The 72,089-nt window shown below is 39.8% G+C and overlaps 4 protein-coding genes across 5 annotated transcripts; 2 read left to right on the top strand and 2 right to left on the bottom strand.

The window, feature by feature from the left end:
- The first annotated feature begins 679 nt into the window (after positions 1–679).
- LOC115754367 (F-box/LRR-repeat protein 17) lies at positions 680–5,853 on the top strand. The gene is made up of 11 exons (XM_030693364.1): positions 680–1,456; positions 1,911–2,012; positions 2,640–2,784; positions 2,902–3,086; positions 3,318–3,422; positions 3,681–3,778; positions 3,922–4,142; positions 4,229–4,295; positions 4,421–4,506; positions 4,875–4,973; positions 5,298–5,853. The coding sequence occupies exons 1-11, from the start codon at positions 768–770 to the stop codon at positions 5,355–5,357; spliced, it is 1,857 nt and encodes a 618-aa protein (XP_030549224.1). The 5' UTR covers positions 680–767; the 3' UTR covers positions 5,358–5,853.
- Positions 5,854–7,192: 1,339 nt separating this feature from the next.
- LOC115754363 (protein OSB2, chloroplastic-like) lies at positions 7,193–16,894 on the bottom strand. 2 transcript variants are annotated; one of them, XM_048281070.1, is made up of 6 exons: positions 16,878–16,894; positions 9,720–10,073; positions 9,103–9,241; positions 8,947–9,016; positions 8,752–8,858; positions 7,193–7,708 (listed from the first exon to the last, which is right to left on the bottom strand). In XM_048281070.1, exons 2-6 carry the CDS (start codon positions 10,043–10,045, stop codon positions 7,520–7,522), a joined length of 831 nt encoding a protein of 276 aa, XP_048137027.1. In that variant the 5' UTR covers positions 10,046–10,073; positions 16,878–16,894; the 3' UTR covers positions 7,193–7,519. The 2 variants fall into 2 exon arrangements, with proteins under 2 accessions (XP_048137027.1, XP_030549219.1); XM_030693359.2 differs by lacking the exon at positions 16,878–16,894 and having other exon boundaries at positions 9,720–10,113.
- On the top strand, positions 14,395–22,126 carry LOC125315491 (probable inactive poly [ADP-ribose] polymerase SRO5). Its single transcript, XM_048280650.1, has 6 exons — positions 14,395–14,960; positions 16,115–16,356; positions 16,463–16,599; positions 16,708–16,803; positions 20,225–20,321; positions 21,777–22,126. Exons 1-6 carry the CDS (start codon positions 14,395–14,397, stop codon positions 22,124–22,126), a joined length of 1,488 nt encoding a protein of 495 aa, XP_048136607.1.
- Positions 22,127–61,856: 39,730 nt separating this feature from the next.
- LOC115754370 (transcription factor UNE12) lies at positions 61,857–67,237 on the bottom strand. The gene is made up of 6 exons (XM_030693369.2): positions 66,747–67,237; positions 64,828–64,947; positions 64,266–64,331; positions 63,507–63,572; positions 62,707–62,784; positions 61,857–62,580 (listed from the first exon to the last, which is right to left on the bottom strand). Exons 1-6 carry the CDS (start codon positions 67,104–67,106, stop codon positions 62,350–62,352), a joined length of 921 nt encoding a protein of 306 aa, XP_030549229.1. The 5' UTR covers positions 67,107–67,237; the 3' UTR covers positions 61,857–62,349.
- Between the last annotated feature and the right edge of the window lie 4,852 nt (positions 67,238–72,089).

Below are 72,089 nucleotides of genomic sequence, written 5' to 3' on the forward strand. Positions count from 1 at the left end.
ACTAAACCGTAAGTTTTTCTTTTCTTTTAAAGAGTAAAGAAGAGGAAATTGTCGGAACCTAAACCGGACTGATCTAACCCAAGCAATCGGACCGAGTCTAATTGAACTAGGAAACCGATTATCCCAATTCCTAAAGACACGTACTCTCTTTCTCTCTCAAAATCTCACTAACTAATTAGTACTACGAGAGGAGAGAGTGTACTCACAAACAGGCTCAATCGGTATCTAGCCGGCTTCTTAGAACCATCGCAACCCGACCCGCCCTAAGGGGAAACAAGCAATTCCATTAATGAGCCCCGATCCGTTCGCCCGACGATCCAATCGAAATTTCGAAAGACATCGACGTTTCGAAACGCGATCGAACCTGTCTAGGCCACGGACCAGAAGAGACTTGGGAAGTCGCTTTTCGTCGCCTGCCTGCCTTTTCAGACAACAAGAATAAAGCGCACGTTGTTTTTTTTTTCAAAATTTTTTCAGGAACCCGCGCACGTGCCCATTTCGGTAATTTCATCACGTCCCCCGACGCTCCCCCCCGCATGCAACGCTCCTCCCCATCTCGCAACGAAAAACTATTATTTAATTTTTTTTAATAAAAAATGATTTTCGTAACTCAAAGGCGCGAACTCGCCTCCTCTCCCGCGCCATCCTTTCCCCTACTCTTTTTATTCCCCACCACCACCGCCACGTTCTCTCTCTCTCTCTCTGTCCCTTCCCCCTCTCTCTCTCTCTCTCTCTCTCTCTCTCTCTCCAGCCTCCGCGCCGCCGCAATGCACCGCCGCCTCCACCAGCCCCACGTTCCCTCCTCCGAATCTCCCGCCCCTTCCGAATCCTCCGACGACGCCAAGCGCGGCAAGAAGCGGGGCAGCTACAACTGCGGCCGCTGCGGCCTGCCCAAGAAGGGCCACTCCTGCCACGCCGGCTCCTCCTCCGCCGACTCCGACTCCCCCTCCGCCGCCGTCGCCTCGTCCACTCCTGTCAGCGCCGCCGTCGCCGCCTCCTCGTCCTCGGCATCCGCGTCCGCCCTCGCCCTCGCCCCGCCGTCGCTCTCCTCCTCCGCCCGCCCTCCCCAGCCGCCGCCCCTCCTCCCGCGCCACCCGATCTCCCACCTCCGCCGCGCGCTTTCCTTCGACGACCTCGACGTCCGCCCCGACGAGGGGGAGGACTTCGACGACGTCGAGCCGGATCTCGACGAGCGGGAGCAGGATTTCGTGGACGGGGATGCGGATGCGGGCGGGTTGCCCGCGAGGTGCCTGTGGGAGGTCCTGAGGAGGCTGCCACCGGCGGAGCTGCTCGCGGCGGCCAGAGTGTGCAAGGGGTGGCGGGAGACCTCGAGGAGGGTGTGGAGGGCTGCCGAGGATCTGAAGCTCAGCGTTCCTTCGAGAGCTCAGCTCTGTTTCGTCGGATCGGTGTTGAATAAGTGCCCTGGGCTCGTTAGACTGTCTCTGAGGATGGAAAGGTTAGGCCTCAGTCATGGAATTGGAGTTTGGTGATTCGGATCTAGGTTGTTTGTTCACGATGCGGATAGGATCGGTTGATGTTAATGCATTGATTTTAAGAAAATGGTAGAGACAGGATTCATCTGGACGTTATCCGTAAGGACCGAAGTTAAAACCGCAAGTGAACTGTTTGATCAATGAAATTGAACTTAAAATTAACAAAGAGGAGTGTATGCCGCGACCAGTGGAAATGCTGCTTGATCAGCCTTTATGGACAAACTTTTGTGAATTGGGGAGTTTCAGGATTCGTACATTAACCCTTTAAGGAAAGACTAGAACTTGTGATTCGGTTGTGTGCATCTTGATTGGATCTCAAAATTAATTCCAGTTCGAATCACGTGCTTGAGCTTTAATTAACCATTTCTGGGTTTGTGACACTGATTCGGTTCTTGTTTTATTGGTTGGATTTTGCAGTGATGTAGATGCGACAATGTTAGCTTGCATTGCGTTCTCATGCCCTAACTTGGAGTCTATGGAGATCTCAACATCCTCTACTGCTGTCAACCGGATTACAGGGTAAACTTTCTGTTCCCAATTTGAGGGTTAGGTCTATTATATGGGATTTGTTTGGATTTTGACTATATATGTATCGAGTCATTTCGGGGGTGGAGAACTGTCAGATCCCTGCATTACTGCTTATTAATGGTTGCAAGTGGATATTGCTTTCGAGCATAATGTTCCTTGAGAAGCTATGTGCAAAGTGCTGGCGCATGTAATTTGCAAGCAACATTTCTTCGAAATGGATAGACTATAGCAGAGTCTACTCTGGTTGTAAGGGTTTTGATCACCTGTCTGTGATTTACAAAGTTGTTTGCATCTCCATGATCTTGGAATGCCACTACAAAATGTGATGGCTCTTCCAGTTGTGTGTGCATCATAATTTCGTCCTTGACTAGCAATGAGAACTAGGAGAGGAAAGCTCAGTTTTTTATGCTGCTTTTTGACCCAACTATTTGGGACGTCAACGTGATCAGGTCTTACTTTTGGTTGCTCATGCTTTGTAACATCTCAGTTTCGCAAGTAGATATCCATTTGCTGCTTAAACAGCATCTTGTTTATTTCCAGCAAGGAAGTTACCAGAGTTTGTTTAATGTTAGCAGTTTGATCTCCATCTTCATTGACGACTTATGCAAACTTCTGCAGAGATGAATTGGGTCGTTTTGTTGCTGACAAACGATGCCTAACCTTTCTTAAAATGGAAGGTTGCTCTAACCTTGGGGGTTTGGTTCTCAGCTCATCAAGTCTTTCTACGCTCTGGCTTTCTGATCTTTACTCCCTCTCGAAGATGGTGATTGCATCCCTTTGCTTTTTTATGTTCTAGGATATCTCTTCTGTATCATGCATTTATTCTTCTGTCTTTGATAGATGTAACAAATGTTGCTGACTCATTTTTACATCCCTATAGGTTTTTAACTGCCCCAACTTAAGAGAAATCTCCTTGGAATTTTCTCGCAATGGAAATGATTGTACAGATTTGATTGCCATGGTTGATGGTTTGGGAAGGAGCTGTCCAAGATTACAAAATATTCACATTGCATCGGTTCGGCTTTCCCATGCTGTTGTACTAGCTCTCACAGCTTCAAATTTAAGGTCTGTTCAGTAACTTGGTCATGCGTGTTGCCCATGATAACAGCTTCAAACAGGCATTTTTATCCTTCTTTAAGCTCAAGAGACTAGTAAGCCTATGTTCCACACATCTAGCTGTCTAGCGATCATATAGATCCTAAGGTCACTTTGTAGATACTAAAGACTGAAACTCCATAAGAGCATTGAAGCTAGATACAGCTTTTGTGACCGCAGCTTGTTTTTATCATATTACAGGGGTTTGCGGATGCTCTCACTTGTGCTTGGATCAGAAATCACTGATGCATCTGTTGCTGCTATTGCTTCAAGCTTTTCGGATTTAGAATTGCTTGATCTCAGTGGGTATGTTCTGCTCCGAGGTCTTATTTTGATTTATGAGGTATCACAGCGGTATAGAAAATCCAACTTCATCGTGTCAATTCATGGTTTTTTGGTTTTTGCCAAAGTTCCCATACATGATGTGAAGACATTTGTTTTCAAATAGTGTAACAAATAAGATGGCATTGGCAATTGTCATAGAACTTAAAGCGTGAAGGAATATGATTAATCATCAGTCTCAATAATTGGACTTACTAATCATGAATCTGTTGTTACATGCAGGTCAAGCATTAGTGACAGTGGCATTGGGATGATATGCAATGTTTTTCCTGAAACGTTATCAAGACTCCTACTTGCCCTTTGTCCTAACATCTCTTCAAGTAACTTCCTGGACTGTTCTGTGAATAAATGGCATTTCCTTTCAGTTAGCACTCTAGGTTCATCGCTTGTGATGCTGAACATGGATCTCTTCAAATGATTTCTTGCATTTGATTTTGGTTCACTAACTGTCTATACATTTCAGGTGGAATTCAATTTGCCACAGCTCAGTTGCCTCTTCTAGAACTCATGGACTGTGGAATGACCCTATGTGATGCTAATGACGAAAGCCTCATCTCTGATGAAGCCATCGACCATGGGATGGAGAAAAGGCCCAATGGCAATCTTCACCTTATACACCAGAAGCTTATTATTAAGCATAGCAAATTGAAAAAACTCAGCTTGTGGGGTTGTAGCGGCTTAGATGTGAGACTCTCAGATCCTAAGATATGCATATTGCATTCTGTTACCATGGGTTTCTTGTGGTTCTTAGTTTGTGGATTGAAATGCAGGCCCTGTATTTAAATTGCCCAGAGTTGAACGACCTGAATCTCAATGCCTGTAAAAATCTGCTCCCTGGTATGTTTTAAACAATGTATTGGTCTTGATCGAGTGCTTACCCATAATTAATGGAACATTGATGCATCTTGCATACTTTCCTAATCTGCTTCCTAATCTAACTTTAATTTTCTTTGCATATTCAGATCGATTGCTAATTCAATGCCCCAGTTTAGAGAATGTATATGCATCGGGTTGCCAAGAATTGTTAATAGAGGTTATTCAAAACCAGGTATGGTCCGAATTTAATCAGAATATAGCATTAACATCTATATGTGCTACTTGTCAATATGCTTCTCTAACCTATATGAGCTTTGGATATTGAGGTGCTTTAAAACTTGAATTTGGTGAAAAAACCTACCTCACCGACAATGTTAACCTTGCTGAAACTTGATGTGATATTCTATTGGCGCTAAATTTGATCTGTCATGGTCTGTCACACTTGTTGAGATTGTCTTGAGAATCCTATATGTGAGAAGTTATACCTTGCTCTTTTCCCCCCTTTTCTCTGTCCTTCTCGGAGTAACTTCATGTTTCTTTGCCTATTAAATGATTTGTTCGATCTCAAACACTTGACATTCGTACGGCATGTACTTGTAGGTCAACAACGATTCTTTTCCTGTGGAATGCCATCTGCCCTATAAACGTCTGGCGGATGGTTCCAAGAGAATTAGGGTTCCTCATTTTCTGTGCCAACAGGTGAAGTCTCTCTAGCTACATGTTTTCTAGTAGTTGTAAAAGAAACTGATGCTTTTCCCCAAGTGTTAATTTTGTTTCTTAGAAACAAGCACCTTTTCTGTTTCATGTGAGTAAATGGAAGATGATTTGACAATGGCTAGTCTATGATTATTGATTGGATAACAAGCAAATAGATGGACAACAGCATTAATTTCAGGAGAGAATTTTCGAACAGAAAATATGTCAGTTATATTTGCACTCTATTACTGGTGATGAAAGGGAATAGGGAATCATATCATAACGTCGCCTTACATTTTAACCATCTTTACTCTTTTTTCCATGCAGCAATTTGATGTTGATAAGCAGAGAAGTAGGAGGCGGCTGTGTAATGTGCTTGTAGAATGATTATACATGTGGATAGTTTTGACAATCGACATGGTGACAGCTTCACTTATTTGTTGTCATATTACTGCCGACTACCGAGGCCCTGTAGACCAACAACTTGTGGGTTCCCAACATCATTGCCGGTTGCTGATGCCTCGTGGAATTCTTTTAGGCGTTGCATGGGCCCCCGATCACTATACTAGAAAACACTCTGGAGCTTAGCTTCAGCAGCATAACTCCATTCCAAAATAAAGTTATCACCTCATGTAATTTCTGTGCAAACTGTCTTTGGATCCGGAGTCTCATGCAATGACTACTTTACTGAGAATTTACATTGGAGCATAAACTGTTGCTGCTAATATTCATCTGCTTTAATATCAGGGGTTAAGAGGAACTCTGCAAGACTGAGTTTGGTAGATATACTAGGTTTCAGCCATAAAGTTTGCACTGTGCTAGTTGGGAATACGATGCTCATGGTTATCTTGACTAGGAGGCCAACATGTAATGCCTGATAAACGCATGCTCCTGACTAAGATTATTGATGATTCCAAAACTTTGCTTATGTTGAAGGACCGTGGGTTCCATGATTCCTTTTGAGCTACAAAAAGACAACAATGTCTTTCAAAGAAGTGATATTTCTCTATTTGTTATGACGAGAGAAGACGCAAGAGCCAGGAGTGGAAAATGTCACGACAACCATTATTTTTGCTTCCATGCGTATGTTAGGGTATTTATAGGAATTTGATTGTCCTCTTTCCAGTTTCGAGGAGTGGAAATCATGTGTTAAACTTTTCCAAAAAGTTTCAACTAGAAAGAGTTGCGGCTCTTCGTCCTCTGCCTTTTCTTTTTATTCTTTTTTCCATCTGAGATGAAAGCGAAACTAATGCCTAAACTCAACTCACAATGGTCCTCCAAGAGTTTGCTCTCTCCACTGTCATTTTCTTTTGTTGGTTGAAAGTATAAAGTTAGGTTGTATAAACATGTATACTCATCTATCACTTGGTTGATTGGTCGGTCATTCATGTCCTGCCCCTTTTTCCGGTCTGCCGAAGTTGCTAGAAATTTTCCAAAAAAAAAACAGAAACCCCATGGATCCATTATTATCATTTTTTTTTGTCAGAGTGGATTTCCTAGGGCAGGTCATTATCATTTGTCCTTCTCACTATATCCATTCCCTTTCTTCATCTTCTATGAAAAACTCGAGTCTAGAAGCACCAACCATGGATCCAGTGTACGCAGAGAAGAGAAGCACCACATGAGAGAGAGATTGGAGCAATCACCATATCCACCGTAACACTCCATCCCAATATTGGCATAGCGTAGGTAGAGCGCGAACCAGAGGGACTGTTGAATGGTCCACGAGCTACCGCAAACTCCTTATCCCAGTGTATGCAACAAAATGTACATCCTTTGAACTTGACTGGCCTTTCCGTTATTCTGTGAAGCTTTTCGCCAAAATAACCGCAATAATATGCAAATTGACTTTGGAAAAATTAGGCAGAGCAATTGGAATTGCGATTTTTGAGAAGGATGGGATCTTCAGTTTAATTGCTGTTTGGTGCAACTCCTGGGATGAGACTTCCAGGGAGTCATCCTCGTGAATTTGCTGGTTATGATGTGAATTGCTCAAATTAGACAAGACCAAGAAGATCCGCTCATGGCACAAAGCTAACACCAAATTTTTTGCTTCCATCTAATGATATGCCAACCATATCAATGTAAGTAGTCATGAAAATCAGGACAACATATATATATTATAGCATGTGATGGCGTTCAGAGCTTTTTGTCATACATGTACTATCTTGTTCCTTATCTAGTAGAAATTCTAGCACAAGAATTATTATTTCAGTATGAAGTTCATCCAGAATAAATGATCTCCAAATTTCATTCAACTCAACAAGCAAAATCTCCGCACAACGCCAAACAAGAGAAGGCAACACTAGTTGCCCAAAACTGAAAGTTGAGCCACCTAAACCGACACAGCTCACTTTGACAATGATAGATGGCTCATGTTAAACTATCAAAGTATAAAGACTTGCAAAATGTGGTCAATGGGGAAGGAACATTGTGAGCAAATTGGGAGATAAATAACAGAACCTATTGACAGACTCTTCCGGGCTTTGCTGAATAAAGAGGATTTAACAGAGCTATACAGATTAATAACTTTATGGGCTCACTAATAGCTAGAAGCTTAGAGCATCATCACCAGCCATAGCACTCACAGGCATCCTGGCATCCTGCCATTGAAGAGATCCCATTCTCGAATCCAGTTTCGCTAGCTGGGACTTTACCCATGGTGGATTATACCTGCCTTCAACCCACAAAGCTTCGCCAGTATCCTTATGCTTGAAATCTGGATATTTTGGGTTCTTCTGCCAACACAAATACAATGCTTGAGTAAACTAAATTAGATGGAAAGAATACACTCTGAAGTAGAAAGACAACAACTGGCGCAGTTTGTTTATCCCAAAATGGCATGAAGTCCAAAATCTTCAGATCACACCTCTCTCTACGAGAGTATCTTACTTCGGATAATTCATACACAGGCCGTTGAGAACTAAATCATCAAAAGCAAATAATGGAAGCAAATGATGAGAAAGGCGGAACCATGCAGTAGATTTGAGATGGAATATGCATGCATCATTGGTTCAATAGACAAAAAGAAGCGAAACAAGTAGGGGTGGCAATTTCCGACACGAAGCAATAACACAACTTGAACATGACATGAAGTTAGCAGGCTTGGGCCGGTCAATTTCATGTCAAACCCGTGAGACATGATTAAAAATTGTGTTGTGCTCGTGTCAAGTAGGTCTTCCTGTGTGTGCTTCCAATGCAGAATTGTCACTTGGAGAAGAAGTAGAGGCACAGTAATAAACAGCAAGCTTTTCATTTCTTGTAGCTTTTCTGTTCCAGCTTTTCTTTTCTAGTTTGTAGTAAACCCACAAGCTTTTCTTTTCTTCTTTGATTTTTTTTTTGTATCTTTTTTTTTTCTCTTATAGAAGACCTTGCAGAATTGTCATGGGATTAGCAGGTTTCCATCGTGTCATGACGGGTCAAGAGATTGTGATGCCCCATTGACATGAATGTTTTGTCGGGTCACTTATGTTATATATCCATGTCGACCTGCTAACTGGTTAATTAATTGTGTCAGACAGATCGTGTCGTGTCAATTTCGTGTCAACGTGTCTGTGTGCACAACAATTACATGCAGGCAAAACCAGTTGGTTTCACTTTGTCATTGATTGAAAGAAAATTCAGCCATACAGCTTATTTTCTATCACCTGTGAAGATACAAGCTCATGAACTATAGTGGTCACCCTCACAACCGTGACAAAGCCAGTGAGAGCTACACATTGAAGCAGAGCAGTCACAACTTCACCCTACGCAGTGGATCAACAAGAAAACAAAAGCGTACCTTGTTTTTCCTGTTATCCCACCATTCCAGGGGATTGGCGAAAAAAGCTTGCCAGAGTTCGACAGTGGAACCATTATTATGGACTGTATCACTGCCAAAATTCCTACCTACAACCATTAAGCAACAATTACACTAAACTCATGTAGATAAGTACCATAGCAGTTGACAATTATAGTATCTAGGATTTTGACTTACCTGACGCATGATCGTTAAGGGCGACTGGAGAGAGGTTCCTTTCAATGAAGTTTAGCTGCTGAACGACAACCTGCAGGAACAATTGAGCAATTATTTTCCTGTGAAATCATACGATCTGGAAGACGAAAAGAATCTTCTTGCCAAAGAAAACACCACCTTATAAAAAGTCTGCTGCTTTCCTTCATCACTTTCAACTACATCGGAAACCAGCCGGCCCGACACAAATATCTGGTGACCTTTCTCTAGATGCTGAGAAGCAGTAAGTGCCAACTCATCCCAAAATGTCAAATTTATCCTGGAGGAGGAATCATCGGTAACAAGTGATCTAAATGCCTGCTATAAGTTACAATAATCCCAAGTAAATGAAGTTCCCATAACCAAAGTGAAAAACATTTCCACAGACAACACAGGTTTATCAACAATCGTTCCTTTCCCTTTTATTGCCTGCACTAATCAACAAAATCTGCTTCAAGACAACATCATCCATTCCAAGTCGATGAATAGCAATCCCAATGCATTATCCGGAGAACCGCTAGCGAGCTGACTACCACGGTGAAACTTACTGAGAATGGACCGAATCTAATACCAAAACCAATGAACCTGAAGAAATTTAACCACTCTAGATGAACATAGACCCAAGCAGCATCGCCGACAAAAGTATCCCAGAGCAAGAAAAGGCAAGAAACCAATTTCCACTTAAAAACCCACCACAAGTGTGGAAAACACCCACTCTTTGCCACAAGAGAAAGTGGAGGAGGGGCACAACTCATTACCATGACGTATCGGTGGGGGACTTCCGGACGGCGAGGCGGGTCCAGGCGACGACCTTACCGGAGGGCAAGTTCCTGACCTCGACCGGGGTCGAGACGATCCCGATGAGCTGGACGGCGTTGGTGAGCTCCTTCCTCCACTGAATCTCCTGGGGCCTCGGGTAGGCGGCCGCCTGGAGAGAGCATCTCAACCGGGCGTTGCGGGTCAAGTGTTTGATGCTTGGTGCGAACAAGAAGAGGGTGTTGGGAGAAGACCCAGAAGAGTTCGATGCCGGGAAGACGAAGAGCTTGGCGTTTCCGGTAGATCTCAATCCCTGCTTCAGCGCCATCTCTCTCTGCGGACTCGCGTCTTATCTCCACTCGGGCAGCTCTGCGCGCGCCAGGAAGGTGGAAAGCGATAATCGCCTATCTCTCCGAGAGGGTTTTTAACAGCCATTATTTTATGTCCCCTCCTTGAATGGCCAAATTCCCTAAAAACTCCCAACTTTATGTTCGTTCTCAATTCTATCTTAATTTAGACTACCAAAAAAAAAAAAAAAAATTCTATCTTAATTTTTTTTATTTTAGAAAAAAATCGCAAACCTTAAATCCAGTCCTAAATTTAGGGCGCATTTTTTTATCTTGAAAAAACTCAAAACTTTAGGTCCACTTGTCAAATCTACGCAAATTCGATTTTTTCCTGTTCAAGAGAAAAATCATCAATTTTTACTCTAATATCAAATTTGCCTCCATTAGTCCTTTGTCCATAAATCAAAGTTGGTCGTCCCTAATTTCATATCCTATAACGATTTTGTTTTGGAGAATTCCAATAAATTTTATTGGAGTGTATATATTATCCATGTGAAAATGCCACGTCGATTGGTACCTATAGCTCCATTACTTTGTTGATGTGCATTTTTTTTTTTATTGATGTTAAGATGCCACCTCAAGTTGGGACTAGACCACTGGTAGATTTGAGAATACATTAAACGTTCGTGATTTTTTATAGACAAAACATATTTGGAACAGTTTTGGGACTGGACCTAAATTTTGGAATTTTTTTCGAGACAAAAAAAAAAGGTTTAGGATAGTTTGGGACTGTACCTAAAGTTGAAGGTTTTTCTGAGACCAAAAAAAAAAAAAAATAGTTTGATGTAAAATTGGAATTGGACCTAAATTTGAGGCTTTGTTTTTTTAAGGAAATTTGGCCATTATCAAATGAATATTTGCTCTAACTTTTTAGCATTTAATTTTTTTTTTAAATTGTAAGTACAAGGGTTCCGGGCTGCTACATGACATATAGATTGAGTCATAATAGTTTCACACCATCCATGATCCATGGTCCAAGGTTGGCGAACCTGTCATTACAGTTTTATCACCAAGATGACAACATCGTCTCTTCAACATCGTCTCTTCACACGAGGAGATGCGGCACGTGCCGGTCTGAAGTTGGCACGCCACGAACTCACGACCTCGTGCAAAACAGGCTACCCCTGTACCGCTAGCTTGAGAGCCGTCTTCAAATTCGACACGAGCCCATAACTGAATCAAATTTCTGAATTGATACAATAGAGCATTTTAGTCCAGGCTACTTTATGAGCCAAGTTGATATAATTCCCGGAGTCTGAAGGGATTATTAACATATCCAATAAACATCAATCGGATTAAAAAATATTGGCACTCTAAGTGTCATGTTACCTTTTTTTTTTTTTAATGTCAATTCAATCGTAAACCTTGTACATTATATTCAATTTAGTACATTCGGTCATCTTTGACTTGCCGGCCCTGATGTGGATCCTTCCGGCGCCGACATGGACCCGGTCGATCTTGACGGGACAATTTTTAATAATAATTTATTATATTATTATATTTTTATTTGTTTATTCTTTTTTCTCTCTTTTTTTTTTTATTGTTTATCTTCTTCTTCCTAGGTCTTCCTTGCTAGCGACCGACTCATTTTCTTCCTCATTCATTGTTAGCGACCGGCTAGAGGTGAGGTCCTCTCTAGCCACTAGCACCGTCGTCGCCGGGCGAGCACGGCCTCGCCCATGTCACATCCCGACGGCGAGGGATCCTACCACTAGATGGCGCCCAGTTGGGCGATGGCGAGGTCGGACCACGCCTAGCATGCCATCACTGGGTGAGACGTCATGGCTAGGTGAGCTCGTCCTCGCCTAGATCCGGCGAGCCAGAGCTTGCCAAGCGATAGTGGCACCGGCCTAGCCTAGCGGCGACGCCGGTGGCCGACGAGGACCTTGCCTCCAGCCAATCACGAGGAAGGAAGAAGAAGAAGAGTTGGTCGCTAATGAGGAAGAACTAGGAAGAAGAAGATAAACAATAAAAAGAAAAGGCAAGAAAAAGAAAAAATAATTGAAAAGATAATAAAATATCATTAAAAATTACCCTGTCGGTATCGATTGGGTCCACGTCAAGATCGGTCCGGTCCACATCGGCGCCGGCCTACCAAAGATGGACGGATGGATTGAATTGGTGAAAATGCAAAAGGTTTATAACTGAATTGACACAAATAAAAAAGGTTTAGGACTAAATTGACACAAATACAAAAGATTTAGACTAAATTGATAAAATTAAAAAATTTATGATTAAATTGACAAAAATGCAGCAGGTTTAGGACTTTTTTGACAAAATTTTCCCTCTCGAGGCTGGGCCTTAGATCGCGGCGCCCTTGCTTGAGTCCTCGGCACTTAAACTCGGAAGATAAATTTGTACGAAGTCCACAGATGTGGGGGTGGAGGGAGACTTCAAGTGCTGCTACTTGACAGCACCGAACCTATCCCATGTTTTGATTTTATTCCTTCTTTACCTGATGTAATAAACCCTATCCGAGTTTTAATTCTATACCTTCTTTGACTGATGTAATAAAACCCTATCCCATGTTTTAATTCTTTTCCTTCTTTAACAAATGCAGTGAACCATATCCCATGTTTTAATTACATTCCTCCTTTTAGCTGATGTAATAAACCTATCTTAAATGGACAATTAATAACGTTCCTTCCGTTGATTTTCTTGCTCTCCCAGAAGAGAACATATTCTTTTTCGTTTACGGGCATAATTCTTTTTTTACTTCTATGCAAATCGAAACACAAAGGTATAAACGTAATGTATTGTCAAATTATTGATAAATAAAGTGAGTTCAAGGGAAATGATATACTTAGCGTTCGCATTGCAAATCGCAAGAGAACATTAGCGGATTCAATATTATTATAATTGCACGGAACTGGATGTTTAGATAAACGAATCTATATAAATGTTACTCCATAGCTTACATAAACTACGAAGAGATGATGGGTTGGTCATTACTCGAGAAATTTACTTACGAGATTACCTTAATTATTATTAATTATTGAACAGCACAATGTGTTCATGACGAAGTTCTTCATTATAAAATCATCATAACAGGTGAAGATGAACCATGTTTACCTAAGTCGCTTTTTAGTAGTTTCTCGACTTCTCTTTTTCTCTCTGTCAGCCTCCCTTTTTGCTTCTCCTTATAACAAAAACGCCTTTTGTCTCCTCATGGGCAACCAGCATGCAACTATTGAAGTATTCATTAGAATTTGACGCATCACTTTTATTTACTTTAATCTCAATGGCAACAAATTTCGATTTTTCTTGCTTTGTTCCTCGTCATAACTCCGGCAACCACAAATAGAAATCCACGTAATATATGAGCTTTTGAAGGCTTAACTAATTCCGCGAACGAGGGACAATCGCTGCGCTCTCAATCATAAATATTTTACCTTTCCCGTTTCACCGATAGAATTTATTATCAAACAGTTCTCGTCACGTCGCGGGTATGCCGGTTATTAAGCCGATCTTGTTAACACAAGGAAGACGGTGTTCGATAATCTTGTCCGAGAAGGAAAGATTTTCAGTTTCAACTTCCCGGCAATGCACAACACAAGGAAGACGATGTTTTAAAACGACTTAGTTTTATTATTTATATATCCATCAAGAGCCATCAAGAGCAGTCAGATTTCATTTTAATGCACCGCAAAACAAGACAAATATTCAACTAGTGTTCCAGAAAAAAAAAAAAAGTTGATACGATACGCGTGCGGGTGTGGCACGAGAGAGAAGGCTGCTCGGTTGGTTTTCCTCTTCAAACTCCTCTTATAAAATCAAACTCACTCCATCGCCGGCCAACCTACTCTCATTCCATTTCTCATTCGCACACTTCCCTCCATCGCCGACCAACCTCCGTTTCTCTCGCTCCAGAAACGGGTACGAGTCCTCCTCCTTCTCCTTCTTCTTCTTGCTGACGATTGGAATCTTTCTTGAAGCCCAGAGAATTCGATCCCCTGAAAGCCTTTGTAAGCTTCTGGAGATGCGTAATCCATGTGTTGCTGAGAATTAGATTTTCAACTTTCTCATTTCGTGTTCTGCCGCTCTGTTTGTTTTCCATCGTTTTAGCTTCGTTCCATGACCAGACCTCTAGAGTATGCACTTTAGTGCTTGTGGCTGGCAATTCGCTCGATGCTCTGTTTACAACTGCGATCATTCCATGGACTGAAAGCTTTGGATCTTCATTTGTTCTGTGTTTTGATTGTTCTTTCTTCAATCCGTGCCATTTCAGCGGTACCCTTTTTTTTTTCCCCTAGCAGTAGTGAATTTTTTTTTAATCGCTTTGTTTTTGTTTGTGACACAGTATTTTGAGACATTCCCTCTTCGGTCAAGAATGGCAAACTATACGCATCAACGTCAGTCACCCACTGTACGCACCGCCACTCCTAATGCAGCCGCCCGCGAATTCAACCGTCCGGCAATTGATCTCAATCGTCCGGCTCAGGATGATCGGATGGACAATCAGGGTCCGAATTCTTATTTTTCCGATTGCAAGAGCAATGTCCCTGTCGGTCAATCTGGCACTCCTCCGATCCTGTTCACCGGTGGCGGGTTGTTGGAGCACAACGAGGGAGACAAGGTCCACCACCTCATCAAGGAGAGATTCGTGTCAAGTCTAGCTGCGGTTGGGGTGCAAGTTACCTTCGTGGCCGTCCACAAGAATTGTTACTCTGGTGTCTCGGCAAAAGGACGGGTCGAAGCGTTTCAGGTTTACTCACGGGCTGTGCGGATGAAAGGCGGCGCCAACACCGCTAACATGAAGTACGCATGGTACGCAACTTCAAAGGAAGAGATATCCAAGATCTTGTCCTATGGCTTTGGCTACAGTGGGAAGCCAGAGAACAATGACTTGCATGGTCGTGGAGTTTATTTTACTCCTTATGGTTATCCTCTTGAAAGGTACTAGAATTCCTTGTCTTTTCTCTTTTATTGCGTGGATAATTGAGAGGTGCTCTTTTGGAAATGGTAAAATACGAAGATATGTCAATTTAGCGCGCTAGTATATTTCCCTTTCAAGCTATGATCGATTAGGTCTAATACAACTAGTATATTTTGCGACCATATTATTTCTTGACTCATGTTAAGTTTAATGTGCATATGATGATGTAGGCCTTAGGTTCGTGGGAAAAGTACACTAGAAGTGCCATAACTTTTGTACGGCGTTCACTTGAGTGCCGTAACTTTCAAAACGTTCACTTAAGTGCCATAACTTTTAAAAATCATTCACTTGAGTGTCATGTTGACGTGACAATCGGAAAAGCTGACGTGGCAGTTGGAAAAATTACTGTAGATGCCGAGAAAGTTACTGTAGCACGTTGGAAAAGTTCTTGTAGACGTCGGAAAGTTGACGTGGCATGCCAGAAAGTTGACGTGGCACGCCGGAAAAGTTCTTGTAGCACTCAAGTGAACGATTTTGCTCTGACATAACACTCAAGTGAACGATTTTTGAAAGTTATGGCACTTAAGTGAACGTTTTGAAAGTTATGACACTCAAGCGAATGTCGTACACAAGTTATGGCACTTCTAGTGTACTTTTCCCTAGGTTCTTTGTAGTGCTTTGGCAATGTTAGGTCGTCTCTTATTAATTGCATAAATAATCGAGACATATTGTTTGGAGAGTGATATGATGATGAAGATATGTCGATTTAGCTTGTTAGTGTGTTTCCAACATATTCGGACGAGTCAAGAAACAACATTCGTGTTAAACATGCACTACATATCTCCCTCTTGGCGCTCTCCCCAAGTGATGGTCTCCCTATTGGAAAGTGGGAAAATACAAAGATATGTTAATTTAGCTTGCTAGTGTATTTCGCGAGCATTGGCAACGTTATATTGTTCCTTATTAATTGCATGAATAATTGAGATACTGTTTGGAAAGTGGTACGATGATGAAGATATGTTGATTTAACTTGTTAGCGTATTTCCCTATTAAGCTGTGATGAGTTAAATCTATAGAACGAGTATGTTTCACAAGCATTGTTTCTTGACTCATGTTAATATGTTTTGCATGTGATGATATTGCCTTAGATAGTTTCTTTGTAATGCTTCGGTAGTGTTAAATCCGCTCCTATCGATGAAGATGGCTTAAGGCATTTGTTGCTTTGCCGGGTCTTACTGGGGAAAACGGAGCTTGTCGGTCCTGGCTCAGAACAGTCTCATCCTAGTTCGGAGCAATACGACTCAGGAATTGACAATTTATCATCTGCTAGGAGATACATTATTTGGAGCACCCACTTGAACACTCATGTGTTGCCGGAGTACATTGTCAGCTTTAGAGCCCCTTGTTGCTTGAGAGGTAAAAAAAAAAAAGAAAAAATTCTTTCTCATCGACCATGTTTATATGTTTGACTTTGTTTGTTCTATCAATCTATTTTATGATTTGTGAGATAAACATGAAATAGGGTTCTTGACAACTCCGGAGAAGTCACTGAAATCGACTGTCCCTTGGATACCATTTCCGATAATGATTTCGGAACTCTCGAAGATCTTACCTTCATCTGATGTCAATTCGATCTCCAAATTTCATAAGGACTACGAAGTAAGTGCCACATCAACATTATCATCACTTTGTACTTGGCTTTCAAGCTTTATTTTATTCTTACCTCTAATTTTGAAATTAGCTTGACACTTCATCATCATTTTCCAGGATATGAAGATTCCAAGGCATGAGCTAATACAGAAATTCAGGCAAATAGCAGGGGATGGGTTGCTAAGTGGAATCTTCAAAAATTTCAAAAATAAGGTGTGGATTATGATCCCTTTGATAAACGATAGATTATGCGTTTGATGTCCAGGGAGAGAGCTTAGGTTGCATCATCTCTCTCTCTCTCTCTCTCTCTGGGTTGCATGTCATTGATTGAGTATCATTCAATATAGAACAAAACATCTGTTTAGCATAGGATACTCACAATACACAACATATGTGAGTATAATTTATTCCATTTTACAGCAATTCGGGGCATGAAGCGGCTGATTATAGGAGTATGGATGGACTATATGAATGGGATGTGAGGCATGTCAATAAGGCCGGTTTTCATTTTGATGAGTTCCGTGCACGCAGCAACATGAGGAAATGGTACACAAGGCATGGATGAGGAGGTCCACACAGAATCGTAGATGGGAAAAAGACTCATTTGGAATTTGTATAATTTGGCTTGTCTTTTGGAAATTTGTTTGCTTATGGTCCTCAACTGTACTTTTTCCTTAGTTCCCATGTCACATGAGTGTTTGTTTGGGGATTGGGAAATCCTAGTGAAAGCAAAAGTTTCCTTTGTTCGACATGTTATGGGAATATTTATTGTGTGATCCGGGCTAAAGTACACTAGAAGTGCCAAAACTTGTGTACGGTGCTCATTTTAGTGCCAAAACTTTGAAAATGATTACTTAAGTGTCAACTTCTTTTAAAAACGATCACTTCGGTGCCAACTCCAATTTTAGGCGACATGGCTTGCCGGAAATTCGACACGTGCTATTTTTTTTTATTAATATTTAAGCTGACGTGGCTCGATGGAGTTGACACCGAAGTGATCATTTTTTTTAAAAAATGGCATTTAAATGATAGTTTTAAAAAAAAATTGGCACGTAAGTGATCGTTTTGAAAGTTTTGGCCTTGAAGTGATCGTTTTTCAAAAAATTTGGTAGTTAAGTGATCGTTTTGAAAGTTTTGATACTAAAGTGGGCGCCGTGCACAAGTTTTGGCACTTGTAGTGTACTTAAGTCGTGTGATCTGTGTAATTACCTGGGATAGAAAAAACATTTTTATCTAATAACATGTCACAACACAACCAAACGTTGATAAAAATGGTTGAATAGTGCTTTAGCTAGGAATTTTAGGAGAAGCTTTATCTCTACCCTCCTCTTTTATTTTTCTTATTTAAATTAGAGAATTGATTATATAACAATCTTTGGGTGTTATGCTGCTAGTCTATTTCAGGCTGTAAAAAATAAATAACAGTTAATTAAAATTGTTGTAGGGTCTACTCTTTTAAGATTTTGTAACTCACAACCAATTGTTATTATCACAGTCAACCAAAGACTGTTATGCTAGCAAAGTCCTTTAAATATGCTTCTTTGTTCACTATGGTCCATGATATGTCTACTTTATGGGAGAGTAGCTTAGAGGTACCATGTGAGCGCGTTTATAAATGGTAGTCGACCTTATCAAAATGGTGGTGCTTACTTTGCCTTTATAGATGCAAAACTGCATCTAGAAGTTACTCGGGGTAATTTGCAGTTATTTTAGTGTGTAAAGTACATATGTGTTATTGCTTGGCTTTTTGTTTAAATGGTCTAGATAAACTTGTAAATTTGTTATACAAAGGTTCTAGTAGGGCTTATGAGCCCTCAAGTGCAATTAGACACGTTGAACAGATGAGTCGGGTCGGGTCATAAATAATTCGACACAAATAGACCCATTTAGTCCGTTTATGATCTATACCCGACCCGACCCATTCACAATCCATGCACATACTTGATTTGACCCATAGTCCTAAATCACTTTCATTTTTAATCCAATCTAGGAAACTCAACAACCAAACTAAGGTGAGAGTACGGAGCAAGTGAGCATGAGATAAGTGAGGGCAAAAGAGAATGAAGAGAGAGTCGTAGGGATGGATTTGATCTAAGTAAGTTGTAACTCCATTTAAGATCCTTTTAACACTTATATAATGTTTGAACCGATTTGTGACCTATTTATTGAATAAAACCAACCCATATAACAGTTCAACTCATCTATGGGGGGGTTAATAGATGGGTTTAAGATCCATTTGGACATGTCTAAATTTAATATTTTGTTACAAAAAATAAGGTTAAAAATGTCCACGTTAGCAATGGTCACACCACGTAGGACAGATGGCGTCCACGTCGGTAATTTCCGATCAAAATTAACCAGATAGATTTAATTGACACAAATGCAGAAGGCTTAGGACTTTTTGGACACTTTTCCCTATGTAAACCTTACTTTATAGCCACATAAATTATGAAGAGATGATAGACCTGTCATTATAGTAGAAATTTGTTTATGAAATTATTTTCATTATTATTTAATTATTGAACAGCTCAATTTATTCATAACGAAGTTCTTCATTAGAAAATTATCATACTAGTTGAAGATGAACCATAATACCTAGGTCCACTTCCAAAATTTCAGGTGGCGTATTGGGGATGGAATCTCTGTCTCCTTTTGGTTCGACTTTTGGCATGAAAAAGGACCATTATATCAAATCTTCTCAAACAGGGAGATCTATGAATCTGGCATTCCTAGGAATGCATCGGTTAAGGACTTCCTCTCTCAAGCCTGGCAAGACTGCGGAATGCTACACACGTTTAACTCATGGCATAATGCAGTCCCATTACTTGATCCGACTAAGCCTGATCGGTGCTTGTGGCGGGGCCACTCTTGAGGCAGATTTTCGGTGGCCTTTGCTTGGGAGTTGATCAGAAGAAAAGGCCGGATGGTACATTGGCACACCTTTGTCTGGGACCGACACATAGCACCGAGACATGCGTTTCTACTGTGGCTCTCTACGCTTAACCATCTACCGACTCAGACTCTGCTGCTACATTATCACAGAATTGCTGCTGGATTATGTGCCTTTTGTCATGATAGACCCGACTCTGTCGACCATCTATTCTTCGGGTGCCCTATCACGGGATCACTTGCATTATCTTGGGCCTCCAAATGTAATCTTTCTTGGCAAAATTGCTTGTGGCAGGAGACAATTCGGTGGGCTATGCGGAACATTGGAGGCACTTCGTTTGTTCACCGAATGGCCGGGTTTTCTCTTGGGGCCCTTTGCCATATTATCCGGACAGAGAGAAATCATATTTGTTTCAGGAATAAGCCATTGTTCGTGCCGGCCATCCTTAAGCACTTGACAAAGGTCGTCAAAGACAAATGACTTACCTTTGCTCTGGTTGAAGACATTTCCCGGAATAGACGAATACAGAGGAATTGGGATATCTCGCCCACGATTTTTGAAGACTCTACCTTGCCCTAACTGTTGTTCCTTCGGTTTTATTGCTGTTTGATGCAAGCTTAGCCGACCGGGTTCCTTTATTGGGTTGGCGTCTTTTACATTCTGCCCGCTCGGATTTAGCGACACTTTGGTCGTTGTTTTGGCCTTTTAGCCTAAGTATGCTTGCTGTTTTTGTATGTTGTTCAGCCGGTACACCTTTGCACCCGCTATGACACTTCCTTGTGTTATTTGGGGTACGAGGTTTTTGTGTGCGGCATTCTCTTTGTAATTAGCGCTGTGGGAAGTTATATACATATTTACCTTTACAAAAAAAAAAAAACCATAATACCTAGGTCGCTTGTTTATGAACAAACTTTTTAGTAATTTCTCAACTTCTGTTTTTCTCTCTCAACCACCCATTTCACTTCTCCTTGTAACGACATGTCTATTGTTTCCTCATAGGCAATGAGTATGCAATCATTGAGGGAAAAGTATACTAAAAGTGCCATAACTTTTGTACGGCGTTCACTTGAGTGCCATAACTTTCAAAACATTCATTTAAGTGTCATAACTTTCAAAAATTGTTCACTTGAGTGCCATGCTGACGTGAATGCTGGAAAAGCTGATGTAGACGCGAGAAAGCCGACGTGGTACGCCGGAAAAGTTGATGTAGCACTCAAGTGAACGATTTTGCTCCGACGTGGCACTCAAGTGAACGATTTTTGAAAATTATGGCACCTAAGTGAACGTTTTGAAAGTTATGGCACTTAAGTGAACGCCGTACACATGTTATGGCACTCATGGTGTATTTATCCCCAACCACTGAAGTGTATTCATTAGAATTTGACACATCAATTTTGTTTACTTTAAGCTAAATGGCAATCTTGGCCTCTCCGTCGTGAAAAAAAGAAAATGTACGATTTTCAATTTTTCTCGCTTTGTTCCTCGTCATAACTCCGGCAACCACCAATAGAATGTTTATTTGTGACATAATATATGAGCTTTTGAAGGCTTTAACTAATTCCGCGAACAAGGGACAAGTTGCGATCTCGATCATAAATATTTTACGTTTCCGTTTCATCAATAGATTCTATTATCAAACAGTTCTCGTCACGTGGCGATGCATAAATATATTACCTTTCATGTTTCGCTAATGGATTGTCTACCCATTATTAAATTGATCATCTTAATTAGTGCTTTTATGGTATTCGTTAATCTTAAATGATTAAAGAAGATTTTCAGTTTCAACTTCCCGGCCATGCATAACACAAGGAAGACGATGTTTTAAAATGACATCTTTTTTTTGTTTAAATATTCAACAAATGTACTCAGATTTCCTTTTAATATCCCCCAAAAATAGAAGACAAACATTCAACAAGTGTTCGACAGCACTTGTAACCAACGAGAGAGAAGGCTGTACCGTTGGTTTTCTTCTTCAAAATCCTCCTCCTATAAAACTCAAACTCGCCACTTCCTGTTATTTATTCAAGCAAATAAAACTTTAATACGAGCCCTCCTCCTTCTTCTTCTTGTTGAAGCCCAAGGGATTCGATCTCCTGAAAGCCGCTATAAGATTCTGGAGATGCGTACCCGTGCGTGGCTGAGGATTAGATTTTTAACTTTCTCATTTCGTGCTCACCGCTCTGTTTGATTGGCAATTCGCGAGGCTCTGTATTGCGACTACGATCCGTCCATGGACTAAAAGCTTTGGATCTTCATTGTTCCTTGTCTCGATTGTCCTTCACCACTGTACACACAGCCACTCCTGATGCAGTCGCACGGGAAGTCAACCATCCAGCGATTGATCTCAATCGTCCAGCTCCGGATGATCCAATGAACGATCAGGATCCGAATTCTTCCATCTCCGATTGCGAGAGTGTTGTCTCTGCCGATCAATCTGTCACTCCTCCATTGCTGGTCATCGGCGGTGTGTTGATGGAACTCAGCGAGGGAGACTATGTCCACCACCTTATCAAGGAGCACTCGGTCTCGAGGCTAGCTATGCTTGGGGTGCAAGTTACCTTGGTTACAATCCAAGGAAATTGCTACTTTGATGTCTCGGCAAAAGCACGGGCTGAAGCGTTTCAAGTTTACTCACAGGCAGTGTAGGAGAAAGGCGGCGATAATGTTGAGAAAACCTTCCTTATGAGTGTTTTGATTCTGACAAAACTATCCTTATTTAGAAAGATTCTATTTAATGCCTATGGATATTTTATGGCGGGGTGAACATGTGAATGAAAGCTTATATTGTTCCAAACCCGACGTTCGGACTCATGTATTTGCTTCTAAAATAGTCAAAGTCTTTTATTCGGATAGAAGAAGAGGTTGCCTCCGAAAACTTAATCTTGAGAAGACTTATGTGATACATCAGCAAGGACTTTACTAGAGCTTAGAGTTACTATTCCAGTCTATTCAGATTCGGAGAGTCTTTACTTTTGAATACCGCTTCGAATAATGTTCGGATTCTGCAATATATTTTAGACAGATTCTAAAGACTCACGTTTGGCGTGTTTCCGATAATGACGGTATTATTTATGGAAGTATGTAAGCTTTGATTGACAAGGTCATTTTCCAATCGGATCGGGAGAATATCTACAATTGAATATTACCTTACACGAATAAGGTTTGTTATACATTTGAATTAACTTTACTTATGGAAACTTAGGATTTAGTTGTATGGGCGGCTGAATCTGAAGAGTTCGGACTTAACTCCAATAGCTACTACATCTTCCCGGATCCAGTCTCGTTCAATCACGATTGATGGCGTCTAATTAATAATTGAAGAGCGATCCTTTAAAGACCTGTCCAATGGTTAGTTTGGGGGTAAATGAGTATAAAAGGAAGATCCATAGTGACCAATCGAGAGAGATCAGAACTTACAATTCCAAAGTGCTTGAGTTGTTCGGATTCACATACTTATTCTTGAGAGCTATAAGCTTTATCTTTGAGAGATTTCTTGTAAAAGTGATTGAGAATGATATCTCTTGTAACCTCCATTGATTCATCTAGTGGAATCCAGCCAATCGATCGTCGGCGTAGGAGAGTGGACGTAGACTTGTTAAGAAGAACCACTATAAACTTTGTGTGTGACGCCCTAGGAATTCGGTATCTGTTTAATAGTAGGATTCAGTTTATGGAATGACTGTAAATTCCAGTTTGTTGCTCCAAATTGGATTCCTAGGAATCAAGCGACGGAAATTGAAAATTTCCTGAATCGATGATTGGATTGGTTTAGGATTCGATCGTTAGTCGTTGTACCTTAGAATGAGAAATCTCGCGCTCGAGCCTCGTTCCGACCAAATCGACTTGAGATTGGACTAAATTACCCTCTTTCGGATAGCCGGATGTCCAAATTACCCTTGGTTGCAAATTACCAAAATACCCCCGGCCAAAGTTAGAAATTACGAAAATGTCCCTAGGGTTTTATTGCTTACAAGACAGAACATTTGTTACGTGGACCGCACCTCATCTCTCTTCAACCCCTAAGTCAAAATGGCATATCCCTTTCTCTCTCCCCCTTATCTCTTCTTTTTCCTTTCTTTTTTCTATCACTCTCTCTCTCCTTCTCTCTTGATGGATGACAACCACCCCCCCTCTCTCTTCTTTCCTCCTCTTTTCTTGTCTTCTTGTTTTTGCATCCGCTTCGTCCCTTTCTTCTTCTTTTTCCTCTTCTTCATTCTTCTTTTCTTCCCGCACCTCGCATGAACCAGCCCCCCTAACTCCACCCGAAGCCGTCGTGCCACCCTACTACCCGTAACTAAGAGCTAATGCAGCTTGTGCCGCCGAGCTCCACCACCCCGACTCCCTTCAACCCAATAACCCCCATCTCGGATCGAACGCCTTGAGCCCAACTTCCATCTTCCTCTTCATTCCTCTTCTTCTTGGGTGTTCCGTGATCAGCACCCCCTTCATCGCCACCGACAACGGCTCGGCCGTACACCACGACCCTCGACCGGTCGAGATCCACTAACCTGCGAGCTGCCTTCGTCATCCTCGGCCACTACATGCCTTAGCCAGCAAAAGACCCCATCTATTGTCGTGGCTAGGAGACCGCGCCTCAACCCTAGCTTGGCCCGAGCCTTGTACCCATATGTACCGGGCCGTGGCCGAGAGTGTATTGGGCCGTATCGGACCTTGTGCCCGTGAGCCCGGGTCATGTGCCAGGCAATTTGGCCAAGAGCCTAGGCCGTGTGCCAGGCCGTGGCTGAGAAATTTGTGCCGAGTGTCCAGGCCCATGTGTAGAGACCACGGGCCAAGTGTCCGAAGATTTGGGCCCAAGTGACCGAGCCTGTGTACTCGTGAGTCCAAGCCGCGTCCCAAGTTCGTGCTCGAGGATTTTCAAGAATCATCGTTGTACTTGCCACGTGTAATTGACCGTAAGTTGACCTCTAATATTTGGTTAGGTCGCTAATCATGTTCAAATTAGTTTAATTAGATTATTAGGTGTTTAGGTAGTTTAATTAGGGCTGGCTTAAGTTAGAAATTTGGTTTAGGTTAAATGGTCCTAATTAGTTAAGTTAGTCTGATTAGCTAAGAATATGTGGTTATTTGGGATTAAATTGATTGATTAGATGACTGTCATTGCTTGGTCGAGAGCGAGCGATAGGTTAGAGACGATCAATTGATGAATCAAGTTGGTTAATTTCAATTTGATGTTTTAATTGGGTTTAAAAGTGCGTAGTTTGATTGAATGTTCATAATTGGATTGATTGGCCTTCGTGATTGACTTGATTGGCTCTGTTTGATCGATCACCTGTATCGATTGTCCGATTGATTGAGTTGGTCGATTGTTGATTGATTGGATGACCGATGGGAGATAATCACCTCGTAATAGATGCAGAGTCTAGTGAATAGTTCTATGCATTCGTATGACCACGTCTAGCATCAAATGCTTGTATTGGCATTATAATGACCTTGAACCAAGTCTTGAGCATGTCGGATGAGCATATGGCTAAATGTAGGATTATAAATTGGATGTTTGACGATGGTGCTTAAGTGGTCATATAAAGAGATTTCATGGTACCGGTTGTACTATTTTCTTGGTAAGATCGTACCGTCCCGGACGTACGGAACCACACGACTTATTGGATGCACATCAACCTGTGACTCCGGGTTAAATGGATGCCGATCGCAGCTTGTGATGGACTGAAGCCCCTACGGAAATTCTTGATAGATCCATATTGTGTCGATCAGAATCACATGGACTATTGGATTCCGTCGTCGAAAGTAAGGGACAAAGCCCGATCCTGTCGGTAGAACCGCCAATCGTAGTGTAAAGTTACACTAGACGTGTGCATTGGGCCAAATGGCCATTAATAATCGGACTGCATATGGTGTTCGGTATAGATTGATATAATATGACAAGATGTGACATGCTTCGTCCATGTGCGAGTACGTGTGTCTCGACTATGAAATTTGGTATGGGACGAATCGAGTAAAACGACGGAAGCACATACTCGAGTCATCATTGCATTTGTGTGGTATTCTGGCGGGTAAGATACATGTGGTTGAGATATCTATACTGTGCATGTGATTGATTGATGGGACGTTCTAGATGAATCAACGCCCTAGCCTAGCTTAGGTGTTGACTCACCGAGATTTTTCTCATCCCGTCGTGGTTTCCATTTTCGGGTCCAAAGTAATGAAGCTAGTAGTTCCTTTTGAAGTTGATGAGGATGAGAGTGACGTAACCCTCTACCGGAGTCGATGATAAGATAACCCTTTCCGACCCATCTACCCCTTTTCATTGATCTTAGGGAACCATCCTATAGAATGGGGCTAAATAGTGTAATAACTCTGTTGGATTGATACGTGTACGTAGATGGAATAATGTTTTTGAGCTGATGTGTTTCCTGCTTTTCTATCACGGTGATATGTTACCGTCTGGGAGTATTATACGTTTTCGCATGCGTAGTTAATCTCAAAGGTCGGTAGTGTGCATGGGACGCTATTTTTTATGATATGAGACGATTTGGTAGGGATGTTGCAAGCTCGATGATTGGAGCGTGACATTGCGTGCACTTTTCTCTACTCTAAATCTCCTTTACTATGTTTAGATCTTTGCATGTGTTATTTTGAACTTATTTCTAAACTATCTCAATTTGTGTTTTGGACTTGTTTAAATTCTGCAATAAAGTTTCAAAACAGTTCAAAATCACCTATTCACTCCCTCTAGGTTATATTGCTAGATACAACAATTGGTATCGGAAGCGATTGCTCATTATTTTTGAAGTGTTTTACTTCAGAGTTAATGATCTACTATGTCTAGCAACAATTTCTCGGGAGTAGGAGATTCACACTACGGCAATAAACCACCGTACTTTTACGGAAAGTATTATAACATGTGGTGTAATAAAAATGAAGTGGTCCTTCAAGGCATCGGATGATCCGATGTGGGATGTTGTTGTCAATGGAGTAGTTTCTGCTGTTACAATAACTCTCTCTATTGGAAATGAGAATGATAACAATACCAATGCTGCAGCAACATTGTCGATATCTGAAAAAACAAAGAGACAAGGACTCGATTCCAAGGATGTTCACACACTTTTCTACGCGCTATCTACTCACTTATTTAATAGAGTTGCAGAAGAAGAATCGGCAAAAGCTATGGGACGGACTTCATGTCACATTTCAAGGAAGCGACAGTGTGAAAGAAACCAATCTTAGCATTTTGCTGAGTGATTATGAAGCTTTCAAGATGAAGCCCGATGAGTCGATTGCTGACATGATTGACTGATTTCAAATACTAGCAAGTGGTCTTGCCTCATATTGCTGAACCAATGCAAGTCGGAAAGATCCTTCGAGGACTTATAGATGACTGGAACTACATCAAGCCTTCAATATAGGAATGTCAAACAATTAGACCTCTATCCATTGATGAGGTTATTGGAACTCTATAGTCATGTGAGACAGAGCAAGCAAACAAGACAAGAGACTCAAAAGGTAAGAAGTCAATTACATTAAAATCTAAAATTAACCATGAATTGTCTGATTCAGATGAAGATGAAGATGAAGATGATGAGGAGCTTGCACTCTTGGTAAAGAAATTTAGAAAAATGGCTTGAAGAGGTAGAAATTTTAGAGGGAAGAAATCATTCAAATAGAATGATCAGAGACAGTCAAATAATGACAAATAGGAGAACAAAGATATAATATGCTTTCATTGTAAGAAGACAGGACACATCAAACCCAATTGTCCACTTATGAAGAAAGAAAAGACCAAGTATGAGAAACACAAGAAGGCGTTGAAGGCAGAAACATTGAGTGATTCTAAAAGGTAGTGAAAATGACTATGCTAACATGTCTCATGGCTAAGTCGGATTTAGAATCAGAGTTAGGTTCAGATTCGGATATTGAGGTATGTTCTTCTGAAATACTTGATGAAGTTATAGAGTACATTGATGAATTATGCAAAAATTACAAAGAAGCCCTTAAAAAGGTTTCAGTTTTGAAAAAGGAAATTTCCTCTTTGAAACATCAAGATGCTTCCCAAAAAGACAAGATTGAATTTTTACAGAGAGAATTTCAACATATCAAGGAAAGTCGTGATTTGATTTCAAAGGAGAATCATTCTTTGAAGATCGAAATTGAAAGTATTCCAAAAATATTTTCTCAGAGTTCAAAAACTTTGAAAAACATTATTTCCAAACAAATTATTTTCAACGAAAAATCTGGTTTAGGTTGCAAAAAGGAAAGCAATTTCAAAAATAAGTTTCCTGAAACAAATGACAAAATTTTGCGAGAGCCTTCCAGATTTGCATATCAACAACACTTTCATAAACAATTTACAAAGTCATATGTGTGAAAAGTTTGCATAAACTGTGGCAGCTTTAATCATATTAGAGACAATTGTATGAAAGTTTGGAGACTTGTGAACACAAAATTATCAATTGCGACTCACTCAAAAGGATCCAAGAAAGTATGGGTACCAAAGAAATAGTAAGTTATTTTTTACTTGCAGGTACCAAGGAAGAGAAAGGACAAATAGTTTTTGGACGGTGAATGCTTAAGCTACATGACTAGCGATCCGGAAAAATTTATTCAACTATCATAATACAATGGTAGAAGTGTGTCCTTTGGGGAAACAACAAAGGAAAAGTCATTGGCAGAGGAACTATGAGGATTGAAAACTTAATGATAAATGACATTTCTTTAGTCAAAGGATTGAATTACAATCTTATCTTTATAAGTTAACTTTGCAACTATGGTTATCAAATTTATTTTCAAGATACAAATTGTTTGGTTGTTAGCAAAGACAAGAAGTAGAGTTTTACTGGTCGACGTCATGGAAACATCTATCTTCTTGATATTGATTCTGAAGAAATGAAGTGCCTTATATCAATAAAAGATGAATCTGAATTATAGCATAAAAAGTTAGGCCATATCAGTATCAAGCACATATCAAAGCTATTCGCCAAAAAGCTGGTTCGCGGTTTTCTGCAGACAAAATTTGAAAAATCAAAACTTTGTTCATCTTGCACTCTCGGTAAACAAGTATGAAGTTCTTTTAAATCAATTAACTGGGTTACGACTAAATGTACATTACAGCTGCTCCATATGGATCTCTTCGGGTCCAATAGAGCTTTAACCCTTGGAGGTAAAATACTGTCTCGTGATTGTTGATGACTAGTCAAGATTTACATGGGTTTTATTTCTTGGAGACAAAAATGATGCTTTCCCATCCATTTCAAAATTTACTAAGAAAGTTCGGAATGAGAAAGGATATGTTATTTTCTGAATAAAAAACTGATCATGGGGGAGAATTTGGAAATCAAAATTTGTTAGATTTACGTGATGAGTTTGGAATTCAGCATAATGTTTCTAGTTCTTACACACCTCAACAAAATGGGGTGGTAGAAAGGAAAAATCGCTCTTTGCAAGAAATGGCAAGGACTCCTCTGATAGAAAGCAAAATTGCTTCACATTTCTACGCAGTGGCAGTCTCTACTGCTTGCTACATTTTACATCATATTTCTTTAAGACCAATTCTTGAGAAAACCCACTATGAGCTTTTCAAAGAAAGAAAACCCGATGTTGCATATTTTCGTGTGTTCGGGTGCAAATGTTTCATTCTGAAGAACATTAATGATTATATTGGCAAATTTGATGAGAAATCAGATGAAGGAATATTTTTAGGATATTCAGCGACAAGCAGAGCCTATAGAGTCTACAACAAAAACTCTCGAGTAGTTGAAGAATCAATGAATGTCAAATTTGATGAGAATATTCAGAATTAGAATGATCAATTTGAACATGCATGAGTTTTTGCATTTTCTCAAAGTTCCGAACCATTGAGAGAATCTAATGAGAATACAATTTCTAAAGAAAAAGTTGTTTATGAAGAAGTTCAATATCAAGAGACGGATCATCCGACGACGGAAACACCAAAGGAGATGCAACATGAATTTGAAGATCCGAGTGCTACTCAAAATGAAAGGCTCAATAAAAACTGGAAACATAAATCCAATCATCTAAAGGAGTTGATAATAGGAAGCTTGAATGATGGGATCAAAACCAGATCGAAGTTCAAGCAAGCAATGAGTAACATAGCACTTGTTTCTGAAGTTGAACCAAAAGAGATTGAAGAAGCATTTGCTGATGAAAACTGGATCAACGTAATGCAAGAAGAACTTAAACTAGATGACAAAGGGAAAGTCATCAAAAACAAAGCAAGACTAGTGGCTAAAGGCTATTCCCAAGAAGAAGGAATAGACTACCATGAAGCCTACGCACCGGTTACTAGGTTGAAAGCCATAAGGCTACTTCTTGCTTACGCTTGTTACAATGGTTTTAAACTTTTTCAGATGGACGTGAAGAATGCGTTTCTAAATGGTTATATTAAAGAAGAAGTTTATGTTGAACAACCCCTGGCTTCGAAGAACCTAAAGGAAAAGATATCATCTATACGTTGAAAAAAGCCTTATATGGATTAAAGCAAGCACCATGTGCTTGGTACAAGAGGTTAAGTAGCTTTCTATATGAACAAAAGTTTATTAAAGGTAATGTTGATACTACTCTCTTCATTCAGAAGTAGGGTAAGGATATTCTTCTTCTTCAGATTTATGTTGATGATATTATTTTTTATTCCTACAAAACATCTTTTTAGCATAGGATACTTACAATACACAACAGAAATGAGTATAACTTATTCCGTTTTATAGCAATTCGGGGCATGAAGTGGCTAATTATGGAACTATGGATGGACTATATAAATGAGATGTGAGGCGTATCAATAAGATCAGTCTCATTTTAATGAGTTCCGTACACGCAACAGCATGAGCAAATGGTACAAAAGGCATGGATGAGGAGGTCCATCTGGAATCATAGATAGGAAAAGGACTCATTTGTAATTTGTATAATTTGGCTCGTCTTTTGGAATATTTGTTTGCTTATAATCCTCAACCGTAGTTTTCCCTTGGTTCCTATGTCACTTGAGTGTTTGTTTGGAGAATGGGAAATCCTAGTGAAAGCAAAAGTTTTCTTTGTTTGACATGTTATGGGAGTATTAATGTAATCAAGTTACAGTCGTCGTAGAGGTTGAGGGTTTGATACCGGAATGGTTTCATTCAGAGAATATTCACTTGTATCTAGTTCCTTTCTTACTTACCGATGTACTTCCCGGAATAGGAACTGTGGATGGTGAAAGGTGATTTACACAACCACGTCGTCGAGTCCCGTTTGGATTGTTATTTTTGCATGCAGGGTTCGCTTTTTATTGGCCGACCATCCGCTTTCTTTTGGTTAGGCTAGAGACGTTTTCTCTTTTTCTGAATAGAAATGGCAATGTTACTCGGGGCAATTTGCAGTCATTTTAGTGTGTAATGTACATTACTGTTATAGCTTGCCTTTCTGTTTAAATGGTCCAGGAAACCTATAAATTTGTTATGAAAAATTCTAGTCAGGTTTATGAGATCTTAAGTTTTTACTACATTATGTTCAAACCGAAACCCGAATCGATCCGAATTTTCGAGTATTTACGATTCAGGTCTTGTACGGGTCGTGTAATGACTTAAATTTTCAGTATTATGAAAATTTCGAGCTGGGTCGAGTCGTGTTTCAGTTTGGGCTTGCAGTGTGTGAATGTTGCTCACATATCTAAATTTGATTTTTCACTAGTAATTAGTCATATATGTTGGAATTAATTGCGCCCATAAAGAGCAAATCTGAAATTGCTCTTAATATGTGGTATCGGTTATCATATAGAGGGAGACTAAAAAAATCAGGTTTTGATTGATCGCAATAATGAGTAATTTGATTGTCAATTCCAAAGAAGAGTATGTTGTATATTCTCTCTTTAGAACATACGATGCTCTATTCCAAAAACTCTATGTAGTTTTCTCTCGAAGAACGAGCGATCGGCGGATCTGGATTCTTTCTCACCTGCGATTGGGGTTCTTAATTTGTGGCTATCGAGGTATGTTTGTTTTACGGAATATACTTCTCCAATCAATGATTCAAGATTATTCTAGTGCATAATAATTTAATATTGCGTATATGTACGTATATATTATTCTGATGCGTTCCCTTCGATATCTTATATCAATTTTCTTCACTGATGTTGGCATCTCTGCTTTTGTTATTAAAAAAAGATATTCCTTAAACTGTTGAAAAAATTAAAATTTTCCTCGTTATTTTTTTTAAATAAGAAGGAAAGCAAGGGACAAATGGATAATGCTTTACCAAGAGTCATTCGACTAAATAAAATATAAAATAGAAACAAGGAAGGATTAAGTTGATTGGCTATACATGCAAGGAGTGATGGGAAAAATTGAAAGGGAGGCTCTCAATAAACACTCACAACTTAACTCTACTCACGAAGGAGGAGGAGACCGAAGATGGCTTTTCAATATTATGTATTCGATTCACCTATATCAAAAATGGTTACAAGACATGCTTATTTGTAGGCTTGAAACACGATTCTTGATCTACTCTATAAACATGAACAAACGCATGTATATATAAAGCATCAACTACACATTGAAATACGAACGGACTCTTTGAAAGACTCACATAATAACGACTCTTGAAAAACTACACAATAATAAAGACAAGTATTGGGAGTCGAATGGTAATGGTTCATGCATCGATAGCATTCATGAATTTGGTTTGATTTCTAACACTGCACCTTAAACCAAATTATCTTCCATCAATCATTCCTAGCAGACTCTTAAACTTCCAAAATGCATCAACCTTGAGAGGTTTTAGTAAAAATGTCTAAGACTTGATCTCTCATCTTTACGTGTGAGACTTCAAGCTCCTTCTCTCTTACTTGCTCTCCGATGAAATGATATCGAACATCAATAGGTTTGTTTAGTTCATGGAAAATTGGATCTTTCACCAAAGTAATGGCAGAAACATTATCAACAAAAATCTCTGCCGATTTTATCTGCTCCATATGAATTTCTTTGAGCAGTCTTCTCAACCATATCACATGACACCACATGAGGATGCTGCAACATATTCAGCTTCATACGTCGATAGAGTAACACTTGGATGCTTCTTTGATGACCAAGTGAAAGCAGTATCACACAAGAAAAATACAAAGTCTATAGTGCTCTTTCAATCATCGACATCTCCCTAATAATCGATGTCCGAATAAACTCTAAGCTCGAAGGATTTAGGCTGATAATAGTGTAAACTATGATAGACAGTACCTTTGATGTAGCGAAGTATCCTCTTCGCAATTTTAAGATGAGTTGATTTTGGTTTCTCCATGAAATGACTCGCAATACCAACACTATACGCGATGTCCGGTCTCGTACATGTTAAGTATCTCAAGCTTCGATAATATGCTGGATCAACATCGACGCTTTCATCAAACTTCGAAAGTGTGGCTCCGTACTCCATTGGGGTATTAGCATACAGTTCTTCATGTTGAATTTCTCAAGGATGCTTTGAGCATATCATTTTTGGAAAATAAAAATCTCATCTACAATATGCTTCACTCTATGCAAAGGAAATAATTCATGAGGCCACTATCTATCATATCAAATTCCTTTACCATGGATGCCTTAAAAGCATCGATCATAGCCAAATTATTCCCTGTGAAAACAAGATCATCAACATGTAAACATGCCGGTAGAACATCACCTTTTTCTTGCTTCAAATAGAGTGCATCTTCATGGACATTGAGTGAATCCATTTGCCTTAAAATTGGCATTGATTATGGATTTCCAAGCTCTTGGTGCTTGCTTAAGTCCATAGAGAGCTTTCTTCAATTGTAGCACTTTATCTTCATGACCTTTGGCGGTAAAAACCCATGAGGTTGTTCAACGTAAATCTCTTCTTCAAGGATGCAATTAAGAAATGCTGACTTGATATCCATTTGATAAATTTGCCATTCATTTGAACGGCAATGGAAATCATCAATCTCACCATCTCCATGCGAATGACAGGGCAAAGACCTCATCATAGTCGATGCCAGCTTTTTGTTTATAGCCCTTTGCTACAAGTGAAGCCTTATATCTCATCACTTCACCTTTCTCGTTCTTCTTGGCCTTATAGACCCATTTAACATCAATCACATTCTTATCCTTTGGAAGGACGGTGAGCTCCCATGTTTGATTCTTTTCAATGGCTTTGCTTTCTTTCATTTCTCTTCTTTGATGGCATCATCATAAGAAAGGGGATCACAATCAATGAGGAGACACACCAAATGAAGCTCGTCGGCTACATCATAAATCTTAGACATTCTCCTTGATCTTGGAACAATTGATTCATCAACACCATTTGAAGAAGTCAATGGTGATGAACTCGGAGAAGCTATTGGAGAAGAAGGATAAGATTGGTCCTCCAACTTCATTTGGCTTGAATCACCATGATCAATCGTGTCAACTCTGGGATTCTCTTCCCACATTCCTTCTTCGTCAAACTTGACATCTCAGCTTACATACACTTTCAAAGTATTAGGATCAAACAATCTATTAGCTTTCGATGAAGAATCGTACCCAATAAAGATGAGTTTTTTTGCTCTTGTCTTCCAGTTTTGATCTTTTCTAGTCTGGGATATGAGCATAAGCAATGCTCTCGAAAATTCTCAAATGAGAAACACTAGGTGTTCTCTTGCTCCTTGCTTCTTGAGGTGTTACGCCTTCGAGTCCTTGTGTGGGACATCTATTTTGTAGATAAACTGTACACATCACAGGTGCACCCCATAGCTTCTTCGGTATTTTTTTACTTTTCAACATGCTTCAAACCATGTAAATAATGGTTCTGTTCTTCCATTCAGCCACGCCATTTCATTGGGGAGAATATGGCGCCGTCAAGAACCGTTGAATACCATGATTGACATAGAATTCGTTGAATATAGCTGATGTGAACTCTTCTCCATGATCAGTCCTCAAGGCTTTGATGAAATAGCCACTCTCCTTTTCAACCAGGTGCTTGAATCACTTGAATGTATCAAACACTTTTGACTTCTCTTTCAAAAAATGTACCCAAGTTTTTCGACTGAAATTATCAATAAAAGTAACAAAATATCGATGATTACCATAGGATTGTGGAGTGATTGGGCTGCATATATTGGAATGTATCAACTCAAGTGGCATCTTCGCTCGATATGTCGCTTCCTTTGGAAAGTTAGCTCTAGGATGTTAGCCAAGAATACACCCTTCACATAATTGATCGGGATGATCAATATGTGGTAAGTCATACACCATCTTCTTCCGAGAAAGTAATTCGGTTTGCTAAAATTCAAATGTCCGAACCTTATATGTCACAACCAAAAAGGATCATTGACACATGCCTTCAAGCATCGAGTCATCTCATTCCTTATTGCCAGAATGAACATCCTACTCTTGGACATCTTCACGCTCGCAATTAGCTTATTATTTTGATCTTTTAGCTCAAGGCTAAGATTTTTCATATGGACAGTGTAGCCTTTCTCCAGAAGTTATCCTAAACTCAAAATGTTGCTTGACATTTTTGGCACATAATACATTTTAGTAATAAATTGACATGTACCATTCTTCAAACGGATCAGAATCGTACCTTTGCCTTTGACCGTGATTTTAGAGTAATCGCCGAGTGAGACTTTCCCTTTGAGTGTCTCATGTGGTTGCTTGCACCGGTGTCTAGGACCACGTATCGCTTCGTCTACCTTCATCTTCTTTGAAGGCTAATATTAGAACTTGGTCGGCACCATTCACTAAGTTTGCCTTTTCGTTGGCTGCACCACTTTCTTTGCTCCAACATTCGGAAGCATAATGACCAAGTTTATGGCAATGATAACATCGAATTTTAGATTTATCATACCATTGGCCATTTGAGTTCTGTCCTCTTCCACAAGCAATTCTTTGGTTTTGGTTTCTATTGTTGCTAGGAACAACATCTCCTCTACTTCATCCACGGTTTCTTCCTTGAAAACAACATTAGCCTCGACCTTGGTCTTGATTGGCCCCTCGAACTTGCGCAGCACGGGCACCATGTTGGTTCATCTCATCTTGGATAATCAACTGAGTTTGGAGTATTTCCTCCATTGATTCACGCTAGTTTCTTCTAAGTCATTCTTCATGGGCTTGTAATGACCCCAAAAGTTCATCAATCGTCACAGCATCGAGATCTTTGGATTCCTCGATTGCAACAATAATGTGGTCGTACTTCTTGTCCAATAACGGAAGTATCTTTTCAACGACTCGAACATCGGGAACATCTTCACCGTTCCTTTTCATTGGTTGACATAAGCTAAAACACTTGTGAAATAATTAACAATCAACTCAGATTCTTTCATATGGATTACCTTGAATTCGCCTCTTAGAGTTTGCGGACGAATCTTCTTGACTTTCTCAACACCTTGGTGCATGTTGTGAAGGATCTCCCATGCCTCCTTAGACGACGTGGTGTTCAACACCTTTTCAAATATGGAATCATCTAAAGCTTGATAAATGATTGATAGGGCAAGTTGATCTCTTGTCCGAACGTTCTCTATAGCATTCCTCTGATCTTGGTTTAACCTAGCTTCGTTGCCTGGCTCATCATTGCCAATATTGACCATTTCTCACACACCATGGGCGCCGAGCAAGGCTCACTCTAAAAGCCCAATTACCAAAATTTTCTTTGGTAAGATGAGGATATTGAAGAGAAAGTTGAGTGTTTGTAGTCATGATCACAAACCTAAGGCTCTTACGAAAATTGTAAGCTCTGATACCAATTTTATGGGATAAAAAGAAAGTGAGGCTCTCAACAAACACTCACAACTCAACTCTCCTCACAAATAAGGAGGAGACCGAAGATGGCTTTTCAATAATCTGTATTTGCAATCGATTCACCCATATCAAAAGTGATTACCGTTGACGCCTAAATTTTGATTAATCTATTTTTTGCATAAAAATTATAAAAAAATCATCTCACATATTTATTTTTAGCGTACATTGCATTGGCATATAATCGGGCAAGCAGAACACTTAATTTAGCATGCGTCTAGACTAGGCACGTGATGGAAAAATACACCGAGAAGATTTGAAACTTCAAGGACTGTATTGCAAATACTTAAAATTTCGGGGACTGTATTGCAAATACTTGGAACTTCGGGGACTGTATTGCAAATACCAAAAGAAGATGAAGAATGGAAGATGATGAAGGGAAGATAATGAAAAGAAGATGAAGAAGGGAAGATGATGAAGGGAAGATAATGAAGGGAAGATGAAAATGGAAGGTGAAGAAATGAAGATGAAGAAGGGAAGATGAAAATGGAAGGTGAAGAAATGAAGATGAAGAAGAGAAGATGAAGATGGAAGGTGAAGAAATGAAGGTGAAGAATGAAGGATGAAGAACTTTGCCTATAAAAGAGAGAGCTCTTGAGAAGAGTTTTAGAAGGGGGAAGTGGAAGAGAATTGAGAAGGGAGAAGTAGAAGAGAATTGAGAGAGTTTTTTAGGGAGGTGGAAGAGAATTGAGAGAGTTTTGAGAGAGTTTTTGAAAGGAATTTTTAGAGAGGAAAAAGAGAGTTCTTGAGAAAAATCAGAAGAGAAAATTCGAGAGTGAAGAAAAGAGTTTTAGTCGAGCATCATCTTCGACGAGTCCCGACACATATTTCGCCCCTTGCAACCCAACAACGCCATTGCTTGCCATTTTCGACGACAGCCGCGTTCTTCCAGCTCCGAGATCTTGAAGGGAACTATAACGTGTATGTGAGTAAGATTTTGTGTAATAGAAGGTAATCCTTTCCATCTCGATCTACAAAAATGTAATCGTTTGGTTTGAACATTTGTTTGTTTATTTTAGACATGCCACGTGTTCCAAATTTTAGCATTATTACATGTTAATTTATTTTTATAAATACTCGTGATCTGGCTGCGTTTTCTTTCTTTCTAAATCACCCATGGTGTATATCGTACAAAGTTCAATGTTTTACATCCCCATAAAAAAGAAGAAAAAACCAAAAAAATTGCATCTTTGAATTTCAAGCAAAATCCATCAAAATAGCCAAATCAAATATTTTTCATGAAAATGGTACCGAAAGGACGTTAGAGAAATCTGACGTAACCAAATCCCCGAATTCAAAATCTACGGTTCGCGGAAATAAGATAGTTTTCTCCCGCTATTTTATTTAGGTTTCTAATCAACCTACCAAAAATGATTAGTGGCGGCTCCAAAAAATGAAAAATCTTTTGCAAGATAATCACATGAACCATAAGTTGCGATTTGGTATGGACTTGGGAGAGTCCGAGTTAGGTTAGTTAATTAATTAACCTGATAATCCATTAGCCCGAAAATTAACGTGTTTATTTTTTTTTAGGTCGCGACATGACTTGGCGACTCAATTGGGGACTCAAAGAGGACTTAAGCCAGATAATTTCATGAAAAAGAAATCACTTGATTTGGTAAACTTTGGTTGAATTCTCATTCTTAGGTGTTAAATGTTTTTGCAGATTTGGAGTTATAAGGGGAGGAGTGATCGGCTAACCCTTTGTTTTGCGAGCTTGGTGAATTGAAATTGTGATTTAACTTTTGAATCATTGAAGCGGTGTTTGCTTTTAATTGTTGTGCATGATTTATCGTCTTTGCACTACATCGCACACAACCCGTGACCGGACCTGGGTCACACTAATAGTTTTAAGATGGTATTTAGATGGTCCTTTAACCTTGGCGGTAAGGCTTCGCTAAAGGTTATCCCATCTGGATCCCGAAATTTTTTTCAAAAAAATGGCTCAAGGGTCGTTCTTATGCACGTGAGGCTACGATGCATGAGAATTGCCCTTGTCGACCGAACCAAGCCGAAGTGATTGAACTCGACTAGTCATGACTATTGTACGCGAGGCTGCGACTAGTCATGATGATTGCGCGCGAGGCTGCGACATGTCGTTTCGTTCATCATTTCACTTTGCAAAAGCCTTTTGGATAGATAGAATAAGATTTAAACTCACAATTCATGCGCATGTCTTTGTGATTGACATTTTCTTCCTATGAACGGTAATTTCTTGTCTCTTTTACCCTATTATCTCATTTTTATTTTGAGCTGGTCCATGGTTTAGGAGTATCGTTGTCTTATTTCCAATTTCGCACTTTGCTTCCGTAGCTTTTACAATTTCATCGGTTGTCCTCAATTCTGATTTGGCTTGTTCTTGTTGTGCGATTTTTACTAAATTCTACGATCGAGCTTTGAGTAAGTGCCAAACACGAAAGTTGTAGACCTATGTTTCAACTAATATCCTACAAAATTTCAGAATTAAATTCATAATTTAAGATGGCCTTTCGTTTTTTCAACTACCTGCGGTTATAACAGTTTTCTGAATGCGATTTTTTGGAAAAACACATTAAACTGATTTGATCCGTGCATTTCTAGTCCGATTGGCCAACATAAAAGTTGTTCATCATCTTCTCAACTACAAGCTCGTAAAATTTGGACATGTTTTGATCAACGTGCGAATTAATACGAATTTTTTCGTAAAAGCGGACAAATTGAAAATTACATGTTTCAATCCTTTGGTCATAATCACTTTGTTCATTTGAGTCTAGAGGGATGTCATGGGCCGGCTCGCTATTCTTGCTCCCTATACTCATTTTGGGTTTGTTACTTGCGTACAGGTAATTTATCACGGATCTTCCACATATCACTCGATCGATCGCGAAAAGGATGGCCGACATTAACGCCGCCGTTAGTGCTGCCCTAGACGAGAAACTTGGCTCCTTGATTGAGCGCTTTGAAGGGATGATGTCCCGAAAGATGGAAGAAATGATGACCGCCTTCACCGCCAAACTTCAATCAGCCACTTGCCGGCCCGCCGCTTCCTACTCTAGTTCCTCCTACGGACAACTTCGGTAAAGCCCCGGGAAGCTACTCTCTATCCGACAATGCCGCTAGAGGATGTGATCATCACGGGCGTGAACTCGAGCACGCCGCCCGTAGTCCCAATCCCTCAAGCCAACCCCGTGGCCCCGGGTTGAATGGTGATACGGCCAAACTGTTGGCCCAAATGGAACAAAGGATTCGAGAGGTTGAGGGGACTCACAACATACCCAGATTGACACTGTCTGTCTTTTCAAAGGTCACAAGGTCTCGGAGAAGTTCAAGATGCCCGACTTTGAGAAGTATGATGGAACTTCCAACCCGATTCAGCACGTCCGGATGTACCAGGCAAGAATGAACAAGTATGCGATCAACGGCCCCCTAATGGTCCAGACTTTCCAGGCTAGTTTAAAAGAAGCTGCCATGAGATGGTATACGGACTACGAGATCTACCGGATGGATGATTGGGAGAAGGCAGCTAATGCTTTCATCAAACATTTTAGCTTTAACTTGGACGTGCGACCACCGAGAGAAGATCTTGAACAGCTTGAGATGAAGAGAGGAGAAACAATCAAGCAGTATGCTCACCGGTGGAGGAACGTGGCATCTCAGGTGAAACCAGTCCCTCCCGAAAGGGAGCTCATGAAATTGTTTGTTTCCACTCTGCCGCAAGTTATGAGAACCCGAATTTTGGGATCCGCTGCCACGTCATTCAGCCATCTCATCGCAATGGCTGAAGAAATCGAGAACGGTATGAAGAAAGGCTGGTACGATGATGTCACCACAACGACTAAGAGGTTTGCGGTAAGGAAAGACAATGAGCCGGCCCCATTGGTCAACATGACCTACAGCCCAAAAACCCACGACCCGGATGCCAATCGTACGGGTTCCAAATCAGCAGCAGGCCAATTTCGGCGTGCAACGACAAAGAGAGAATCAACGGTCCCCTCGGCGGTTTACCCCTCTACCGGGAACCCCGTCGCAAGTACTTGCGGTTCTACGTAAGAGAGGTTTCTCGACTTCCGAGCCTCTACGACCTAGTAACACGAACTCGCCAAGATATGATCCATCAAAGAAATGTGATTACCATTGCGGGGAGCTTGGACATGACACCGACGGTTGTATCGTGTTGAAGCATCGGATCCAAGATCTTCTTGATTCTAAGGCATTCTCGTTCCAAGGCAACAAACAGCCAAATGTCGAGAATAATCCTTTGCCGGATCATTCTGGTAAAATTAATGCTGTATTCGGGCTGGGAATCGGACAGGTTGGTGCTAGTAAGGATGAAGGAGTCTTCGATATCGCCGGTTGTTTTGATGATGTAACCATTGCTGCTATATCCGAAGACGGAGCGCATAAGGAGGAACCTTACCTGGCGCATAAACCTTCCAAATCATTCATTAATGCCATATGTGATGATCCACTGGAGGGTTTAGATTCAGAGTAACATCTTTATGTTTATGCAATCCCCTACGTGGGACATTTTCTGTTTCCTTTAGATTTTGGATCGCATTTGGATTTCTATTCTGTCTTGCACTCTTGGATTTTCTTTCCTAGAAGATATAATTTCATATCAATAAAATTGCACCATTTTTCGAATCTTGTTGAAGTATCCCAAACCAACCCGATGACGATAACCAACGACCAACAAGTTTGTCATCATGGTAAGAACCGAGGGTTGGGCTTCTTCAAGAATTCATGTCCCATGATTTTGAAAAATAAAAATAAATTCTTCAAAAAATCACACCGCAATTAAGCCCTGTTTGTCCTTCGATTTTGTTAATTTATGTTTCGGGGGGATACATGAGGAGGAGAACTTAGTGGATTCAAAAGTATACGACCTAGATGAGTCCGGTCCAGAATATGAATTCAATGCCAATTGAAGCTCAGCCCAGATGGTTACAAAATCGGAGAGATAACATCCCGGACATACAATCCGATCCAGATGAGTTGATCTTTTCAATTCAAAGTTCACAAGAAATTCGTACAAGGGTAAAGCGGTATCGTTTCAACTCGGTTAGGACATGAGAACGTACATTGATGCTTTCCCTTTTGATTTTTACAGGGGTCACTGCCTTTCCGGATAGGGAAGTATCCATTCTCCCCGAAAAATTAATGAAATAAGAAATTCCTGGAGCCTTTGACAATCTCATGTCTCGAACCGGATAATGAAGTTTTGTAACTCATTTGCATGAGCAGGGGCAACTCCCAATCCACGCCCCTAAGAAGTTTCTTATGTGCTTGCGAATTCTGTCCACCAAGATAAAAAGTTGATGCATTTTATATGCTCAAAAACACTCATACATTGCATAGTTTGCGCATGACTGTTCCTCATGTTTAATTTACCAACTCCGAATAAGGAACATGAACCGCATAAGATACATCGAATGTATGGAATGGGGCATGACAGGATGATGTAAGGCAATCCTTTCCCAAACACGTCCAATTTTTTCAGGCGAGATGAACGGTGGCAAAATTCCGCATTCCCCAAGGTAAAGAGTTTTCTCGCGAGAGGTACGATAGCCGAAATGACAGAGGCATTCAGTTCTCTATCCCAAACACTACGGGTGATCCATTGATTACCCCTTTTGAGCGGTGGTTTCATTTCTTTACCCCTGTCAAGAACCACCCCACATCGGGGTCCAGACGGGTTAATTCCAAAAGCAACACGAGGTAAATGGTTAGAAATTTTCTTGCTCGGACTAACATTAATCTTCGGGTGTTTCTTTGCATTTATACTCGAATTTTAATTCAAGTGCCTTAGGATGATGAAGAGCATTCACTTCTCTATCCTATACACTTCATTCTTTGCATAGCCCACTTGAGCCTGCAAATTCATTTCTTAAACCCCTGTTGGTGATCATTTGCTCATTCCAAAGGCGAAGATAGCATTTTCCCAAGGATTAGAATTGGAGATGGTCGAGTCAACGAGAGAATTCCCGAATGATCATTATGCTTGTTGTAATTCCTGGTTCAAAGTCATGGGATTGTAAAAAAGGAGAGGCAAACTCGGCTTAAAGGAGAAGGGCCCGCTCTCAAAAAACAAAAAAAAAACAAAAAAACCAAAAAAAAAAGCAAAATAAAGGAGATGTCGAAGGGCTCTCAAAGAAAAAGGAAAAGAAATCTTTTCTCGAAAAAAAGAAGAAAAAAGAAAAATGAGAGTCGGGAGTAAGAAAAGCAAAGGCTGATCTCATATGAAAATTTCAAGCATAGGAAAAGCAAAGTGCCTACCAAAAGTAAGGCCAATGCACATTCATTTGTAAAGTACTTCTGAATTTTGAATGTACATTTTTGCATGTTAAGTTGTAAATTCCATGTACATGTTTGCATTGTGTCTCTTGCAAATCCTTGACGAGACACTTGTTATGAAGAAGACTCCCCAAGAAATCGGTTTGTAAAGTGCAATTTTCAGTAGAAAACTACCATCCCTCATTCAATGATGGTATTCTTTTCGAAGACATTTCCAGGAAGACCAAGATCGGTGACTAGTCGGCGATGATCACCAACGTCAAGCCCCTTCTCATTTAATTTCTCGAGCCAAAACGAGCCTTTTCGTTCCTCGGGTCCCCAATCCTAGCCTACGTTATAACCCTCCAAAGTCTCTTCGATTAGGGCACTTGAGTTAACGTAGAGTTAAATGATTTTAAGCATCACTCGAAGAAGTTCGAGCAAGATTATTTCTCTCTCATTTTTGCAGGATTCTTGACTTGTAAATCCGGAGCAAATGATGAAGAAATTCATTTCAAGCGACCTTGACTCAACCGGAGTCCCCTTTGTAAACCTTTGACCTAGCTCTCATTACGGTCCTAATCAAGACCTCCCGGATCGACTCGGTCGTATCAATTGCGAGATTACTTGGATCCTTATCGAATGCGATGATGGAAAGATTGAGTGATTTCTCTTGAATCCTCTGAGACATGATAAATAGCTTTTCTCGAGAGTGAGAGAAAGCCCTTTCGGACTGAAGTCCCCCATTCAGCTCACATTCGAGGTATTCGTAATGTGAGAACCTCCCTGGACAAAATTGGTAATGCAAACTTGACAGAATGGTTATGCATGAACCATAGTATGAGTGATTGCATTATACTCATTGTTGAATATGTTTGTGTGTGTTACCTATGACATTCTATGATAGGTAATACATTCCCGATGTTCGAGTTCCCTCTCAAGGTCTCGAAATTCATCCAAGGATTATTGAATGAGCAAGTTTTGCTGGCAAATGCCTACCAGGTACGATACGACAATCCGCTTCGTTCCTTGATTAATCGTTTGGAGAACCCGGGTAAGTTTTTCGAACCCCTTTTCAAATTAACAACTCTTCTCATGATAGTTGTTATGATTCAATTCGGGCAATATGCCCCTTTTGTACTTATCGATTCCATTCGATGGTGCTCCTATCAAATATTGTTCAATTCGGGCAATATGCCTCTTACGTCAAGTCGTGAAGACATATGCAGCGGCGATCTTGACATCTTATCAAATCATAACGACGTAACTCTTATGGTTTCAATCTCGGGACGTGAAGACATATGCACCGGCGATCTTGACATCTTATCAAATCATAACGACGTAGCTCTTATGGTTTCAATCTCGGGACGTGAAGACATATGCACTCGGCGATCTTGACATCTCTTCAAATCATAACGACGTAGCTCTTATGATTTCAGTATCGAATCACGAAGACGTATGCACTTGGTGATCTTGACCTTTAGTCGGCTCATAATGACATAGCTCTTATGATTTTCGGCTCCTTTATCAAATCATGAAAACATAAGCACCCATATTTTTGATCCAAACCAAATCATAACGACGTAGCTCTTATGATTTTGGTTCCCCTTTATCGAATCGTGAAGACATATGCATTGGCGATTTCGACATTTAATCAACTCACAACGACGTAGCTCTTGTGAACTTGATCCCACTTCTTTCGACTCACAACGACGTAGCTCTTGTGATCTCAAACGACACACATATCTTGTTGTTTTGCATTAGGGAGAAGTCTCTGATAACAGATAGGCCAAATACCTTAAAATCCTTGCATCTGCAAAAAGAAACTTGGAAATTAAGAGAACCATTAGCTTACGAGAAATTTGGTAAAACAGGTATTCTTGTATGCGATCCATGTGCATGTTTCTCTAACATGGAAAAGAGGAATTATGACACATGTTATTTACTGGTCTTGCATATCATGCATCACTTCATTACATTAAAAAAAATGGGATTAAAACTCCCGCCAAAAAAGTTCATCCATAATTTGCACTATCAAAATTTAGGATTCAATTTTGTCTTTGAGCGGAACCTCTACGAGCCTCCACTCAAAGAGGGGCAGCTGTTGACGCCTAAATTTTGATTAATCTATTTTTTGCATAAAAATTATAAAAAAATCATCTCACATATTTATTTTTAGCGTACATTGCATTGGCATATAATCGGGCAAGCGGAACACTTAATTTAGCATGCGTCTAGACTAGGCACGTGATGGAAAAATACACCGAGAAGATTTGAAACTTCAAGGACTGTATTGCAAATACTTAAAATTTCGGGGATCGTATTGCAAATACTTGGAACTTCGGGGACTGTATTGCAAATACCAAAAGAAGATGAAGAATGGAAGATGATGAAGGGAAGATAATGAAAAGAAGATGAAGAAGGGAAGATGATGAAGGGAAGATAATGAAGGGAAGATGAAAATGGAAGGTGAAGAAATGAAGATGAAGAAGGGAAGATGAAAATGGAAGGTGAAGAAATGAAGATGAAGAAGAGAAGATGAAGATGGAAGGTGAAGAAATGAAGGTGAAGAATGAAGGATGAAGAACTTTGCCTATAAAAGAGAGAGCTCTTGAGAAGAGTTTTAGAAGGGGGAAGTGGAAGAGAATTGAGAAGGGAGAAGTAGAAGAGAATTGAGAGAGTTTTTTAGGGAGGTGGAAGAGAATTGAGAGAGTTTTGAGAGAGTTTTTGAAAGGAATTTTTAGAGAGGAAAAAGAGAGTTCTTGAGAAAAATCAGAAGAGAAAATTCGAGAGTGAAGAAAAGAGTTTTAGTCGAGCATCATCTTCGACGAGTCCCGACACATATTTCGCCCCTTGCAACCCAACAACGCCATTGCTTGCCATTTTCGACGACAGACCGCGTTCTTCCAGACTCCGAGATCTTGAAGGGAACTATAACGTGTATGTGAGTAAGATTTTGTGTAATAGAAGGTAATCCTTTCCATCTCGATCTACAAAAATGTAATCGTTTGGTTTGAACATTTGTTTGTTTATTTTAGACATGCCACGTGTTCCAAATTTTAGCATTATTACATGTTAATTTATTTTTATAAATACTCGTGATTGGCTGCGTTTTCTTTCTTTCTAAATCACCCATGGTGTATATCGTACAAAGTTCAATGTTTTACATCCCCATAAAAAAGAAGAAAAAACCAAAAAAATTGCATCTTTGAATTTCAAGCAAAATCCATCAAAATAGCCAAATCAAATATTTTTCATGAAAATGGTACCGAAAGGACGTTAGAGAAATCTGACGTAACCAAATCCCCGAATTCAAAATCTACGGTTCGCGGAAATAAGATAGTTTTCTCCCGCTATTTTATTTAGGTTTCTAATCAACCTACCAAAAATGATTAGTGGCGGCTCCAAAAAATGAAAAATCTTTTGCAAGATAATCACATGAACCATAAGTTGCGATTTGGTATGGACTTGGGAGAGTCCGAGTTAGGTTAGTTAATTAATTAACCTGATAATCCATTAGCCCGAAAATTAACGTGTTTATTTTTTTTAGGTCGCGACAATTACAAGACACACCTATTTGTAGGCTTGAAACACGACTCTTGATCTACTTTAGAAACATGAAAAGACACATGTATATACACAGCATTAACTATATATTGAGATATGAACAAACTCTTTGAAAGACTCACATAATGATAACTCTTGAAAAACTACACAATAATAAGGACAAGTCTTGAGAGTCGAACAGTTATGTTCATGTATTGATAGCATTCATGAATTTGGTTTAATTCGTGTACATTCCTCTATTGTTCAATTTTCACGCTGAATATGCGAGCCTTAGGCCCCTGCTTTTTTATGGTATTCGTTAGTTGACGCCTGTTTATAGACTCGAGTTGGCTCTTGATTCAGAGCCCCAAACCTGTATCTTTTGCAATGTCTGCATCATTTTTCAATGATCTATTCAGGTGTTTGGAGGATCTTTCTTTGAACTCTTGCTATCTAGATAGACTATGTCAGGCTATACTTCCTTAATCCTGGGTGTAAAAGGATGTCCTTCCTTAATCTTGGAAACTGGTTCTTATATGAAGACATGTGCTGATCAAATTTGATATGAATGTCTCAAAGCCCGCTGGAGAGTTTTAATTGTTCTATGTTCTTCTTCATTGCATATTCTTCTTCGGTGATTTTTCGCTCATGTCTGGCTCTAGACTAACATTTATACTATGTCCACTCTTTGTATCATAACCTCTAGCCTTAATTACTTGGGGCATGTACTTATGGTTGATCCTTCCTTCTTATCTAGACAAATGTGATCTTCATGTGACCCTTCTTCTCTTTAGACACTTGGGATCGAGTATTGTATCAAACTCTACTAGGAAAGGTCCATGAATAAATCATCGTGGGCCAGAAAGAGGTTTCTAATTACAAGGATATTATCTTGAGCAAATTTGATTTAGATGTTCTAGAGGGACCTTGCTATCTCGAAGTAAAGATCATTGGGTTCTACTTTGCTTTATCTGTCTTCCTTAGTCAACTCCAACGACGTCCCGCTAGTTCCACCATCCGGATCATTCTGGCTTGTTAATTATGAAGATAAGACAAGCCTCAAATATTTTGTGGGATCTCTAAAGTTGCAGAGCGGGAGACCGGTGTTTTTGGCTATAAATGAGAATGAATACCTGGATCGGGCAGAAAGTTGTGCACATTAGAGCCCGCTTGTCCATGGTAGGATGGAAAATGCTTTTTTCTCATCTAGACAGCACCAAAGGAACAAACTATATTGTTACAATGAAGATGTATGAGGCCATCAAGGGCTAAATAAGAGTAGATTGTATGTTCCCTGTCACCATCTTCGTCACCAAAAGATAAAAATTAAAAAAGAGACGCGAGATCGACAGCCAAATCTACAAGACCGGCCAAAATGTGCATGCTCAACTAGTGCTACCGTGGCTTTGGTAGAACCTTTGCATAGAGAAGGCGAAGTAGTGCAGCGGTCAAATAACCATGATTCCGGACTCTACGACATGGCTATCACGAGGGAAATGTGTGAGTGGTATTCACGCAAAAGGATTCGCAAGGACAGTAGCTGGTTTCATGTTATGAAAAGACATGTTGACGCATGATTAGAGGGGATGATGAGAGCGAAGTATTGGAACCGAAAATGGTATCTAAGAACTGTAAGGCCACGAATGTGGCACATCTAATAACCATCTAACCGGAATGAGAAACACATTATAATGGGAAGAATGACGTGTACCTTGATCAGAATCCTTTGAAAAATTGATGCGGAACGTTGACGAATTTAGATTTAAGCGCTTCCCCTCTATTCCCTCTTATTTACGCTGGCCAAATGAAATAACCATCATCGGAATGAAAAGGTACGTTTTGATTTTCTTCATGTCGGGGCTAGAGGGGACACTTGAGCCTTTATATAGAGTTTCTATCGCGGACCCTCTCATCGTGTGTCGAGCCTAACTCGGGTCCACACTAGCCAACCCATATTAAACCGATTAAGAATCATTATATCTTACCTTATTAGACCATCCCGTTAATCGATAAATATCAATTTCAATTAATATAAGCCCACATAGAAAAACTCTTACATTCTCCCACTTAGGCTATATTAATTGAAACTGCATTGTATGTGCGCACCTTTATGCTGATCTAGAGATATTCTTAATAGTCAATCTGATTCCATAAAGCCTCAATCATCGAATCATGGCGGTAACTACATCAATAGACACATAGCCTTCCATGATCACAAATGTCTTTAACTATACGGGTATGGATTCAATATGGTAGTGTTGTAAATGACAACACCTCACATAATATTGATTAAATATGTGTTATTTCTTTTGTCAGTCACATTCTCTCTCCTTATGTGTTACCAAACCCGATGTGCCACTAAATAATATTTTTATGGTTCCAATGAACCTACATATGTCTTATCCTTATAGTTAAATTTACTTTATGTGTAACAAGACATATCCTTAAAGCTAACAATTGAATGCCCCTCGCTTTTACTTAAGGTTTATACATACCTTGAGATTTTTACCGGATATATGTATCCAACATCAACTCATTCACAAATACTTTATTGCATGCAAAAGAGTTTATACATATCAAACATTTTTATTAAATGTAACAAACACAGATGTAAACATTATTAGAGCAAAATAAAACTGCTCCCACTAAATAACAGTATCCCATGATGCTTCTAAGCCCATCCAAATAACATATCGTAACAGCATCTCATGATGCTTCTTAGCTCATGCTTATGACATGTCGTTCAAATACATGATGGCGAAGACATTTGTTGGTGGGTTAGCAACTATATCATCTGTGAAAATATGCTCTACTTTAATGTCTCCATTCTCAACTATTTCTTTTATGGTTAAAAACTTGAGCTAGATACTTAGACCCCTTGAAACCTTTGTTGTTGTTAACAGACAACACTGCAGAGCTATTGTCATAATATAACCGTATGGGTATATCCGCAAAACCAAATACAACTAACTCCCTAATGAGGTTTTCGAGATATATAGCTTGAGTAGTAGCCAAAACTCATGCTATAAACTCTACTTGTATGGTAGAGGTTAATTTAAATTTATGTTTCTCACTTTTCCATGATATCGCACCTCCTGCCAACATAAGGATGACCATTTTCTTGTCATCCTAAGACCTAGCAAAGTTTGCATCTGAATACCTTGTTAATTGAGAGTCCTTAACATGTCTATAAATCAGCATATAGTCCTTTGTCCTCTTTAAGTATCTCAAAACCTTCTTGGCAGTAACCCGGAGATTGTGTTTTGGATTTGACTAAAACATGCTAGAGGTCCAATTACCAAGCAATGTCTAGTCTAGTGAAAACTTAAGCATACATGATGCTTCCAAGTGCACTAGCATAAGGTACATTCCTTATTTGGGCTTTCTCAATAACCATGTGAGGGCACTGTAATAGAATTAGTTTATCACTCTTAATTATATGAGCAATTCCTATCTAGCAATAATGCATATTGAATCTTTTCAAAATACAATCAACATATGTCCTCTACCAATAACGGCGAAAACGATCACAATGAATCTCAATGCATAGGACAAAAGACGCCTTATCAAGGTCCTGAAAAATACTTTGACAACATCAACTTTATCTTATGTAGTAATCCAAGATTACTCCTAACATGCTAGACATTAGCTACATAAAGCATTAGGAAGATAATTTTACTCCCACTGACCTTGTAGTGTATACATTGATCATGTTTATTCTCAACATAACCAAATGAAGTTATAACACTATGAAACTTCAAGACAATTGTCTAGAAGCTTGCTTGAGATTACAAATAGACTTTTCAGTATACACACAAGTTAACCTTAATCATCAGCTAGCTTTTGCATTACACCATATAGACTTACTTATCAAGGTCTTCAATTAGAAAAGCAGTTTTAACATCCATCTAGTGTCACTCCAAATCAAAATGAGCTACTAATGCCATGATCACTCTAAAAGAATCCTTAGAAGAGACTAGAAAGAAAATTTATCATAGTCTACATCTTCTTTCTAATCCTTGACTACCAGTCTAGCTTTTAAACTTCTTAATCTTCCTTTAGAATACATTTTAGTTTTATACATCCATTTGCAGCCAATGAGCTTGTGGCTTTCAAGCAATTCAACAAACTCCCAAACGCTATCATATTTCATAGATTACATCTCGTCTTTCATGTATCCATCCACATTTCTAATTTAGGACAAGAAACAGTCTCTATATAAGTCATTGGATCAACTAAATAGCCGATATCATAGTAATGCTCTCCGAAATCGGTAATATAGTATGGTGGTATGGCCCAACATCTCTGCCCGATAAGTCTTCTAAGTGGAGCTATTACAACTTCATCATACGCCTATAGGGCTTGAAGAACTTCATCAAAATCTATCACAACAATAAGATCCTAAACCTCAATAGAATTGGTTTATGATGTGGAAGGCTCCGCGATCATCTTGAATAGGCAGAGAAAATGACACAGTAGTCCCCACAATATGATATCCTAAATAGTTTGTGAGCAACTACTTTATTTGACCACATCAAATTCAAGAAATTTATTTGTCTGTAATTCCGCAATTTTTGTGCCTCTAAAGGGATTATAAAATTGATACCCCTTTGAACAATCTAGGTAATATACGATGTAAGATTGAGTTATTCCGAAGTTCAACTTACTTGGATTGTTACTTCACTTCTGTAGAACATACCCAAACCTTAAAATGGTTCATTCTTTTCTTACATCCGGTTCGTAACTCAAAATGAGTCGCTTTCTAAGTATTACCCACAACAAATCGGGTAAATTGGTTCTATTAATCATGTTCATCATATTCATGAGGGTGCAATTACACATTTCGGTCACACCTTTTGTTAAGAACACATAAGCATAGTAAATCAAGTTATTATCCCAGTATCCTTCAAGTATTTGGCAATTGGCCATTTATGTTGTCCAGCATCGCCATGCTTATCAAAATACTCACAATCTCAGTCATATCTGATAACGTTTATAACTTTTCCTAGCCTTTTCTCAATTTTAGTTCGAAAAATCTTGGCCATGTCAAGACACTCGGACTTTTCCTTAATCAAGTACATATCAGATCGTAGTTTTCTTTCTTATCTTGGTCATCTTGCTCCTATAACAGTTTACGTAAGTCTCTAGGTCACATTTTAGAGTAGACAGGATGTTAGCCTTCATTTGCCTTTCCACTCTTTCCTTAAAGATGTTACCAAGACTCTTATGCCACAATGCATAAGACTGTTTTGAGGTAGAAGCCTTTTGGAAACAACCTTTTCAACCGTATAAGCGACATATAGATCATTGGGAGTTAAGCAAAAAATATATAATCTATTGGACATATTGCAACACCCAACCTTATTTGAATTAAAGAACATAAAAAAATTAGTGTTCCTTATTTCAAAGGAGTAACAACACATGTCCAAACATAATATGAAAATTAATTTCGGTCTAAAAGAATGTACATAAATGTGTTCCTTAGTGTCATTAAAATGATATCTCCTATAAAAGTCAATGTCAACTTTATTGTTGTTTATACAATGAGCATTGATTCATTCTGATTTGGCTTTCTCCGATTCATGAATCCATGTACGGTGAACGCTACATGATTGGTTGCATCGCTATCTAGCCACCAAGAACTGAATGGGGCTGCATATAGGTTGGATTCACAAAGCAATGTCAAAGAATCATTACATGTATGCTTACTCTTGGATAACTAAATGTTAAATATGTCGCAGTCTTTCTTTATGTGATATTTTTTCTCATAAAAGAAGCAACCGTCACCATCCTACAAGAAATGATGCTATCTTAAGACCCAAACAGTCAGAATAGCCAATAGTTTCATGATTTCCTTTATGTGTGTGATTTTTAGACTTCTTATTCCGTCGGTCTACCATCTTTATGAAGTAATCTCTAAATCCACTAAAACCGTCAAAAGACATGTTGAAAAATCCTTCCCGATGTATCCCAATCTTAGTATCACACAAGATATAGTTTCCAGTCTCTAAGACTTTTATCATTTGTCAAGTAGTGCGGTCGTTTGGCAAAACACTTTTCAAGTGTTCTTGAATGGATTGCTTCATAGATAACAAGCAAATCATATTGCTCTTTTCTCAAGCAACAAAATGCGCATTTTGGGGTCCAAAATGATTTCAATGAGATTAGCCGGCTAATCCTTAGTAAGAGCAATGTGAACATATACTAGCTCCTTTCAAAATTGAAAATCCTCTACCTATTTCTTAATGATTGAACTAGTATGAACCTCAATTCTATGGAGTTACATATTACGGAGAAGCTAACTAATTTAAACAAGCAATGTATATAAGGAGCATCATATGAGCACTATATAACTCGAAACCGTATAAGTACACATCTTGAGGGTTACAAGCATCATCATGTAATCACCTTTGAGTAGAATGCATGACATGTAGTTGTAAAAACTCATATAACGGTGACCATGAGAACATATTTCAATCTATATGAATCACCACATTTGAGTGTATGAACCACTAGGAATCAGTTACTCCTCAATCATATGTTGTACATGTGACTCTCTACGAACAAATAATGTATAACTTGAGATCGAATAAGGACACATCTTGAAAGTTACATGCATCATCATATAATCACTTTTGGACAGATATGACACACGGTTGCATACTCTCAACAAGACAATGGCCATGAGAATATACGAATATATTCGAACCTTCATGTGTGAACCACTAAGACCTGATAATTCTCAAGCACATGTTGCATATGCATCCTTCCATGAACCAACACACAATTACCTCTTTTGGGAGTATAACCACGCATTAGAACGGAAGATATCCCACCTAAGACTAGCTATGTGGCAAAATCAAATGGTATATCTAGAATATTCTATGCCAGCAAATTTTTTAGGAAAGATAAACGAAATTAATATTAGTATAATTAATAGATATAAATAAGAAAAATAAATATAAAAATAATGAAAAATACCCTCTAATGGGTGTGAGTTAGGGAGAAGTTTCTAAAATCCAAATTGTCTTAAGTGGTAAATAAAAAGATGACACATAGTAAAACTTGGAGAACAAGTTAGCATAAAAAGACAAATATGACTTAGGGAACAAGTCAAGCAAATAAAATGAAAATGTCGAATTTTAGCTTGGAGAATAAGCCAAGAGAAGACTCCAATGAGATTATGCCATATGGAAAGTATATAAAGACAAATCCGACTTGCGGAGCAAGTCAAGAAAGGCTATAAATAGCACCAATGCCCTTAGAATTTAGGCCATCACCTCCCTCCCTCTCCCTCTCTCTAGCCGAACACTCTCTTTCTCACTCTTTCATTTTTCGACTACCAAGCACCACCACAAGCCGCCGTCACCAAAGCGCCTCTGGAGAGGCCACGCTACACACGATATAGTCGGCCAATTTTTTTATTTTACGGTTATCTACTAGAGGTCGGTGATATTTAACCCTTATCTAGGCCATAAAGCTTTAGCTATTCTAATGCTTGCTTGAAAAGTATATGATATGTTGGTCAAGGACTAAGAGCCACACGATGACGCGTGTCTCGTGGGGGCCACCTCTTGAACCTTAGACCGTTGCGATGCATGCTCTCCTTTGTCTTGCTACCTTTGATGGTGAAATTATATGGTATGATATGTTATATGCCTTATTCGCAAGGATGAGAGGACCTCACGCATATATGAAAATGGTCGATCCACATGATATGATATGATATGATATGATATGATAAGATATGTGTACACGCTTCATCCGCAAGGGTGAGAGGGCCTTAAAAAGTGCACAATATGATATGAAAAGTAGAGATATTATGCATATATGAAAAGGAATCGGAAACGATTCATATATGATATGATTACTTGCATTATGAATTGTACCTCTAGCTTGCTTCCTATATTTGATTTAGATATTCGTTTACTAAGATAGTTGTATCTCACTCCTTATCTTTTCGGATTTGTAGGTAATGGTAAGCCCCCCTGTCGCGACCCTCCGTCGGAAACTTTCGTGTTTGAAGATTTTCCTGGCGGGCGAGTAGGGCTAACGAGCCGATCCTTTTTAAATTTTATTTTTTTTATAGGACCCCGGTTGTCGGCGGGGTATTTTTTAGGATCGCGGGTCTCTCCCAAGGCCCATTACTCGAATCGCGATGTCGGGTAAAATTTATCAAATATCGATATGGACCTTTGTGTGGTCGGGTGGCATGTGCAATGTGTACATGCAATTTGGAGTCGCCACCGATCAATTTATTGGAGGGTATGATCGGAAAACCCTACCAAGCGGTCGGGAGAAACCGTTCGGTTCCGCGAAAACCAGAGATTTTTGGGTCCGGGGACTTGATTACGTCGAGATTTTAATCGACGCCCTTTCGGTTACCGATGTTGAGTGATTTTCTAACCTACGAGTTCATGCAGATGCGATATCGGATGAGGTAGGCTCTAACAATTCTAGGGTATTCATGCGGACGAGAATTTTACTATTCCTATCAATCACAAGCAATTAGAAAAATTAAAAGCGCAATCAAGACAATCAAAATCAATCAAATCAATCAATCATATAGGCATATCTAAAATGGCCCTATCAACCCACAGAAAAGTCAAATTTTGGTTTCGGGGTTGATTCGGGAAAATTTAGGGCGAAAGGCTCGGAAGGGTAGAATGGTCATTTTTTGGGGTTCGGGACTCGAAAATCACAAAATTGGGGTCGGGCCAGTTGAATGTGGCCATTTCCCATTTTTTGTGATTTTATGGAATTTTTCTAATTTTTTTAATTTTTTTGGAATTTTTTATTTATTTTCTAAAAAAATCGGGAATTTTCCGGATCGACACAGATCGACCCTCGAAGTCTCAAAATTCTCGATCCAGACTTTATGAGTCCCGAATTGATCTACAAATTTTTAGAAATTTTTTTGTGAAAATATGGGAATTTTTATGAATTTTCTAAGTATTTTTGCAATTTTTTTGGATTTTTGGGAATTTTCATCTATTTTTTATTATTTTTTATTATTATACCGAACCGAGTCAACCCGGTCCGACCGCCCACAGACCCGCTAGACATCAAAAACGGCACCGTGTCCTATTTATTTGATTTATTTTTTGATTTTCTAAAACATTTTCCTAATATTCGAATATAAAAGAAAATAATGGACGGCTGAGATCAATCTCGGATTTGATCTCGGCCGTCGACTTGCACTCAGGCAAAACGACGACACTTCGGCCTCTTACACAAAAACGACGTCGCTTATCACTAAGCAAATGAACGGTCATGATTAAAACTGGAATCGATCCGGACCGTCCACTCGATATCTCGACAAAACGACGACGTATCGATTTATACGATGAACGGCCACGATTAAAACCTAAAGCCGGATCTAAGCCGTTCATTCCTATTGAGACTTAAACGGCGACGCTTCGGGTATTCCTCCTAAAACGACGTTGCCTAACTAATGTGTGGACGGTCGGGATTAAACTCTAGACTCGATCCGGACCGTTCAATCTAACTAAGGCTAAAACGACGCCGCACCCTCTAGGCTAAACGGTACCGTTTTGATTTTTTATTTTCTAACTAATATATATAATATCTGAAAATAAGAAAATACTAATCCGACGGTCCTAAATCAAACTAAACTAATTACCCTAGCCGTCGGATCAAAGGCGACTAGGATTGTTCGCGCCAACGACTAAGCCAACTCAGCATTGAACCGGACCTATCACCGAATGACACCTAGGACGTTGACCATTTGACCGGGCCACGTCAACTTCGTCTTCCTTACTGCGACGACCGGAATGAACGGCTAAGGGCTCTCCGGCGAGATCCAACGGCGAGATCTCGCCGGAATGACGCGAGACCACCACCGGACGACTCGACTCGAATTTCTCTACCACATATCAAAGAATCAAACGATTTCATCCACGGGATTATCAATAATCAAGCTCGCACAGTCTAATAATCGCAGAACTCAACTTCAACATACAGAGCATAACAATCTAATTCAAGCTACAAAATCATTCAAGGCAAGTTCGGAATACTTACCTCGGGTTCGGATCGAACCCGCGGTCGCTAGAATAGCTTGGCCGAAGATCGACCGGACCGCGAGATGTTGGAGGTTCGATTGAGGCGACTCGGGCAAAATCAATGCAGAGAAAGGTTGCGATTGTGGTCAGCAACATTCAAAGGCAGAAACGCACACAACAATTGCGAGAATCGTGCATGAATCAGTGTAGTGCCATGGTTGAGCAGAGCTTAGATTGGAAGAACGACTTACCGGTTTCGAAGGTTTTGATCCGATTGAACTATCGCGATCGTCTTCTGGAAGCACCAGCGAGCTTCTGGAGGTGGTCCGACGTCTCGATTCGACCCGAGGTGACCAGCCGGGCGATTTACTGCTTGTCCTCGAAGCTCGGGCGAAAGCTTAGCACGAGAGTTTCTCTCTCTACCTCTCTCTCTTTCTCTCTCTATTACGGTATTGAACGAACACGAATGAGCCTCCCTTTCTCTCCGGAACCTTCTCGGCTATTTATACCCAATTTTCGAATTTGCGCGTGTCGGGTGTGAACCGGCTGAGCTTCCTCCGCACGTGCTCAAGTGTGCCAAATGGTCTAAACGGCGTCAAGAACGGAATGCAATTCCGTTGGACTCCGTTTGGTGCTCCGACGATGTCAATTACGCGCGAATTGCACTTGATTTGCGGGCTGTTGACTTTTTCACGTTGCCGTGGCTTTGATCGGCTCGCCGGAGCTCCTCCGGCGGCCATTGATCTTGATACTTGGCTCAATCAACGCGTATCAACCTGGGGAACAAAACGCCTAAATTAATTGCTTCGATTATCACCAATTGGCCTGTCAATTTGATCGTCCAAATCATGCCATTCACTGTTCATCGTCGCGAGTATTCTGTGAAGAGGACGATATCATTCCCGGCATCAGGTTCAGCCCGGTCCGACCGACGGTCAGACCGATCTGAACCGGTTCGGACAATGAAACTTCCAAAAATTTCAAAATTAACCACAATTGAAGGGGAATTTTTGTAATTAAACCTCAAAATTGGACTTAGGAGCATGAATATCATCTAGAAAAGTGGTTTTGTCCAAAATTTCCCATCAATTTACACAGAAGCCCCAAATTTTTCAAAATTCCCAAATTGGGGAAATGTTCAATTGAGTGTCAATTCGATTAAATTGGACTATGAGACCTATGCCATTTGATTTGAAATGTATGAAAACCTAGGGGGACAGTCCAATTTTGCCACGAAAGTCCCTCAATTAAAAGTAATTTCAGAAATTGGCAAGTTGAGGGACTAAATTGCAAAGAATTTGGGGATTTTGTGCAATCTGTGCAATTCGTGCGATTGATGGTGTAATTGATCAAATTGAGGTTCAAAGGGACTGCAATTGAATGTTTAGACCTAAAATATGCAAAAATTGCAAATAAAAAGACTCAAATGGTATTTTTTATGGAAATTCAACCCTAGGCGTTGTGAAAGAACACCTAAAATTGAACTTAATTTTCAATTTTTCTTGAGGTCAATGTTGAAAGGGAATTAAAAGAAAAATATTGAACATTTCTGTGTACTTTTGCGACCTCGTGAGGTATTTTTTTTTATGAATTTTCAAGTATTTTCCTATTTTTTAAAAATATTAAAAAATGTGAAAAATATGAAAAATTATTTTTTGTTCCAAATTGGCTCCTTAAGCTTGGCCAAGGCTTCCAATGTTGATTTTTTAATTTTTTTGATTTTTTGTGGATTTTTAGTGAATTTTGGAAAATAAAACTAAAGGAAAAATGATTAAAAATCGGGTGTCAACACCCCCTCCTCGTTTCAGTATTATTATGCCCGTAGAAGTTTATTGTATTAATGTCGTGGCTGTGAAATAAGAAGTAACTCTTAGGCACTACGTGATTACCATATGGGTGGACGAGGGTTACCACATGTAGATTAAAAAGCAAAGTGAAGATGAAGCTCTTGTGATTGAGAAAAAGTATAGCATGAAGATGGATGGCGTGTAGCCTAGGCGACCTTATCTACATGGAGGAGTTTTTGGAAGCCGAAGGCAACTTTTTGGGACATTTTACCATCCCAAAGTAGAGAACCTAAATGGAGCCATGTTATGATGCGTATATATGTTGTAGATCGATATAGTTTGATGTAAATGATATGGATAGATGAAGCATATTATTACTCATAAATGTTTCCCCTAGATTTTTAAGCGATCGAAAGCTTAAAATGAAATTGCTTCCGCATGCGAATCATTGATAAGAATGAAAACAATTAATGGTCGATTTTGAGAACAAAGTGTACGGGATACCACATGTCATTCCCCGCAACGTCGCGAATTTACGATCCTCGTATGATCTCGATTTATAAACAGCATAAAACTGTAGTGCTCTTGGAGGGATTCAAGAGACCGAGAGCCCTAAAGGAGCTTAAGTTTCCTATTATGGGCACAAGGGTCGGGTCGGGGATGTCATAGTATATAACTGAATCAAGACCTTTGGAAGGAACTTTTGTAGGCCCCTAAAGATCAGAATGAATATATTCCAAAGAGTCTTTTGTTGTGTGAATTCTTGTTTTGAAACTGACTCTTTTATGTTTCTCAAAAACACAATGCTCACAAAAATCCAGTTTTACACTTTTTTGACCACACAAAAGGCCTCCCTTATCGAGCTCCTCCATCTCTCTCATACTCATATGGCCTAATATCATATGCCATAATTTAGTATTATTTGAATCTTTCATATCGGATGAGACCGCAATCGAACCCGATGAATCGTGCTTAAGCGGTGATACAAAGTGCCAGGTTTTAGCACTTTCATCAACAAAAGTGAACCTCTCATAATTTTCATAACTCCACCTTCAGCAGTAAATCTACAACTGCTAGCATCAAGTATACCCAAAGAGATTAGGTTCTTCTTCAAATCGGGAACATGTCTGACATTATCTAAGGTTCTGATCATGCCGTCATGCATCTTAATAGTAATAGTCTCAATCCTAACTGATTTGCATTTAGCATTATTACCCATTAAAATAACTCCACCATTATATTCTTTGTACGTAGAGAACCAATCACGATTAGGACACATGTGGTACGAACAGACTGAATTAAGAATCCAACTATCATAGAATTTATCTTTATCGTCTGCAAGCAATAGCCAATTTTCGTTTTCTTCTTTAGCAGCATCAGCTTGAGCGGGATTTTCTTTTACCCGATTTTGTCTATTTTGGTAGTTGCAATTGTTATGACGATTGACATTCCCTTGTTTTTGTTGATTCAAATTATTTTCTCTTTGCTGTTTTGCCTTCAATTTCAAACAATGTATTTTTAATATGCCTCGGAGACTTACAATTGTTGCAAATCATATCTCTATGCTTTGGTTTTGACTTGCTCCTACTACTATTGCTTCTCTCAACAAACCTTCCCCGAGCAACTGAACCAGCCTCATGATTGTTATTGCCTTCAAAAGTCAACTTTGTATCAAGTTTCGCTTATTTAGCGAGAATAGTCTTGACATCTTCAAAATCAATAGTTTCTCTACTAACAATCATGGTCTCTCTAAAATTCTTATAAAATGGAGGTAGTGAAACTAACAATAAAGGAGCTTGATCCTCATTTTTAATCTTAACATCAATGCTTATTAATTTAGAGATAAGAGCATTGAACTCGGAAATACGAGATTTAAGAGAAATACCTTCAGCCATATGAAAAGTGAAAAATTACAATTGTTGAGAGACTTTGTTAGAAAAATAACTCCAATTTCGTCCATAAACTTGCAGCTATTTTTTGATCTAGTACCTCCTGCAAAACTTCATTTGTGAGGCACAATTGAATAATGGACAAATCTTTTTCATCCAATTCTTTCCACGCTTCATCCGACGTAGTTTTCGGTTTCTTCCCTTTACTAAATAGAGTTTTCTTCAAGCCCTACCGCATGAGAACAACTAACATACGAACTTGTCATAGGTTGAAACTACCGCTCCCATCAAACTTCTCAATATCAAATTTCGTTGTTGAAATTGAATCAATTACCAAAAGATCGAAAAACCCTAAGACTACGATACTAGATTGTTTTGACAATGCGGAAACTAAAACGAAATTAAAACTGAGAAGAAGAAAAGAACACAATGATTTATGTGAAAACCCTTGCGGGAAAAACCACGGGGAGAGGAGAAGCGAAATCCACTATAAAATCAAGGATTACAAAATACGGCTTAAAATGTGCTTCTACTCATAATAGTTCGAGAAAGAGCAATATTTATACTACTACTCTCAAACCCTAATGTTGGCCCAAGCCCATAATTAATTCAAGATATATCAACATAATCTAATATTGACAATGATTGAAAATTGGAATAATCAAATAATCATATAGTGATCAAGTTGTTTGGTTAATCTCTTGAAACAAGAAGAATTAATCGTCACTTTCTTCTCTCTTTTTTTTCTAAAATAAAAATCTCAGTTGATTGGCTTTTTGAATGCAACAAAGCATCATTTGAATTTGGAATAAAGACAATACGAGTGCCATAACTTTCGTACAGTGTTTACTTATAATGTTATATATATTTAAGTCTTTTTTGCCAAAATGGAAAAAGTCATATCAATTTCAAAAATTATGAAAATCTTTTAAAAGGCACATGTGCAATTTTCTAATTATTCTAGATGTTTAATATTAAATAAAGCACCCTAAATGATGAAAAATCAATAATAAGTGCCACTCCAAGCATACCTTGATTAACAATAGAAAAGCCATGAAATATATAATTTGGTTATTGCTATGGCTATCATTGTAGTCGCACAAATTTTTTTCCCCAAAAGTTAAAAAGTGGAGAGAGACTACCAACGCTAGCGGCCTCCTTTGAGCATTACTATAAAGATTTACATCCTCTATGAAATGTTCAGTTTCTATTATAGAGAGCCTATCACCATAACCAAACGGGAAAAAAACAGGGAAAACTAGCCGCTAGAAAATCTCTCTATGAGAGATACAGTGCAGGTTGGCAACAAAGCGCGAGCCTTCCAAAGATCACTCACGATATGAATTGAACTTGTGAAATAGGCGACTTGTTCATCACTAGACCAATCATCATGGTGTATTCAGCAATTGTACTAGCGCATCATCCTAAATGTGCAATTCAAGTCAAATTCACGAAAGAGAGATTATCAGAGAAATTAATAAAAATGACGAAGACACTAGAGATTTACAAAGATCACTCACGATATGAATTGAACTTGTGAAATAGGCGACTTGTTCATCACTAGACCAATCATCATGGTGTATTCAGCAATTGTACTAGCACTTCATCATCCTAAATGTGCAATTCAAGTCAAATTCACGAAAGAGAGATTATCAGAGAAATTAATAAAAATGACGAAGACACTAGAGATTTACGCAATTCGATTCTTAGTGCCCACCATTAATCTCTTCGGTAATTTCTTCTATTACAAAGCGCATGCTTCAATCAGAGTGGGAATCGACCCAAAGTGGTCAAATTCACAGCGAGCGAGTCATGCTCAATTATTTTCGAGAGTGAAGGGGAGGGACCGAACTTGAATGCTCCTCCATGAAATGAATCGAACCATCCATCAATTTAAAACCCTAGAAAATCTCAACAACCCCCATCTTTGTCGTCTTTTATCAAGGTTTCACCTGCCCAATAATGACCCAGAAGAAATCTTTCCCTGAAGAAAAGGCAAGCAAAAATTACTTTATCGGAAAACAAATCCCACCCACGCGCCCCTCATCAGGCTACCAGAAAGCAGGGCAATAGCAGTATCAAAACCCATTTGGACAAAGAACACTTGGTGAAAGGACCAACGTTTCTATCCATTTCTCCTTTTCTTCTACCCAAGCAATCCATTCCCTTTCTACAAACTCATTAAGCATTACATTATACAAATGGTACTTTACACAACCAATCCCTTTTACAAGGCCCCACGACCCACTACTAAGAAAAACAAGAGCCCCCACCCACTTTAAAGTTGCTCACATCATTCTCCACTAAAACCCACGAATTGGTAGAGAGAGTGAGAGCATATCAAGTGAGGGTTTGAATATATCTCCTTTAGTTGAACTTGGCAAGACATGAAGGGCCACCTAGTATTTTATTAGGCATTGACATTGAACCCTGTCCGGGCAAAAAGATTAAAGAGAAGGGTGGAAAAAGCTAACGGCTATGGCATCCGACTTTGATTGCAATTTGAGGAGGGACCATCAACTGGGTTTTCGAAGGTGTCAGAAACACACTGCAACAAACTAAATCGGGGACCAAGGAGCATTTAGTTGAGTCGTAGGTGGGACCGAGAAAAAGGGGCGTTGCCCATGTTGTGGCGGTCTAGGACGGAGGATTGCTTTCAGACTTGACGAGGGAGGAGGTGTCGGGGGGTTGCGTCTGGTAGATCGCGGTGGCTAGAGAGATTGGCATGATGCAGAGGGCCTTGGACTGAAGGAACTGCATCGCGGTCCCGACGTTCTCCTCCATGAGCTTAGCGACCTGCCGCTCCGTGCCATCGTTCGACCACTTTTCCCAGGCCGGTTGATTTCTTCCGCCTTCACCTCCTTCTTCCTAAATTGCAAAAAAAGGTGAGTAGAATGCCTCAAAAGCTCATCATGAGATAAAGAGACAATCATGACAATGTTGTTAGTTTCTAATTTGTCACCTCGACTTTGGACCAAAAAAAAAATTTGTCACCTCGACTGACGATAGTGGGATGTCGGTCACAAGTGGTGCCACTGCACCAGCTCCCCCCAATCTACTCATGCTCAAAACCTGAACAGGTAATTAAATTAAAAATACTCAGGCTCTTGAACTAATTCTGCATCATCAATCCGCCATTGACAACTCATAAATAGGCCATCAAGTGGCTCACATGACACAGCAAAAGTTGTACTAATACATGTCCTTATTAAAAGAAATGTCATACACCATATCTTTGAAATACCAGTTTGGAAATAACTTGAGCAACTCAAAAAAGGAATTTCGCATTAAAAAGAAAACATGCTTAATTGATTCCAATTCCATTTACGCAGCATCAAGCAAAGAGAAAAGTTCACTCCCGAGAACTTCCGATACAATGCCTGAACTATCACTCAAAACTCAAAAGACAGAGGGTACTTCTCCAAATTATACTTTTAAAGCAAGTTAGCTCAGAAACTGTGTAAAAGGGCAAGTCAGTAGCTCAAGAGGGATTACAGTTGGTTAAAGGTGGGTAATCTAAAAGAATCACATCAATCTTTAACAAAGTAAAGTCCACTACTCAGCCCAAAAAGCATTGCCACATGAGAAAACACAATTTAAGTGCATGATTAACCACAATTGGAAGTGATCCTCAAGAGAGATATTACCATAAAAAAAAAATACCAAAAATTAGACAACGAAATCGGTGTTTAAAGTTTCAACATGTGGAGCTCAATGGACAAAAAGAGAAAATACTCACGAAATCTCATTATAAGGAACATGAATTATTAAATGAAAGATCATGCCTAGTATACCTTAACTTGGAGCCTCAGGAACTTCACATAGTCCACGATTTCATCAAGCATGGCAGCTCTGTCTGTCTGCATGGTCAAAGCAATTGATAAAAAATTAGCGTATATGTATACGGTCCAGGCTGAAAAAGACGCAATAATCAGCGAGAAATATGTAGTGAAATTGGTGAGATTACTTATTTCTGAACAGCATAAAGAACTTTCCTGTCTTGCATAATGCAAAGAGAGGCCAAAAGAAGAAGGAAGATATAGAGCTAACTTTGAATTAATCAAATTCAAGAAGTATATGACACTAGGCGAAGCTTGGTGAAACAAGAAGATAAGAAAACGCATCATAAATGACAACCCATTCCATAATGTTCGGATCTCTTTAGCTATTACAATAAATTAAAAGCAAAAACCTTTTGAGCTATCCACAAAAGACAATGAGTATCGGGTTTGATCCAATTGATATTTACCACTCAAAGTACAAAACCCACCAAGTCTTATCTCTTTATCCCTTTTTCAAGCCAACAATGGTTTTTTTTTTTTTTAATTTCTTAAGAAAGCTCTTAGACTGATTTGGCATCATAACTTCAATGTAAGAACTCCCTCTATTTTTTGTATTTTTGTCTTCATTACAGGACACCACCTCTATCCTTTCTAAAAGCACAGAGACCAAACGCAAACAATAAACATACCGAGAGGTGGAAAAGAATACTGAAGAATGAGCATGGATCCCAGGATTTAGATCCTTACTGATCTAAGAACAGAGATACCAACCTTGTTAACACTTGGAACCAGATCTTGCAATTGTCTAATCCTTTCTGCTATTCTCTCTCTCCGCAACTGCAGAAGAATAATAAACCAATGTTGGCGCAGTTCCCACAATAAAGTGAATGTGCAAAATTCTAAGCAGAGTGGATGGACGCATCTCTTTCCAAGACTAAACTTATAGAAGCAAGGTTCACTAACTTAAAGACAAACATTTATGGAACTGTCCTGTCGTTCCTGACAACCTCACAGATTCATAATTAGAATCCCATCAGCTGTATAACAGCATATGCGCACAAGTCCCTGTGGACCTTATATCCATAATCGACAAGCATGCATGACAGACTGTGGCTGGATGAACTCAAGTTAAGAGAGAATGGTTCGCTTCATAAAATATCCCAGAGGACAGAACTATTCTGAATAAATGTAAACTTTGACAACCCAAACCTTCCATACGTACAAGAAAAAAGTCTCTGAGCTATATCAGAGTTTGATTAGGTCATAATGCATTTTTCAGTAAGTTCATACTCAGACGGCTCAATATCATATTGTGAGTGAATATAGTAATTACTCGTTCAGCAATGCTGTGGGGATCTGTAGCTTGTCCTCGTCTAGCCCTTACTCTCGGGCGCATCGCTGGTGGATGTGGTGCTGCAGGAACAGGGTTGGGCATTGGTTGTCCATGGAATACCTGACAAAGGAACTTGTCAGGAAATTGTGACAAAAAGTTGTACGAGAAGGAACTACCTTTTACTAGCACTTCATGCCCTTGACAATGCACCAGCAAGAGAGAGAGAGAGAGAGCGAGAGAGAGAGAGAGAGAGAGAGAGAGGGAGGGAGATCAGAGCCCAAAAGATTAAAAAAAAAAACACAGAAAGAGAAGACAAGAAATCTTGGGGGAAACAAGGCAATAGAACTATACTACAGCCGAGGACTGTCAAATCAGTGACAAATATTTGCTAAGAAGGTTTAACAGTGAGGAAACATTTCTTTCGGATCACACATTGAATATAGAAATACAACATAGGTGCAGAATTAGATAAACACGTGCTTACATTGCACAATGCTCCAACCATGCAAAACCTTTTCCAACATAGTCTATTCTTTTACAATTTAGCACATGATAAGAAAACGCAGAATGCAACACGATCTATTAAACGTAGATGATTCTCTCTAAAAGCCTTCAAATAAAGGTACTGCTATGATAATGCTTTCAACCAGTTCCCTTTACTTGTAACACTTATCAAGATATAATTTTATTTTTCCATCTTGAAATTTCACTCCTCCTAATGATTTGATATTGTTACCCACATATACATGAGCCAAGGAGAAAATCACCGAAAACAGCACAGACAGAAACATCTTTTAAGACACCAGAGCCGTCATGCTCTGCATCCTGCTCGATCAGTTTGATCTTGGTCTTAGCCTACTAGGTTCTATCATTTCACAACGTTGTTACCTTATCCCTTGCAGCTTCTACTTGTAATCGGAGGAGCCCTGTGACTTTTGCTAGACAATTCCTTTTCACTCAGATTGGAATTCAATAAGAACAATCAAAAGATCCAGGACACTTCATGCTATTAAGTTTTTAAGACAAGTTAAACGTTCGGCTAGCTTTTCTACTCCATTCTTGACTGGTAAGAATTTACCATGTGCACCCATCTCCCCAGATCTCTGTCTAGTAGCAGCTGCTCTCTGCCTCGCAGTCTGATGAGCAGGCGTCATGCATGTAGGAAGGAAAGAGTACAGTCGAACTATGAAATCATCAAATATAAGAAGATTTGAAAGCTCTATCTGCACCTAAGTATGGAATTATGAAAGCTCTGCCTAAGTGTAACTTTTATAACCATCCTCCCCACAGAAACTTGGTACATAATAGGAAGCCGCTGAATTGAATTAAGCAGAAGATCGAGCATGGCGATCAGTCAGCTAATGATTAACATTAGAAGATGCCATTGGCGAACATCTAGGTAGTTGGGAAACAGGGAGTACAACTGTTTGGACAAAGTAGAACGCAAACAAGAAAGAATAATTACTTCTCCACCTTTGAACTCCATTAAAAAAATGGGGCACGATACTTGAAATTATAAGGCAACGAGTATGTGCGGCTATTTAGCTGGACTAGAGATGATCAGAATCGTATAAGTTTGTATGAACTCTCTTGAACTCCCCATACTTAAAGAAGAAGATAAACTCTGATTTCTGCAAAGAAATTATTAACAAACAAGCATGCGTCGACTAAAAAACTGCCGAGATGTCCGTCGTCCATAAATCAACGTATTCTACAACAGCAAAATCACCAGCTTGGCCAAATAAGAACAATACTCAACCCCCAGAGGCTTGAACCATTCCTTTCCACATAGCTTCGAAAAAATGAGAGCAGCGAGAAATATCACTCTTTTGCATCTCTTCAACCTCTATTCTGCCGAACAGAGCTTAACAAGGAGAGAACAATTTGCACAGAGAGTCTAATTTTGACACCCAACTTACGTTTTTAACAGTCGAAGCTCTGCCATCGACGACCTCCTCATGGAACCGCTTGCCACTCCCGGACGCGTCCTCCGGCTTCAGGAACCCTCCCTTCCCCTGCTCCAAGCTCAGCCCCAGCGGGAACACTGTCCCGTGGTATCCTCCGCCGGCGGCCGCTCCCCCTCCGCCGCCGAGGGCGGACATGTGGCCGGAGCCGTCGCCGGAGCCGAGATGGAGCATCATCGGGGGGGCGGCGGTCACGGAGAGGCCGCTTCCGTCGCCCGGAGCCAGGCCGGCCTCCGCCGCGGCGGCGAAGTTCGGGAGGCCGAGGAGGTGCTCCAGGAACTCATCGGCGGGAGCTTCGTTCGGATTGTTCGCCATGAGCGAGTGAGGGGAGCATCTACGTGCCGCCACCGAGAGCTGAAGCGAGGGTTTACGGAGGTAGCTCAGGGGAATTCGTTCGCTCGCTGAACGCAGAGAGACGAGAGGAAGAAGAAAGAAAGGACGACGAAATGGAAGTGGCTTTATGCTCCGTTAAAAAGAGGCCCCCCTTACGCAAAAGGGTCGGCTTTTCAGTTTTATTACGGAATTTGCCCCTCCCGGCAGCTCCTGTTCTGATTGCTTATTCTTCAAAACGGGTCGGATCGTCCCAACTTGTCGGTTTTGGACATAAAACGGGTCGGACCGCCCTAGCTTAACTCGGCCCAAAACATTGGCCCGCATAGCATTTATTGGTTTGGTCCGGGCTCAGCCGGAATCCATTCATAAAGAAGAAAATTGGAGGCTCAATTATGTAACTATTATGAATAATTCCATCATTAACATGAAATTTACTTCAAGAACTTACGTTAATGGAGTCAGGGTCCCATTGTAGACATCATTTTTACCTACAAAGTCTTATTTGAGTTTGACCGATTTTGACTCGAGTAAAAAATTCGATCAAATTATACAAAACGGGGTGGCGTTCGTCGGGATAATTAACTATGGCGGGAGTTCACTATAGGTCATAGGGAATTGGATCATTTTGGACCTTCCTTTGCTCTTGATTGTTTCGATTGTTCTGCGGGTTTGTATTTTGGATAGAATTCGAATTTGCACCCTAATGCCCAATTTGCTTCAATCGGACATCGAATCACAAAAAAATCGTGCCTCTGATTTGGATGGTCCGATCGCGACAACTTCAGCGAAGTTCATGATTTTTCTAATTGGAAGTCAATTCGTAAAATTAAACTTCATGGGATCATAAAAGGACGAATCGGGAATGAGATGAATAAGAAAACCAAAAAGTGGGCTTTTTCTAAGACAAGTTTCGGAACTCATAGTAAATTTTGAGAGAACAATTAATGTAGAATTACCAAAAAATATCTAAATATATTATAATTCTGTCAATTTAGTTATATTTTTTTATTAATTGAGTCATAAACCTTTTGTATTTGTGCCAATACGGTCAATCCGACTAATTTGGTAGGAGATTGCTAACAAAGATGTCGGCCGTCCTACGTGACATGACCAATGCTAACTTTGAAATTTCTTAATAATATTTTGAAATTTTTTAAAATTCTTTTTCCTTTTCATTATTTTTTCCCTCCTTCCTTTTTTTCTTTCGTTAGTGGCGGGACCTCGGTGACCAGTTAGAGGCAAGGGCGAACGAGGTCGGCCTCCCCCCAGCGATGGCAAGGTTGAGCCTCGCCGGGGGACTTGGTGAGGCTCGCCATCGCCAAGGCGACGATGGTAGGGCTCGCCCATCCTCGACAAGATTTTGCGAGGGCGAGCCTCGACAACCTTCGCCTACGGCTAGTCACCAAGAGCTAGCGACCGGTTAAAGGAAGAAGGGAAGAAAAAAAAGGAAAGAAAAAAAAAATATGAAAAATTAAAATATTATTAAAAATTATCTACCTCAGCACCGATCCCACCATGTCGGAGCCGGTGTCTAGGGCTGTCAAAAAGATTCGCGCCGACCCGGCCCGGCCCGGCCTAAAAATTTAGGGAATTTTCGGGCCGGACGTTGGTCTTGTTTCAATAAGGGCCGGTACCATTAGCCCTAACTCGGGATCAAAACTCAAAAAGCCCACCACGCTAACTCTTCATTCCCTTCACGCCTCTAAGAAACTCTAACGAGTAATGACGACTTCTGGGTCACTTCCATCATTCCTTCTTCTATCTCCTCCTTCAAAAAATCACCAGAGAACTGTCGCACTTTCCCCCCTCGACACCCTCGCGGTCTCGGTTGCCACCGTGATAGGTCACGTTCGTCGGGTTGTTTTTAGTGCGCCGGACTGGTGACGGGACGTTGTATCTCTCCTCGCCGAGATCAACTCTTTTACTTCCCCCCATCGGCTTGACCGGATCTCTTCTCGTCAAAGCTATAGAATAACCACGTTTTCTTGGAGTTTGCTCATAGATTAATCGTCTTTTGGTCGTTCGTGGAGGTGGAGATTCATGGGTAATTGAGAAGTAGGTGCTTCAATTGGTTCCGAGTGTTTCACCGTAGCGGAAGTTTGGATCTTGCTTGGAGAATTGTTGATTGGACCGAGAAACGAAGATTTTTTGCGCAGTAATTGGCTCAAGGTTTGAAGTGACTCCACGGGTTGGTTTTCACTAAGTTCGATCATTGGAGATTGAAGTTTTTTCTCTTTTTCTGTTCTTTTTCCAGTGTTTGTGGTTGAAAGTGCTGTCTGATGGCAGATAAGAAATGCGTTTAAGGTCAAGCTGGGTTTTTACCCGATTCATTGATTTATATCTACTTCACCGACCCCGAGTTGACTCTGAAGCTTAAAGCTTCTTAGCTGGTAATGATGCTACCTGTTCGTTTTATGTTTTTGCTTGAAGAGGTAAAGAAATGAGCAACTTATGGATTTTGAGAGAGAGAGAGAGAGAGAGAGAGGCATCTCTGGATTGATCTCTATGCTTCTTTTCAGCTCGTGTTGTGTATTGGGTGGAGCTAGATTTATTTTTTTTTTAAAAAGGAGACACGCCCGACCCAGCCCGACCCGACCCGACCCGAATGTCTTAGATGTATATGATTCGGGTATCGGGTCGGGCCGGGCCGGGCCAAGCTTGGTACTATTTGATTTCGGACCGGGTCGGGCCTTTATGAGACCTGGCCCGACCCGACCCATTGACACCCCTACCGGTGTCTATGTTAGCGATTTTTGCTAAAATTGGCGGGATGAACTAAATTGGTACAAATTGCAAAAGATTTGGGACTCAATTGATAAAAAAAATTAGAACTAAATTGATATAATTACAATATCTTTAGGACTTTTTTAGTATTTTTCTCAAAGAATTAACTTAAAACGAACGAAAGACAAGTTGGCCATGTCGATCATTGCTACCCGAGGCTTCGATCTTAAGTTTTTCTACGACCGATCTAGGTACGGTCCCCTACGTCATCAAAATACGACCATAGTCCTCGTTGATACCTTGATGTCGAAAATTCCATTCGAGCGCATGTTAGAAAATCGGAGCTCACAAGCTTTCTAAAGGCGTGATAATCACGTGAATCCAATATCGGACAAAGAAGATCACCATTCAAGGAGAAAAAACACAAAAGTTTGAATGATAAACCAACCAAATTTCTATCGGTGTGACGACCGCTAGTCGAGTTACTGCCGGACAAGACTCGAGGCCCCGTGCTTGCCCATATTTTCAATAGGGTTAATTTTAAATACCATTAATATTTTCATAAAATAACTTTTTAGACTTTGCAAATCCCTTATTATTAATAAAAAAAATTAGTTAAAAGTGATCATACTCTTCCTCTTGGATGGTTTTCGTGCTTGAGAAGCTAAGGGTGCGCATGATAACACTTGTAGAAGTGGATTTCTACTCAAGAAGTGTTTCTTGGAGGGAGGCAGTAGAAGACAAAATAGACGGGCTTACATATTATATTTTTATATTATATTGACTTGTGGGCTTAAGAGTAAAAAAGAAAGAAAGAAACATAAAGCTTAGGTTTTGTTTTCTTATTTCTGATGTCCTGTTGCGGCCGCACAAGAAAACATGCCATAATTGCTCGGATGACTCTACGAACAAGAACGACGATGAAGGAAGAAAAGAGACAACACAGTGAAGTTCTCTTTGGTCGTATGCAGAGGAGTTCTAAGTACGGTGATTTTGTGCTTTGTGAGTTTTACATTCATTGATCTGTTTTATTTATAAATACTTTGAGGTTGGGTATAATTTAGGCATGAAAAACACGAGCATTTGAGCGATTGTAACTCCGATTCTTCGATTATAATGGATTATTTTTGCTAGCTCTCTCCATGGACATGGATGCCGACATACGGACCAAACCACGTAAATCTTTGGTGCTCTTTAGCTTTTCACATTGACTTATTTGCAAGATGCTGTTATTCCATGTAAAATTTACAATAATTGGTATCAAAGCTTGGGATCAGATATTTCTAGATTGTGATTTGGGGCTTTTGCTTGTCTGATTATTATCTAGATTTTCTGTTATTAAATTATGTTTGGAGTGAAAACAGAAATTGAGAAGTTTAACAAGAGGAACAACTTTGGTTATAGAGCCTCAAGATGAAAGCGTTATTGACAACTCAACATTTAGCAGAAGCATTGGAGGGCAAGGTTAAGTTGCCCAAAACAATGAAAGATGTTGAAAATGACGTGCTACTGAGGAAAGCTAGGAGTATAACTCTATTGAATTTATCGAATGAGGTGTTAATAGAGGTAGGCAAGGAGAAGGATACCCTAGTGTTGTAAGAAAAACTCCATGCGCTTTATGTAATGAAAGGATTGAATAATTGCTTATACATGTTGAAGATGATGTTTCAGGTTAGATATATTGAAGGTATATCTATCAAAACCCACCTAGATGAATTTAATAAGCTTTTAATGGATTTGAAAAACGTCGGTAAGACACTTGATGATGAAGAGCGGGGCAGCTAAGAGCATTTTATTGATTCACTGTTAGAGGTGTGTACTATGATTACCTCGAAAAAAAGTAAAGTCCACCTCATTTTCTAAGGAATGGTAGAGAAAGTTGCGAGACGATAGTTTAGCATAGGATGTAGTGTAAGAACTGGTGAATCGGGGTGGAGATCAACATTAGGGGTTCAATAGCAATAGAGGTAAAAGCGGGTCGAAGTCATGCCATAGAAAGTCCAAGTAATGCATGAAGTGCTTTAAGTGTCATAAGAAGAGGCACTTTAGGAGAGATTGTCCTTAGCCGACAAATGGAGGTGACAAGTAGAAAGCCACAAGTAGTGTGGCAAAGTTGCTAAGGAGAACACTAGTAATGCAAATGTTGTCTTGTGTGTGACTATAAGTTTGTTAAGAGACAAATGGGTGCTAGATACATGGTGTTCTATGATATGAAGCCTCACAAGAACCGGTTTACTACAT

This window comes from Rhodamnia argentea, chromosome 6 (genome assembly GCF_020921035.1).
Source record: "Rhodamnia argentea isolate NSW1041297 chromosome 6, ASM2092103v1, whole genome shotgun sequence".
Lineage (NCBI taxonomy): Eukaryota > Viridiplantae > Streptophyta > Magnoliopsida > Myrtales > Myrtaceae > Rhodamnia > Rhodamnia argentea.

Coding starts and splice junctions, on each gene's coding strand:
- LOC115754367 (XM_030693364.1), top strand. CDS start 768: ATGCACCGCCGCCTCCACCAGCCCCACGTTCCCTCCTCCGAATCTCCC. Junction 3,423..3,680: donor GAATTGCTTGATCTCAGTGG/GTATGTTCTGCT, acceptor TGTTACATGCAG/GTCAAGCATTAGTGACAGTG. Junction 4,507..4,874: donor TAGAGGTTATTCAAAACCAG/GTATGGTCCGAA, acceptor ATGTACTTGTAG/GTCAACAACGATTCTTTTCC.
- LOC115754363 (XM_048281070.1), bottom strand. CDS start 10,045: ATGGCGCTGAAGCAGGGATTGAGATCTACCGGAAACGCCAAGCTCTTC. Junction 8,859..8,946: donor CCTTAACGATCATGCGTCAG/GTAAGTCAAAAT, acceptor TAATGGTTGTAG/GTAGGAATTTTGGCAGTGAT. Junction 7,709..8,751: donor GGGATAACAGGAAAAACAAG/GTACGCTTTTGT, acceptor TTGTGTTGGCAG/AAGAACCCAAAATATCCAGA.
- LOC125315491 (XM_048280650.1), top strand. CDS start 14,395: ATGGCAAACTATACGCATCAACGTCAGTCACCCACTGTACGCACCGCC. Junction 14,961..16,114: donor TATGGTTATCCTCTTGAAAG/GTACTAGAATTC, acceptor ATGCTTCGGTAG/TGTTAAATCCGCTCCTATCG. Junction 20,322..21,776: donor TGTAATTAGCGCTGTGGGAA/GTTATATACATA, acceptor CTGTACACACAG/CCACTCCTGATGCAGTCGCA.
- LOC115754370 (XM_030693369.2), bottom strand. CDS start 67,106: ATGGCGAACAATCCGAACGAAGCTCCCGCCGATGAGTTCCTGGAGCAC. Junction 64,948..66,746: donor GAGCTTCGACTGTTAAAAAC/GTAAGTTGGGTG, acceptor TTCCTTTGTCAG/GTATTCCATGGACAACCAAT. Junction 63,573..64,265: donor TGGTTCCAAGTGTTAACAAG/GTTGGTATCTCT, acceptor TTGACCATGCAG/ACAGACAGAGCTGCCATGCT.